The 72089-nt window shown below is 43.4% G+C and overlaps 2 protein-coding genes and 1 pseudogene across 4 annotated transcripts; 1 reads left to right on the forward strand and 2 right to left on the reverse strand.

Annotated features, from left to right (window-relative positions):
• Positions 1-33034: 33034 nt before the first annotated feature.
• Positions 33035-39983, reverse strand: LOC133926663 (peroxidase 11-like). 3 transcript variants are annotated; one of them, XM_062372686.1, is made up of 7 exons: positions 39659-39983; positions 36900-37164; positions 35536-36742; positions 34673-35450; positions 34369-34560; positions 33865-34030; positions 33035-33642 (listed from the first exon to the last, which is right to left on the reverse strand). In XM_062372686.1, exons 4-7 carry the CDS (start codon positions 34907-34909, stop codon positions 33230-33232), a joined length of 1008 nt encoding a protein of 335 aa, XP_062228670.1. In that variant the 5' UTR covers positions 34910-35450; positions 35536-36742; positions 36900-37164; positions 39659-39983; the 3' UTR covers positions 33035-33229. The 3 variants fall into 3 exon arrangements, with proteins under 3 accessions (XP_062228670.1, XP_062228669.1, XP_062228668.1); XM_062372685.1 differs by lacking the exons at positions 36900-37164; positions 39659-39983 and adding an exon at positions 38011-38149; XM_062372684.1 differs by lacking the exon at positions 39659-39983 and having other exon boundaries at positions 35536-36747; positions 36900-37043.
• Positions 37140-39344, forward strand: LOC133926662 (zinc finger protein HD1-like). Its single transcript, XM_062372683.1, has 2 exons — positions 37140-38129; positions 38841-39344. Exons 1-2 carry the CDS (start codon positions 37311-37313, stop codon positions 39198-39200), a joined length of 1179 nt encoding a protein of 392 aa, XP_062228667.1. The 5' UTR covers positions 37140-37310; the 3' UTR covers positions 39201-39344.
• On the reverse strand, positions 39626-40958 carry LOC133927607 (uncharacterized; annotated as a pseudogene).
• Between the last annotated feature and the right edge of the window lie 31131 nt (positions 40959-72089).

The following is a 72089-nucleotide window of genomic DNA, read 5'->3' on the forward strand; positions in this document are numbered from 1 at the left end:
CAAGACAACATCGTTGGGCATGCCCTTCGGGCGATCACACCACACAACAACGTGGAGGGCAGTAAGGTCTGTCCGATCCACCAAGGCAGAGTTGTCCTCGAGCCTCTCAACCCAACAATGGTGCCCAAGCAGACTGTGAGCAGTGGAGATGGACCAAGTGTGTGTGTGTGGGGGGGGGGGGTGGGGGGGGGTGACGCCTTTGAGAGAGACAACAACACGGCAGGCCAGCACAACACTAGACTCGTAGGCCATGCGTGTCCAAGGTCTGAAGAACTAGGGCACATCGGATGGTAAGGGCATGCCACTGGTGGCGAGGATGGCGTCCACGCGACCCGAGAACGGTAGATGATTAAGAAGTTGTCGGGGTGGAAGTTGATGACGCTGAAATTCTCCACATCAACCCCGATGACCATGGAGATGATGCCGACCAGGTTGCCCGGTAAGAGGCCTTGCCTTGCGTGATCCGTGTAGGCCAACAACGCCCAACGTAGATGACCTTCCTCTTCGGAGAAGGTGGCACACCAAGGCACGATGCAACACGTCGGGGAAGGTGTGGGGTAGGGAACAACCATCTCCTTGGAGGAGATCAGCGGTGGGGCCACGAGCAAGGCCTCACGCGGGGAGTAAGGTGGGGAAACTATATGAGCAGCCGATCCAGAGGGAGTGGAACCGGCCTGGGAGCATTGCTGACCTTCGGAGTGAACCAGAGGAGGAGCCTCGTGGACGCTTGCAATCCTTGATGTGGTGATGAAACCCCCTGCAGCGGAAACACCGCTACGGAAGGCGACAAATCAGCACGACGGTGAGTCCAAGACAGGCAGTTTAGGCATCGTCAATCGAGAGATGCTGGCAGGGAACGCTTAGGAGGTGTGGGAGGCTAGCGACATGGTGCTGTCCTCCGACAGCGATGGCGACCTTTGACTAATGTCCAACTATCGTCTACAGGCAGGGTCGGGACGGTGGCGGACCGAGCAGGGATGATGCTGAGGCCGAGGCCAAAGGATGTCCTAGCAGGCGGCGCCGCTCTGGCGGCAACCATGAAGCCGGAGGACAGAGCTCGAGGAGCAGAGGGCCGTGGCAAGGAAAACAGAAGGATACCCTTTCCTTTTTGCTCGGATGTCAGTCTGGAGGCAGCTAGGATAGGCGTGGCCAGGAACGACGACAGGGGTGACTGCTCGGCCGAGGATGTGGAGAGCGGAGTGTCATGGAGCCAATGTTGGACCTTCGACCTGCCGTCCGAAGAGGCACCAGGGTGGAAGGCGGGAGCGAAGGGAGAGAGGGGCGAGCGGGGCGCCGGATATGGGGGCACGAAGGTGGCAACCAGGTTGGGGGAGACCGGCGACATTAGGTTGGTGGACACCGGGCCCAGTGTGAGCGACGGCGGTGGGGGTGGGGGGGGGGGGCGGACATCACCTCTACCGGTGTCCTATTTAACAGTTTACGAAATAGTTTCCGTTCCTTTCTTTGAGTATGACATTTATAGGAAGTTTATTTTTTTCCCAAAGAACTTATATAAAATTTAAGATTTAAGTTTTTTCTTCTGTTGGTTTTCTTGCAGCATAGTTTGGAATCCTCTCATCTGCCCTGCGAATACGGGGCAGGATTGTAACAGGACTATGCCGACGCCAATGTCCTATATACACTGGAAAAAAACAAAAAAGCCACAAGTTTGCAGCTGCTTACCTTATTAAGGAGGATATAAGCCAGATAAAACTAGTGATCCACAACATCATGCAATTTGAGTTGCTAACGGAAGATGACTGGACGTATGCTTGGGGCTGTTACAATGTGCCATACTTTCAAGGCTGTTACAGACAATTTCAGCAGAAAGAACATGCTAGGAAAAGACGACTTTAGGAAACGTTTACAGAAGGCCGCTTCCTGATGGGACTCTTGTAGCGGGCAGCGAGGCACAGTTTACCACAGAGACGATGCTAGTTTATCTATCAATACATGTCAACATGTGTCGCTTCACTTCTCAAAGGTAAGGTTCTCAAGGTTCCAATATGCTCAGGCCAATGATAAAACATTCCTTGATAGCCAGTGTAGCCTCAACTCTCTTAAGAAATCAAGTAGAACAACTGTTTGCTCCACTTCTATAATGAACAGAACACAATTGCCCTAGTGCAGTACATATTCTCAGATTTTCTGATCTTATCATGCCGAAAAGAACGGCGCTGAACGAAAGTTGCAACCCAACAAGCCGAATCCGCAAAAGACTTGGAATTGGATTCTTACCTTTTTCTTTCTTTGGACAAAATTTGGCACAACACGAGGCATAAGTTTCCTATCAAAGCAAGTCTTAACTTTATTCTGGTCTGATCTGATCTGATCATTCCAGAGATGCCACAATACTGCTGGACGACTGCTGCAGTGTGACTCCAAGGTCATCCACAGGGGCGTCATGGCGAATTTGGGCTCGCCAAGCTCCTCGATCACCGCAGTGCTGGGCATGATTGGTCGCAGAGCACCTCTCCACCGGCCAGTCGTGGAGAAGACCGATCTGTGTCACCGGCTTCGGCATCCTGATGATGATGGAGCTGATCACCAGTCAGACCACGCTGGAGTTTGGCAAGGCTTCGAATCAAAAGGGAGCCGTGCTGGATCGGGTAAGAAACCTACAAGTTCCATGTGATTGTGATCCGTGAAACAACACAAACATCGATACGAAAATTATCAACACTTCTGGGCCGAGGCTACGCCATTTTGCATTGTTTATCTTGATCAGGTGTAGAGGATGCACCAGGGGATGAAGCTTGACGTGCTCGTTGACTACGACCTGATGAGGGGCGGCTACGACAGGATCGGCCTGGAGGAAATGGTTCAGGTGGCGCTGCTGTGCACGACTGCACGCTACCTCCCGGCCACCGGCCGAGGATGTTGGAGTGGTGGTCCTGATGCTGGAAGGCGAAGGGTTCACGGAGCGGTGGGAGGTGGTCACGCAGCGCTCTAGTTCACGTTCCGCCGCCGCTCCTCTGCCCTCACTGACAACTCGTCGCTGCTGGTGCAGGCCGTCGAGCTCTCCGGTCAGCATAGGGATTGAGAATCCTGTGCAGTTTGGGAAATAAATAGGTACATAAGTAAGTGGTTGTTCGGCAAGGCTCCAACTCTAAATTTGTTTCACACATCTATAGTGTAGTAGATCTATCAGTGGAGCTTGATCTCTCAGTGTGGGTGTTTGACTAGCAAGTTGGCTTCAGATCCATTACGAGAAGATTTAGGTGAATTGTCCAGGCTACTCTTTGCGTTTTCACTTATGCACTATTATAGTAAAAAGCAATGTTTGATTCTATTTCCGCAAGAAATATTACTATTTTTTTATATTATTGCAACAAATAATACTTTGTTCCAAATGAACAAGTTTTGAATACAATACCATATCAACACCAAATATTACAATTGAGTAGCTAGCAAAATAGACTCATATCACATCACAAACATACTAGTCCGAAGAAACAGCAATAGCGGTGGACATCTTATCACGAAATGTATCCATGGATATTATACTTGATTGTGAAGTTGACACATCGAATGCTACTTGAGAAGTAGCATATTTATTATATCTTTCCAGAATGGTAGGGACATAGTTTGAATCTCGATCACTGTTGGCACGCTCATGTATGAAGTTGTGAAGCACTATAGTAGTAGTAACAATTATTTTTTTGTTTTTTCATTGGATAGCTTGGCATCTTATACATAATTTGCCACTTCATCTTCAATACTCCAAACAATCGCTCAATAACATTACACACACATGAGAGTACTTGGTTGAATTTCTCCTTGGGGAGTGTTTGGTTCCAAACCACTATGCTACTTAGGTGAATGCTAATGTTCTGCCATTGCAATCACACAATTAAGAACCACATCAAACTTCCTACTAATCATTTCACCCGAATGCTTGAACCGATTTTGTATACTCCTATTGGTTTGACGTCAACCCCATGTGTACATAAACATTGCAAGTATTTCATAAGTGCTCATGTGTACAGATGATGTCAAGCCATAGTTATTTACTAACAAGCCATTAGGTTAAATGAAGATTTGGGTCCTCACACGAAGCATATTATGACATTCTCCATGAATCTTCAATGTCTCAATCAGCCACCTCACCCCACATAGTTTTGATGTCCTTGGTGCTTCTTTATGCAGACATCACAATATATTTGTGCAATTGCAACACCTCTCTGACAAATATCAAAGAATATCTTAGTCTCACCATCAGAGTCATTGATATCATTTTTAGACATTGCTATCACTTTTCATCACTTCTTTAACAGTAGTTGTTCCAACTTTACTTGTAGCGATAGAATAGGCCGAATCAGCTGTCTTTTTATTTCTTGTTGAATGACACTTGTCGTCCTTATCTTCTGCTTCTTGCCTTTACCGGGAACACCACAAGCTACTCTCTTGCCATGTGCATTGACACTAGGAAGCTCCTCAGCCTCGTCATCATCCCCTTCTTCACCCTACTGGCTATAGCGAACATGGCCCTCTTAGAGCATGTATATGATTTTGGTGATTAATAATAACATAGTTAATGAGACTCAAATGTTTGTTAGGTATATGCATTAGTAGGTCTTATGGATGCAATATATGAAGAAACCACTAAAGCCGGGACAAAGATTTGATTGAATTGGAAAAGTCCCAAGAAAAAATACTACGTTGGATGGTCTGGCGCAGAGGAGTTTGTATATGCCGGAGTAATTCAGCTCATGACAACTGTACACACCGAAAGGTCCAGCGTATGAAGTTGACAAAGCTGGAGTGTTTTGACAGAAGAAGGAGATGAAGATGATACACACCGGATGGTCCGGCGTTCTAAGTTGCACACGTCAGATGGTACGCCGGAGTATTTCTTGTAGAGAAGGTCAAGATGTTGAAGAATGAAGGTCAACACGCCAGATGGTCTGATGTCCTGATGATAAACACATCGGAGTATTTTGTGCAGAGAAGAAGCGACTCTGTGGGATCGATTATACTCTAATAAGGCAATCAGAGGGGGGTGAATGATTGTAGAAACTAAATTTAAAGATTAATTCATCCAAATCGAAAATCAATTTAAACTCGGTATCCCACTCGAAACAGATTGTACATGCTCTAGTGAAAACAATGTAGAGAAAGATCAGCTGGTCTGATTGCCTTCAAACTTGATCAGCTAAAACTAGATTCAAATAAAAAAACTAACCCAATAAGATTCAAATCAATCGTATATGTGGATCAAGAATAATGGCTAGTCGAAGCAAACTATATCAACCACAATAGAGTAGATCAAAACCTAGTCGAGTTGACCAAAAAGCTACTCGAGATCAAACCAAAGTCACTCGAAATTTTCTCAGATCAAACACTAGATATTTGAGCAAGGTTTTGGATGGATTAAACCAAGATGAAACTTGATAAAAACATGAAATTAATCAAAAACCAAAACCAAGCATGTAGGATATAGAGCAAAAAGAAAATTTCGAATCAACAACTCGTCAACTTACAAAACTTTATTTTCATTGCATACATGAGTTTACAAGGTACCTCTTCAAAGCATCCAACAAGGATTTTCACGAAATCCCAAACCCTAGACAGATCTACTCCCTAGATCAAAGTCTAAGTTCTCTGAGTATGTTCTCGTTCTTAGTATTCCTTACCCTGACCGAGACCCTCTCAATATATGGCCCTCCAAACCGTCATCGGTTTGGAAACAACCTAGTCGTATCCTACCTGGACACAAAACATACCAAAACACGTCCACCCATAACTAAATTCAACTCGTGCTCAAGTACAACTCTGATTTTCACTCAATTCTTTATGCGACTGGACTTTCCAACCTGTCAGACCGCAGCCCGACCTAGCCATGTACTCGAACTCCTTTTTTGCTAAGACTCGCATAAAAATATGCTGCAGCATGAATGAATCCAGGTTTAGTGACCAGGAGAAATATTAGCCCTAAAGTGATTGCACGAGCGACTCCATCATTCGAACACATCATCTAGTTGCCCACGACCTCACGCTCGTTTGCACTCCCGCATCACATCTAGTCGCACACCTACAATCTTGTCTGCATGTACACTGTTCTCTAGCCCAAACTTCCTGCATGACATCCTCTATCATTATGACCTCAGTTCCTCCTGAACCTAGTCGCTGAACCTTAGTTCCTCCTTGAACTTAGTTCGCCGATCCATCATCGACAACATTCACCTTTGAGCAACACCTGCATATGAATCAAACAACAAACTAGTATGAGCACAAGTCCTTCCTGACTTGACTCAAAATCAGTCCACGCAACACCACACAAATGAGTATATTCCATCATCTCTACGCTAACACCAGCGTATAAGCATATCTAAGAAGCATCTTAGAACCTCATGAACATTATCCTAATGTCATCATGCTAAATCACTTTGATTTGCCAATTTCATCATTCAAACCAATTTTTCATCACATAATCTCACAAGCTCGATCTGGCTCTAGTGTACACATTGAAAGGTCCAGCAATGGAGTTGAAGAGTACACCGAAATGTCCGGTGTTCTCAAAGAATTTGAGTGGAGTTCCAACAGCTAGTTTTTAGATGATTTACACACCGAATGGTCTGATGAGTACAATATTGTTTACACCGGATCATCCGACGTATACAGTAAAGTTGAACTATTGGGGCAACAACTAGTCCGTGTGGTTAAGGCTATAAATATCCATCCACTCGGTCATTTGAAGGTGCTCGAGTCCAGAGAAGCTCACATATGCTTGAGAAGACATCCAAGCCACCAAAATGCTTAAAGTGATCATCCAAGGCAATTAAGCACAAGATTATAGAGTGATTAGTACTAATAGGCATAGAGAGAGTTATTGCTAGGTGTTGTTGTATAGAGAGTGGATCAAGGAGTGATCCTAGAGTGTACTAAGTGGTACACCAGCACCTTAGAGTCATGGTGATTCGTCAGCACCTTGGGTCTTGGTGGCTCAAGCTTATTCACCCTTTGACTTGGTGTGGAGCGGTGGCAAGAAACTTGTACGAGGATGCGGAGACCCATGCCTTGGTGGCTCAAGCTTTGAAGTGAAGACAACGCAAGTGACTGGAAGAGAGGCTAGTGGTGAGGCCTTGCCTTGGTGACTTGGTGGCTTAAGAGCCATGACCGGAAGAGTCTTGGCGACTAGGAGTATATCCTTAGTGGAGCTCCAATGTGAACTAGGGGTGACGTTTATGCCATCGATACCACGAGATAAAAATCCCTTGCACCGAGTTTGCTCTCTCTACCTTATTTACGTTTCCACATTTACATACTTGTAATTTACCTTTCTAGATATGTTGCAATCTCTTTTGAATGGTAGAGTAGACAAACTAGATAAACCTAGAGCATACTTAGATATAAATTAATATAGGTTTATCTTATGAAGTTTTTAGAGCCAATTAGTTTTAAATGTCCTAATTCACCCCCTATTAGGATGTCACCGATCCTTTTTGTTCATGTGTGGGCATGGATTTTGTTCATGTATTTTGTTTTGTATCTAGTACATTAATAATTTAGTGCAATGTCTAGTGTAGATTTTTTCTTATGGTAAGTTGCTTGTATTTCTCTCTAACCCATGAACAACCTACATAGTTTATTAGTTGTAGGGTATTTACATGGCATATTTCTTCAATTGATATCCTTTATGTGCCATGAGTCTAATCTATAGGATAAATCTTCATTGTTGTCAAAAACAAGTGCATGTCTCACAAGTATTCGACACTTGTATGCATACATTTAGCTAGAGCATATCCTATGGATTGTGATTTTGAGACTAGCATGTGTTGCAAGTGATATCTTTTATAGTATCATGGAGTAATCTACACGTCCCTGGAGGTATGCAATGCTTATTTGTCAATTGGTATCATTGTCAATTCATTTGTTTTTTAAGCTACATCCTTGCATAATATGGCTTAAACTTCCTATATTGTCTAGTTGTGCATATGTTTCTCATCATATGTATGCACAAATATAGCGGAAGTTTAGATCATATTATGTGAGTTTTATGAATTATGATCCATGTATTTTCATTTCAATTGGTACCATATCTTTGAATTGAATCCCTACAATTGATATCATTTTTTTGGATCATGGTTTATGAAGCTCTCTCCCATATGCCCTAACATTTTCCCTTGAGTTCAATATGTGTTTGTAGCCTTTTTGAAGGTTGTTAACAATGAGGGAGAATTCTGATGACCAAAACAAGATTGTCTAGAGGAGAACAAGTAAGGAAGCAAGATGCCTAGATATGTCAAGGTTGACAAAGGAAGAACTCTTGTATGGGTCATTCAAGGAAGATAGTAGCGATGGAGAAAGGAGGAGCTATAACAAAAGGGGGACTAAGTGCTAAGAACATGCATCTAAAAAAAGTGATAAGGTTTTGTGCAATTTGAAATTGATATCATTCTTTATTTGCCACTTGCTTTGGTTGTGTTGTCATCAATCACCAAAAAATAGGGAGATTGTAGATAACATGACCCTCTTAGGGCATGTATGTGATTTTGGTGATTAATGACAACATAGTCAATGGGACTAACATTTTGTCAAGTATATGTATTAGTAGGTCTCATGGATGCAATACATGAAGAATCCACCAAAGCCGAAACAAAGATTGATTGAATTGGATAAGTCCCAACAAAATGACTACGTGAGATGGTCCGACGCAGAGGAGTTTGCATACGCTGGAGTAATTTAGCTCATGGAAACTGTACACATCGGAAGGTCCGATGTATGAAGTTGACAACGCCAGAGTGTTCAGACAAAAGAAGGAGACAAAGATGATACACGCCAAATGGTTCGACATTCTGAGTTGCACATATCGGATGGTGCGCTAGAGTATTTCTTGCAAAGAAGGTTGCTTATGTTGAAGAATGAAGATCAACATGCCGGATGGTCCGGCTTCCTAATAATGAACACACCGGAGTATTTTGTGTAGAGAAGAAGTGGCTCGGTCTGGCTCAAGTATACATGCCGAAAGGTGCAGTGATGGAGTTGAAGAGTGCACTAGAATGTCCGGTGTTCACAAAGGATACAAGTAGGTTCCAACGACTAGTTTTTGGATGATGTACATGCTGGATGGTCTAGTGAGTACAATGGTATTTACACCGAATCATCCACCGGATTGAGGCTATAAATACTCCTCCACTTGGTCATTTGAAGATGATGGAGTCCAAAGAAGCTCACATATACTTGAGAAGACATCTAAGCCATCAAAGTGTTTAAAGTGATCATCTAAGGAAATTAAGCATAAGATTAGAAAGCGATTAGTGCTTATAGGCCTAGAGAGTAGATCAAGGAGTGATCTTAGAGTGTACGAAGTGGTATATCGTCACCTAGGAGTCGTGGTGACTCGCTGTCACCTTGGGTCTTGGTGGCTCAAGCTTGTTGACCCTTCGACTTAGTGTGGAGCGGTGGCAAGAAATTTATATGGGACGTGGAGACCCTTGGTGGCTCAAGCTCCAAAGTGAAGATGGCGACAAGTGACCGGAAGAGAGGCTAGTGGTGAGGCATTGCCTTGTTGACTCAAGAGATATGAGTGGAAGAGTCTTGACGACCGAGAACATATCCTTCGTGGAGCACCAACATGGACTCAGGGTGGCATTTATGCCATCGATACCATAGGATAAAAATCCCTTGCGTCAAGTTTGCTCTCTCTACCTTATTTACGTTTCCGCATTTACATTCTTGCAATTTATCTTTCTAGATAGGTTGCAATCTCTTTTGAACGATAAAGTAGACACACTAGATAAACCTTGAGCACACTTAGATAGAAATTGATATATGTTTATCTTGTGAAGTTTTTGGAGCCGATTAGTTTTAAATGTCCTAATTCACCCCCCTCTTAGGACGTCACTGATCCTTTCACTAGCTATCAATATTGTTTGTGCCATTACCTTTAGTGGGTGGCTTGGGAGCGACTTTCCCTATTGCAGACTAATGGTCTTCCCCATCATTGTTGATGTCACGAAACATCCGTTTAAGAAGATCTTCATTGCAAAGACCTTTATTCCTGAATGGCCAAGAATATAGAATCTCCTGTTACATGGAAAAAAATACATCAGTATTATTACAATGAACAAAAATCAATAAAAAATGACATCACTTACTGTCATCATCTTCTTACACCATTCCATATCCATCTTGAGGGTACCCTTCTTTGCAACCTAACCATTGTTGGTTTGCCTCAACAATAACCTATTCCAAACTACAAATTGGTCTCTCAACTTGTCCCACTTGTTTTTAATTTGACTTTTATGTATCTCTATGCTGATCTGCTCTTTAAATCTTTTTGCTACCTCAACATAGGCCACACTGTTCAAGTGTGTGTTCGACCGATTAGCACTGTTTGCTTGTTCGGTGAAACACTAAAAAATAATCATGGTATGCTCATCATACAACTCGATCTAACATCACATGCATCATAAATATCACAAATAAATTATTTAATCATTTTGACATGTATCACACATGAATTCAAGCTACAAGCAATCAGTTTCAACGCACCACTACAAATGCATCCAAAAGAAAATGAGGAATGCAATGAACATCACATATACATATGCTATCATTAATCAGTTGACTACTCATCTAATTTGTTCATGCTAAAAAAAAGAGGAAAATTGTATGCAAAATTGTCCAGATCTGGAATCTAATGGCTTACCTCCTGCATGGGTGACATGGTGCTGGACAAGGGAACCAGAGTAGGGCAGCTAGACTCAGTGGAGAAGGGCATTGACTGTGAACTTTTTATGGTCGTGAGGTTGGCATAGAGGCGAGCTCCCTAGGGCGGAGATGTTGCAGCATAGTTTGGGGCGAGAACTGGATGGCGACTTCCCTAGGGCTATTGAGCTTGGCGAGGGAGAAGGATTCTGACTGGACTGGGCATGGAGACAGGCTACAGCCTACGGGCTAGAGTTTAGCGACGGAGGTGCCCCCATCGCCTAGGGCTTCACGGGGACCCTAGAGGAGAGGGAGAACAAGTTGGGAGGAGATAGGAGCGAGTGGAGTTAGGAGGGAGGTGAGTAGGGAGGCGGGTCCGAGCGTTGGTGTGGGTACCCAGATGGAAAACGCAGGTAATATCTTCTCAACTCAGTGTGCTAGTTGGTTTTCACGGTGGGGGATCCACATTTGGAGCAATATTTTAACCGCTCCATAGAATTGCATAGGGAGGTGGGGTGATCCATGAATTGAGCAACTCCACAAAATCATGGAGTCACCCTGTTTGGCAAGGCTTCGCCCAAATCCATCAAGGATCCTGGATTTGGAGCCCTGTCAAACACCTCATAACTGGTGGTGTGTCTTAGATGAACTGTACAAAAAAAGAGAAGAAGCCTTGTACTGATATGGATATTACTGCATATCCAACAGGCACTTGCCCTTAAGGGAAGAATATACATTCCCACGATAAGAATGGTCATGAGAAAAGCTTATCTTGAAGATGTATGGTATTCCTTGGCTTCTCGTGTTTTTTTAAGTTCTGACTCTGACTTTGCCTCCTTCTTTTCTCGTTGTATTTTTTAGAATGCAACATGTGTTAAAATCTTATCAGAATCTACTGTTGATGTGCACATAAACAAGAGCCTGTGCCAAACCCAGAAATATAAGATCAAGATTGTCAATGATTAGTAAACAACCAATCTAATACATGATGAAAGTAGTGGATACTCCCTCCCGCTGAATCAAACACTAGAAGACAAAAATTTATACAGGTTAAGGCCTCCTAGAGGATAATAACCCTATGTCTTATGTTCTTGTATTGATCTTTGAGGTAGAGTACATGGGGGGTCGCGGCTAGGCTAGATGGGATCTAAAACTAGTCGAAGGATCCTTGTGCGTGGTCTTGGCGAGATGTCGAAGGAGATCACGATTGCAGATGGCTTGTGTGGCACCTGGCTCGCTTGTTGCTTCTGTATGGCTTGTCTTCCACAGGATCCCCTATCTCCATATATATATGGGGGTTGCCATGTAGCCTCCAGACTCATCTTAGTAGGATTCTGTCATCCTTAAACTTAGGGATAGACTTCATTGTTTAAGTGATATCCTAGAACTTGTGGACAGTTTCCGTATGTCTAAGGACTCCTTTCCCAGATATAATTGTATGCTTCGAGAATCTAGGAAACCCTAGGGGATTAGTATACATATAGGACAGTCATATATAGTAGTTATATACTACTCATCGTCAAGCCCCCCATCAGTATGTGAAATGAGGTTGAGACAGATAAAAAACTTAGCCCGACCGAGGGAAACATCTTGACAGGTTGTTTCTTCGAGTGATAATTTGGGTCTCCAGGTAGGATGTGTTGGGTAATGGGTAGGCTACACTAGACTAAAACAAAAAAAATTCTACCACATTCACCCAAGAAACCATGCAAGTAGGAGATCATAAATTTTTATCACTTGACATGCAGTGCAGTGGAAGAAGAGTTAGACTAGACTGATCCAACATCGTGAGTGTCAAACTCCTTGAATAGCTTCTCGACTAGTTCCTCAACCAGCCACGAAGTAGATCTATCGCGTCGTCGACCAGCTCCAAGTGGTCATGTCACGCTCCGCGACTATCTCCGAGCAAGTATATCGACCAGCTGAGTAAGTCCTCGACCAACCAAGCAGTAGCATTAAGATCTACACGCTGAGGAGATCAGTGCCGTAATAGCAGCAGCGCCATTATGGTATCCACACATACTGGGCAGAATCACCGGGCGCCATGTGCTAGCATCACACGCGCGACTAGGGTTTTATGAGATCGTGTGGAGAGTTGCGGCTAGGATTTCGAAGTGGCTCTCCCCTGCACGCCCTACCCACGCCTCTCCTTATATAGAGCTCGCTAATGGGCTCCTACGTTGGAAGCCCTTTAGGACTCTAACACCTCATGGATCACAATCCAATCAAACCTATATACAAATCCAATTCGCATATTTTGTTCCAACCCATTAAGTGTGTGACCCGTTAGGTTCATGAACAAAGGGCTATGACTCAGAAACTCTTTCCAGGCCGAAATCAATAGCGGTCCCTATGTCACGGCCCAGAGTTTCTAAACATATAATTAAGTGCTAATGAGCATCATTAGCATCATTTGTTTTTGTTTTGAGTAGTATAGACTTGCAATGTGGATTAAACCGAATTTGGTTAAACCAGGTTTAACTAATGCGTTGTAAAGCATATCTCAAAACTTCCATGGAACATAGGGCTAGTGACAATTTTAGAAATTAGTAGATGCTAGGAGGAGAATATAAATGAATTTTCCCAAATTTTTGGGAAATGTTTAGAAGGCATAAAAATTGTCACAAGTTGGAAAAGATAGCATCTTTGAACAATTTTTATTCAAAATTTGCTCAAGCATTCTGGATCAAACAAGTTCAAATGGGTTCTTTATGAATTTTAGTTTCAAACAAAATTTGTTTTACCAATTTTGGACCTTGGGAAGGCATTCAAATGGATGGCTAAAGTGGTGGGGATATTTTGCCGAACGGTTACTGTTCACGGCCCCACCTGTCATCCCCCTCGCACACACAGCTCTCTGCTCCCCCTTCTCCCGCTCTCACAGAGCAAGCGGCGGCCGCCCTTGTTGACTTCGGTGGCCAGGCCACGTCGCCAGAAACCAGGACACGGCGCCGCGTCCTTATCCTCCCCTCCCTGCCTCTGCTTTCTCTCTCTCTTTCCCCTCTCGCACAGCACCAGCGAGCACAGAGAGCAGCGCAGCGCTGAGCAAGCAGAGCCGCGGCCGCCGGCCAAAAGCACGCGCCACCGGTGTGTTCCGCCAAGCCCGAGCAGGGTGGAGCATCGAGGGAGGTCGCCAAGGCCCTCCTCTACCGTTTCCCCTCCTTCCCCGGCTGTTTCCCGCACGGATTGGAGCCGTCCGCGCTTTCTTCCCCAACGGCGGCAACCGAGCTCCGCCGTCCTCCGTCGACCTACCGCGTCCTCGCTTCTCCGGCCCAACCCGCTACACGGTGAGCTTCCCCATGCTCCTGTACACCTTATGTGCGTGCCGTTTTCCCGTCACCGACGCGTGCGTCCGCGGTGGTCGAACCGCCGCCGCCTCCCCACGCATGCCGCCAGTCGTACCGCCGTCGAGCTCGTCGGTGGGAAACACGCCGTTAGGTCCACGTGCTCGCGTAGAATGCATAGGTGTGCTCGGCCGGGCTTATTACGCCGCCATCTAGCCACCGGCAGTCTAAACCGAGCCGCCGCCGTGCCCGTTCCGCTGTGCGCCGCCGCTCGCCGTGCTCCGGCCGTCGCCGGCGTCGACGTGTGCTCACGCTAGTGCTGTTTCCGTCCTCGGCCGAGCCGTTCAGGATGCCGCTCGCCGCCGGCAGCCACCACAAGGGCCGCCGGCCGTCTGCCAGTTGCGCGCACGCAGCGGCCGTGGGCTGATTTTGACTTCGGTCAAGGGAGCCGGGCCCACGGTCAGTGGCTTGGGCTAGGTCGGTGCCGGTAGAAAAAGGCGTGGGCCCATTTTAATATTAGGGAAAATCGGAAATTGTGAAATGAATATCTATTGAGTTGATAAATCGGCTGAAATCTTGAAAAATGCATAGGAAATTGTGTAGAGCTCCAAAATTCATGAAACCAATTTTGTTGGTTTTGTTATGACATGATCTATCCATTAAAATACCAGTGGACATGAAATGTGTGCTGTGAGTTATTGAGTTAATGAAAAATGTCTAGGCTTTGATAATTCATAGTTAAAGTTTGGTATTTCCAAAATTGATGAGTCCAATGTTGTTATTCTTGTTTTAATACCCCCTGTTCAGAAAAAATAATCACCCACATGTTAGATGTTGTTACAATTCTGTATAGGATTAAGCTTATTTAAATCCTAGAAGTGTTCAAACGTTTAACAGTAATCCCACTTAAGAAAAATCTTCGGTGCTTTAGAACTCATGCCCTGACGATTTGCACTGTTATCGCATTCTATGGAGCATCCTTCATTTCATAGCATTCATATTCGTTACATTGCACGCGTGATTCTTTTAGGGAACTTCGACGCGGCGAACGAGGCGAACGAGGCTGTCCCCGGAGGTTCCCGCAGTGGTGATCGTGACTCGGGTAGCTGTGAGCAGCAGCTAGGGCAGCAAGGCAAGCATCTATCATATTGCACCGTGTCTACTTGAAAATCTAATATGTTATCTACGCTTATGTATATATTTCATGTGTCGGGTACCGAGTTGGGTAGAACCTATGCCTATGCATTCTCCCATTTCGGTCACGTGTCATGTGTTATTCCTTGGAGCCTAGTGGTGTCGTCGAGGTCTAATTATAGTTTCGCTATGCTTAATGGTACTTAGGCTTTCCGGTAGAAGTCGACGACGGCGTCCACCGTTGTCGCGAGCCTAGGGCTTATTACTTGTTCACACTTGTGTTTGTGTTGATGATGAGTCAGTTTGGTGAGTGGTGAGTTGAAACGAGGTGTGGGCGGTGTTAGGGGTGTCATCTGCTCACAAGGAGTCCTCAGGCAGTTCGGGGAGGGAACCCGGACACCGTAGACCGCTTGCACCGGTTAAGCACCGACCGTCAGTGTAGTCGGCTTTAGCACTTACCTTACTCACCACATGCTGATATAATGGTAGGCGAGCTGATTACCTTCGCAGACATGGTCATGTGGGCCTCGTCATAGACGGTGTGAGTCCAGTTTGAGTCCGGGCTTTTAGCAGTATTGGTTTGCTTGTGGAGTAGTTCTAATACCGCCGCGTCGAGCTATGGTTGATCCACATGGTTGGGCCTGGTTGGGAAAGGTTGTCACGGGTACCCCCTTGTGTGCATCTTAGCGGGTGGCACAAGCCGTATGGTCCCTGTGTCGTGTGGGTCCAGAAGTATCCCCCTGTAGGGTGTATGATCAGTTCAAACTGCCGTGTTCTCGGTCATGAGCATTGCTATCGCTTATCTCCACTGAGCGACCATGTTTTGGTCTTAGAGTTTCGATGTGGGTTGTGGCATGGTTGGTTTGGGTGGTTGGGTCGGTATGTGGTCGGTGGTTAGGTGGTAATGGTTTACTTTTATATACTTGTTGTTTGTATATCTGTTCTGATCAGTTCGTTGGCAGGGTTTGAGTCGGTGGTTGGTTAAGTCAATTGCTTACACCTAGAGTCTAGGTTGCTTACCGCTTAATGAACTTAAACATGTCTTAATCCTTGCTACAGCTTTAAATGCATGATCCTTGGAGTCGAGAATATATATACTCATACTGTGTAAAACTTTCTAGTACCTTCGTACTAAGGGGTGCTGCCCTTAAGTTGCTTTCAGGTTCGCAGGTTGGCGAGGAAGAGGTAGTGTTCGGCTACTTTGTGCCTGCCGATCAGGGTGGCGGGCAGGAGTAGCACCTTCTACTCCGAACTCCGGCGCTTTTGGTATGGAGCCTAAGGGCATCCGGCTCCATACTGTTTTGTTGTATAGGTTTATCTTCCACTGCGTAGTTGTTGTTGTTCCTCTTTTGTTGCAAATTGTGGAAACAGTTGCATGTTTAAGTATTGTAATACAGCTTAATTACTTGCTCTCTGTTAAACTGTGTTGTGATATTTGAGTTGGAAGGCATGTGTTCCGATCCTGGGCACAAAACACGTGCCGGGACTACCGGAATGGTATTCTGGTTAATCGTCGAGGTTGTGATTGTGAATAATGATCCTCCTGATGATTAATTAGAATACTATTTGGACGGTTCCTCACACCCTAGTAGTACATGTTGACTCCTGAGTATACACAAAGATCATATCAGCTAAACCTTGATATACACATGCACCGATCCATTCGCCTAATGATACCAGTCAAGCTCAAGGCGAGATACGTGCCACCCTTGTGATAGCTCGACCATTCACTCGATAAAGTAGTGGATTCATCATGATTAACTCTTTAATCATATTGGCATGGCCATGCACTTTCTCAATCCAATTACCTCGAGAGGTCTAGAGATATCTCTTCCATTATTAATGAGGGGTAAATTCCATCTTGATCGCTCACACCCCACAATATGTTTCGTGACAAAGCCAAAAACTTCCTTTATGACTATCCAGTTATAGAATAACATTTGGTAGCCCTAAAGTATGTCACTACACATTCTAAGAATCAATGACAATCTCAGGTCTAAGGATCCAGCAGGTTCACCATCTGAGATAACAACTGATGGCACATTATAAATAACAATCCCAGTAGTATCTCAAAGTGGGTCTATTCCACATCATGTTTTTTTAATATAAATGTAATTATCGATTCAGTATCTCTATACCTATGATTCGTGAAATGTGATCATCAATCAATACATGTGTTGGTCTTATGAATGATCCCAATGATATATGACGAGGGATCAAATTAGAATAACATCATGATATAAACAAAGAGTTCCACAAACAAGTCACATAGTTGCTAATCAATATAAACGATAGTTATTCTTGGAGTAACATATTATTCAAAAGTACATGAACATAGATGTGTGATAAAATCATCTCTATGATTGCCTCTAGGGCATATCACCTTAAAGATGTACATCTATGTAACACCCTAAATTTTCAAAATTTGCAATAGTTTAAAATTTTGCTAGAATTAAATAGGAGTTGTAGATTTAGTTTAATTTAGAAGGAAATTAATTTCTAAATTTAATTTTCCATAGATTATATTTGTGTTTGATGCATTCATACCATAGTAGTTGCAATAGGTTTTATGTGTGGGAAGATGTTTGCAAAAATTCGCTAGAAGGCGCTCGTTTAAAATCTCTTTTGAAAATGGTTCAAAAGTAAAATAAAAAAACAATTTCCTAATTCCTAAAGCTTTCCAGGCCTTTTTCCTCTCTCAATCTGGCCCAAACATCTCTCTCTCCCCCTCTCCTCCTCTCCTCCTCTCCTTTCGGCTTGGCCCGGACCGCCTTCCCCATCCCTCTTCTGCTTGGGCCTCGGGCCGGCCTTTCCCCACACCTCTCCCTCTCCCAAGTGTTGCGCCGAGCTATCCTTTCCTCGGGCGTGAGCCATTTCCTCTCTCTGTCATGGGGGTCAGGCTCGAGCTGAGCTGACACGCTGGCTCCCCTTCTCTCACCTCCCGTCGGTTCCCCTTCCACCGCTCCTCTCCGCCGGCCACCATGAATCTGAGCCCTCCTACACCCGTAACGACCAAATCCGGAGCCTTAACTCCCCATCAATCTCCCCATCTATCCCATCTCTTCAATCCCCCTCTCTATTGCTCGATTTAGTGAGGAAAATTGATGGCTTTGATGGCCATGGCCGCTGCCCCTTTCACCTCCATGCCCCGGCCGCTCCGCTCACTCGCATGCCTATTTAAGCCACCCTCCACCTTCGTGGTGAGGTTCCGCACCCCAGCTACCCTCTCACGCCCGTTGCACCATCACCACCCGTGTGTTCTTCGTCTTCGGTGAGGATGTGCCGCTACCGCCTTTCTTCGCATTTGCACCATCTTCGGCTGAACTAACCTCCTCTTTGGCACCACAGGTTCCTTTGGAGTCGATCCCATGGGTCCTCGTCGACATTCAGCCACCGGAACCCCTTCCTCGATGCCGCAACGACCGCTGATGCCACCATCACTATTGCCCGACTGCCTTGCCCCCACTTCGATGCCATTTTCACTCGGGGTGAGCTCGCTGTTGCCCCCTCTCAATGTTCTACTGCTCGTTGAAACTCCTCGGCCACTGGAGCGCCGTTCCAGCAGCTCTCCGACCGCCTGCAGCAATGCCAAGCTCTGTTGGCGCTGCCGGTCTATGGTGGATCCGTGGACCGAAGCTTTTCTTTCAGTTCACAGTCCATAGGCCGAGTCCACCCTCCTTTTTCTGGTTTAAAAATATTTCAAAATTGCTTTATGATGTCATCATGCGAAATAATCAAGATTTTCAGTATAAAATTTAATCGGTTTATTCTTTGAAATTAAATAAAATTTGTAGTAAAGCCCCTAGAACTTCAAACACTTATAACTTTTTGTTCGTAGCTCCGATTTGGGCGATTTTCATGCTCAAATTCTCGTAGAGACATGTAGAATCTTTTTATAGGGTTTTTTTAACCTAGTTTTAGTACTATTTGGTGTACTATTCTTAGTAGTTTCCTTTGTATGCTTTTCCGTTTTGTTTATTAGGAGGTGATCAGTTTGTGAACCTGTAATATCAAGCTTTTGAAGACTTCGAGCAACCCTTAGCTGACGGCAAGTATCCTTGAATATCTTGCTCCTATTTTAGGATTTATATGTAGTTATTTATCCTTCATTGCATGCTTGTTTAAATTGGAATCCCATCTTAGGGTTTACTAGCTTTTGTATGATTATCCTTGTCGTTGTTGATGAGTCTTGGGTTATGAAGGGTATATGTGCTAGTTGCTGTCATAGTTGAGGTAAATGTTAAACTTGACTAATGTTTATGCAACAAGAACTAGGTCTGGTAATTTTGTAGCAACATGGTATAGGGATCCTAACAGGATGATTGTGTGATGATGGTGGTGGAATGCACGTGTGCGGGTAATGCACAGTTAGTTTGTGGTTGTTCCTGTGTGAGGTCCTAAGGACTGGTTCTTGAAGCTTATAACCAAGTTAAAACGCACAACCATGAGGCTTATATGGGTACAGTCTGACCAAAATTAGCCATCCCTTTGACTCTGTGGGCACCAGTGGACGGTTGAGTGGCACAAGAGGAGACTTCTGTAGTGATGGAATCACTATTAGCGGTGAAACCTTAGTAGGTGCCTACAAGTCAGTGGGAGCTTTGTAAAGGTCTTGTAGTGAGACCCCGACTCCACACCCCAAAAGTGTGAAGCAACACATGAATCAAAATTCTACAGAGTACCAAAATGATTGATCAGTCATGCTCACTATCAAGAGCAGGCTTGGACTTCTTTTTGATTAGTTGGGATCAAGGTTTTGGGTATGGATGGTCGGGTAGCCGGGTAATGGAATTACCTGGTGAGTTTTGGTAGTCGGATGGAATCCGATAAGTTCTTCTTGTTTTAGTTGTGTCCTCACACTTAGTAAATATGATGCATGTTGTTGGAGTTATTGGTTATAGTTGCTTAGTATAGTTAACCAATGTCTATCCTTTTAATGACTTTAGCCTCATAACATGATTTTCCTACACTTGCGGAGTACATTATGTATCACACCCGTTGCTCCCCTTTCTTGCATCATTTTGCTTTCAGAAGCAATCAATGAAGCTGCATCCTTCGATGAAGACGACTTTGACCCGGAGCTCCTTTTCTAGCTGGTGTGCCCCCGATTGACACATGTGGAAGATGGAAGCCCTTCTGGCGCTAGAGTTTTCTTTTCTGCTGTGTTTTCTTCTAGACCCTCGGGTCCTTTTGTAATAAGTTATAACATTATTGTAATAATAGCACTATGATGATACACTAATGATGTAACGTATGTATCAAAACTTGATCCTAGCATACATATGTTGTACTTGGTTTTGTTTCATTAAAACTAGGTGTTACAATCTAGCAGGACATTCGAATGTCCTCGGGTCATCTAGTCAGGATTTTAGACACCTCTGAGTAACTGCTTATGCTCCCGAGAAGGTACCTCATCCAAGTAGAGATTTCAGGTCAACCGAGAAATGTCGTCCCAACTTTTTGGGGTCCTGAAAAGAATGGGGAAATGTGGTTCCTTGCTTGGGGAAAAGTGGTTCCTCGCTTTGCTGATTTTTGAAATTTGAACCATTGCAACAGAAATTTCATGTGATGGTGAAAAGAATCTTTTCTATTTTCTTGGCAAAATATCATGATGATGTATGGAAACTGTGCACGCTAATCAAGGATGTGCGCTGGTATTTCTGGGATTTTATTCCAACTACTCCAGCATGCGTTGAAAGACATTCTGAGCATTAAATGCGATGAGACATTGGCACAAAAAATCATGGCCCCGAGTAGTACTTAGAAACATTATCGAGCTAGTCGGAAAATCGCTGAGTGCCTCTTCATCCTTGTATAAAAGGGAATCAATGTAGCTCAGGAAATACTTTCGCTTCCTCCATCATCATCTTCATCGAGCTCTTGCCCTTTCATCTTCCTCCTTGCACATGCAACTGTCATCAAAACCCTCTCCTTTGTCCTTCATCCGCCAGACCACATGGGCCGCAAGAAGATGAAAAAGCAAGCCACCTCCTCCTCCGCCTTTGACAAGTCCGCGGTTCTGGCATGGGCGGTGTCGGAGGTTTCAGAAGATATGCTAGTTTTGTTGGACCATGATGAGATCATTGTTTGTTCTGGTACTTCTACGTCTGGAAGAAGTTGCCAAACAGGGTTGCTAGTGGTTCTAGGTTCCACCTCCACGAAAGGAAATCGGCGGAGTACATTGGCTTCTCCTCCAAGAGCTCCTAGTCAGGGTGGCACAAGAAATAATTCTATTACCAACCACCCCCACCAGGAGTCAATTACCAAGGGCTCACCCTATACCAGATGGTGGTGTGAATGGATCCACCATACGTCAGCACCATGATCTGGACCTTCATCACCGAGATTAAGGACCTGAAGGTACATAGGTTGACGACATGAGACATCGCTGGGGACTACATCAAGTGGCAGATGAACCCTCTACGATCAAGGGTGTCAGCCGCTTGGGAGTTCATGGCCTACAAGGACCCAGCCCAAGAAGGTGAGATAGATATTCACCTATCCCGAGTAGTAGTTGGGGGATAGGACATCTTTGTTTCTTATTAGTTGTTTCTTAATGCAAATCTCTCCCCAACAAAGGTAGTGTAGAGGATCAACTTCCTCTTTGAGATGCCCACAAAGAGTTCCGCCCAAACATGCTGATCCCCATCGTGGAGATGGAGGCCAAGGCTAGGACATAGATCTTATTAGTAGCCTAAAGAAGTTTTGTTTTCTTCTTTCTGAGTAGTTCTAACTAAAGGTAGCAATCTACGCGTATTGTGAAGTGTTTGGGTCACGAGAAACCCAACCTAAAGGCTGACTACGTGGGAGTGTGGATTGAGGACTCGGATGTCATCGAGATCATTGGGACATCAGGCTCGAGCAAGAGCGCATGTGTGCCGGCTACACCACTGGCCTCAACTGCTGTTAATGATGGCATGCCGAAGGAGGCCACAGGTGCAACTGGAAGTGACCAGCTGGCAAGCAACATTGCAGTGTCGCCTCCAGCTCCAACTCTGACTCCGGCATCACCATCTCTACAACCCTCACTTTAGGTACGCCAACACCAACCCGTCGGGTTCCCATTTGTAGCGATAGGGATTAGGCTAAAACACGGGTAAGTGCAGAGTCAGGACCGTGGAAAGACGGGTAAGTAGCGATGGGGAGTTTGGGCAATATGGCCTTAGTCATGCCAGAAGTTGTGATCAAAGAGGCCCCTCAAGTTGAAGCTTCCAAGCGGGCAGCGAACTTGATAACGTTGAAGATGCCATCCCAATTCAAGAGGCCAAGGTACAAGCATATGTGTTTGGTGGTCTTCTTGCACTCGGGAGCACCCATTTACCTTCTTTTTTGCAGGATGTTGAAGGCAGGCTTGCCACTTAGTCTGCCGACACCTGTCCCCAAGTACTCAGGATCTCGACCTTTAGGGGATGACATTTCCTAGCCAGGAGAAGTCAACCTAGACAGAGGATAGGAGGCCAAGATCTTTGAGCCCCTAGCTCCTACAGAAGGAACTAGGGAGCCTGAAGTAATGGCACCTCAGGAGCTTGAAGCTACTCTCTTCGGGTTGCCGTCCCAGATGCCCTAGGGTAAAGTCATCCAAGGGACCCGATACAAGTGCGAACATGACCTAGAAGAGTTCTTGGGTCGCTTTCTCATGGTAAGATGTACCCTGCAAGACAACCATTAGACTAGTAACACTCTGTGTGCTAACCTGGAGCTTTGCAACTTGCCATGTTGAGGATGGATGCCCTTCGCTCAAAAAACATGTGGTTAAAGGAGTGGAAGTTGACCGAGTTAGCCACCGAGAAGGACCACCAGGCTGCCGAGGTGCGAGCTGAGAACGATCTGCAGCTAACTGAGGAGATCACTGAGAAGGAGCTACGCTCTGAGTTGGCTGCCAAGTCTTAGGATAAGCTTCCCGCACCCGATAGAGATCTTTTCATACCATATTGCCTTCTAACAGGTCAGATGTCTTTGTCGCAAAGCTATCTGAAACCCAGGACGCCTTGGCCTAGGAGGGGGTCTGGATGAGCTCTATATAGCAAAATCTTGCCTTCACCCTAGAGCTTCTGTAAGACGCCCTCTGCAGAGTGGGACTTCTGGTCAAGCCTTTGGAAGACGCCAGTGCTGCCTATTTTTGGCTAGATGGTGATATAGCTAGTCGAAGTCTTGGACAACTTCCACCAGCGGTTGCCAGCCACATTACCAACCAGGTCCGAAAAGGTGCACAAGAGGCAGTTGCCCAAGTGCTAGAAATCCAAAAGGCTCACAACCTGGAGATCAACATCGATGACCTCCATGGATACTAAAGAGGAGGTGGGAATACATGTATATGAGATGGGGGAGCACATAGGCATAGATACTGAGAGTATCCTGACAACATATAGTGTTCAGAATTAATCGATTTTCCCTCCAATTAGTTTAGGAGACATATAGTGTTCAGAATTTCCCTCCAATTAGTGGAAGGCGCAGTGGCCTCTGGACACTAGTAGATGCGATAAGGAACCTTTTCATGGCCCCAAGGTCATAACTTAGAACACCATCCTTTTTCAAAGGAATCCACTTTAGTGCACACACAATACGCTGTTGTTCGCTTCTAGTACCATGTAACCAATAAGGCCTCGATTGGCTATCTAAGAAGATTTCTTGGATAGGAAGTCAAATAGATAAAAACTAAACTACCGTGCAGCTAACCTGAGTTATCCGTCTGGGATGAATAAAGAAGAAAAGTAAATACTCATATTTCCCTTTAGTCATAGAAAACTTTTGTAACCTAAGGTCACCCATGTGTTATTGTTGTCTAGGCATGCTTGGGTGCACTCGTGGGTAGAGGTATGCAATTAGTGACTTACTACGATTATTTCCATCTTACCGGTGCCAGATATTGAGGTTTAGCGGTGACAGAAAGGATAAAAAGAGGCTCATGCACTTCACATGCAATATGATCTTTATTATTGTAAATATACTCCACTTCAGGGATAGCTTGTTTCTATGGCATTGGTTTTGAACAAGTCATAGAACTAGATCCCTAACTTGTAGGGATCACTTATGGACGTTCTGGTCGTATTAGCACTGGAGGGGTTGTTGGTATCATGTCGATCATTTCAACACATGAGTTCTCTTTTGCTCAATGTTGTTGGAGGTCATCCTCTCTTCTGAGGGTTTCATCCTTGTCGGTGAGTAATTCGATGTGGGGAGATTTGATCTTTAGTTCACAGGGAAGCATGATTTTAGCCCCATAGACTAGGAAGAAAGGTGTTTCACCTGTCGCCCTGTTGACTGTTGTTCGGAGTGCCTAGAGTATGTTAGGAAACTTCAATAACTAGGCTTCAGAGTAGGTGGATAAGAGATTGAAGATGCAACTATTTATCCCTTGTAGCACGAGGTCGTTGGTCTGCTCCACTTGTATGTTGCTCTATGTATGAGCGACTGATGTGAAGCAGACCTTGGTACCTTGCTCCTCACAATACTCAACGAATGCTGCACTCACGAACTGAGTGCCATTGTCAATGATGATCCTACTCGAGATGCCAAACCTTGTGGCGACGTTCCTCATGATGAACTTCTTGTCTGCTTTCGAGGTGATCCTTCCAACTGGCTCAGCTTCAATCCACTTGGTGAATGTGTCGATTGCAATGAAAAGGAACTTGAAGCCCTCGGGTGCTACCGGGAAGGGCCCCCACAATATCCAAAATCCATGTCATGAATGACCACAACAAGGGGATCGTCTGTAATGCTTGGGTGGGTTGGTGAACGTGCCTGCTATGGAACAAGCACTTGACACATTTCTTAACCATCTCGCTCACATCATAGAGAGCCATAGGCTAGTAGAAACCTTGTCTAAAAGCCTTTCCCACCAGGTTCAAAAGGAAAGTGTGAGCTTCGCGCACCCCTCCATGGATTTCTTTGAGCAATTCACTACCCTGCTTCAATAGATACACCTCATGAGCATTCCATGGGTGCCTCTGCAATAGAGGATACCGTCAATCAAGGTATACATCCTGGCTCTATGGGAAATCTACTAGGATAGTGCCTCATCCTCGGGTATAACTCGATCATGAAGAAACTTGTGGATTGGATCCATCCACGTACCTTTGTATTTGAATGGATCCATGAGTTGCCCCATGATTCCTTTTGGAACGTTGATTCCTGCCAAGCCCCCGAGTTGGTTATAGGTCTTGTAGATCACCACTTCTTTGGCTATGTCATCTGTCGATGTCACGAACGGCTTCGAGAGTCTTTCTGTAAAGCTTTCGAGTGTTCCTAGAGATTATGAGGAGTCTAATCGGGTAAGACTATCGGTAAGGCAATTATCCTTTCTCGGAATATACCTAACCTCAGGATCGACGAATTTCTTTTCTAGCTTCCTCACCTCCGCAAGATAAGTTGCCATGGTCTTGTATGAGGTTTGATACTTCTTGCTAACTTGCTTCACCACCAACTATGAATCCCATTTCATGAGAAGGCAACAGATACTAAGCATAGAAGGTACTCGAAGACCGGCAAACAAACCTTCGTACTCAGCCACATTCTTTGTGTTTAGGAAGTCTATCTGCAAAGCATATTGCAGTCTTTTTCCTATCGAAGAGATGAGTATTATCCCAGCCCCAGAACCTTTGAGCATCAGTGAGCCGTTGAAGTGGAGAGTCCATATGTTTACCTTGTCATCGAGGGTGCTCTGGGGTTGCTCAAGTTCTATCCACTTGGTGACGAAGTTGGCGAGTACTTTCGAGTTGATTGCCGTGCATGGGGAAAAATGGACGTCAAACTCCCCTAGCTCGATGGCCCACTTTGCGATCCATCCTATGGTGTCTCTATTGTGGAGGACCATCAGCACCATATATAGCAACTTCTGCACTTGCGGGTAACATTCTTTAGGACCATGAAATACTTTGTTGACATAGTATACCGGTCTCTGGATCTTCTCTCGCTTGTCGAACACTTCTCTTTCTACCACCAATACTCCACTCACGACTTGTGATCCAACTGCTATCTAGAGTAGGAGTTCCTCCTTTGGGTTAGGAGCGACTAACAGGGGGAACGAAAGATACCTTTGAGATTCTTGAATTTTTTTCTGTCTCTTCCAACCACTTGAACCTATTGTGTTGGCGCAATAGCTTGAAAAAGATAAGCCCCTGGTCTCTGAGTTGGGAGATAAAATGACTAAATGCTGCCATACACCCAGTTAGCTTTTGAACTTCTCGCACTGAATTGGGTGGACACATTTCTTCAATGGACTTGATCTTTTCAGGATTGACTTCAATTCCCTAGTGTGACACTAGGAACCCGGGTAGCTTTCCTGCATCAACTCCAAACACGCATTTATCTGGATTTAGCATGACCCGATGCTTGCATAGATTGTTAAAGGTTCCTTACAGGTCGGAGATTAAGTCTTCCTTCCTTTTGGATTTGATGACAAGGTCATCGATGCATGCTTCGACATTTTGGCCAATTTGGTCATGAAGAGTTATTTGCGTGCCGCACTGATACATAGTGTCAACGCTTTATAATCTGAAAGGCATATTTACAAAACAAATGCCATGAAATGGGTTATCAAGGAGGTTTTCTCCTCATCCTCATGACGCATGTCAATTTTGTGATAACCAGAATAAGCATCGAGAAGGCTTCCGCACCCAGAGAAAGAGATGACTATCTGATCTATTATAGGCAGAGGGAAGACATCCTTCAGGCATGCTTTGTTGTCCACACACATGCATCACTTGCCACATTTGACTTTTTAACCATGACGGGGTTAGCAAGCCACTCAGGGTGCCCCACTTATATGATGAATCCCACCTTAAAGAGCCTCCCAACCTCTACCTTGATTGCTTCTTTCTGGTTGGGTGTAAACTGCTGGAGCTTCTGCTTAACAGGCTTAGAGTCAGGGTGAACAGCTAGCCTATGCTCAATCACCTCCCTAGGGATACCGAGCATGTCGAACGGCTGCCATACAAACATGTTGGCATTTGTCCGAAGGAAGGTGACAAGATCATGTTCCTATTTCTGGTTTAGGGTGGAGCCGATCCAATTAGTCTTGGATGGCTCCGCTGGGTCCAAAGGAATGGTCTTGACATCACCGTGAGACTTCACAGCTACTTTAGGCCCCGAGTTCTTAGTGTCCCTATTAGTTTGATGCTTTACTGCCATGTCTAGGCTCCGCTTGTTGCAGTGTAGGCTTGCCTTGGTGCAGCCCAGACAGTAATGACTCCCTTGGGTCCTAAAATCTTTAGGTACAGGTAAGCATAGTATGTGGCAGCGATTAATTTGGCTAGGGTTGGTAGCTCTAAGATGGCGTTGTACGCCATCTCGAAATCAACCACGTTGAACAGAATATTTTCTGTTCGGAAGATGTCAGACTTCCCAAAGGTAACAGGAAGCGTGATCTGGACAATAGGTATGGCCAAAGATCTGGGTAGTATGCCGTGGAAGGCCTGAGTAATTGGCTTGATGGCAGATCAAGGGATTTGCATCACATCGAGCACACTTGATAACGGGCTCAACCACTATTGGGAAGCAGCCGGGTCGGATAAGATTCTAAGGGCAATCATCTTTTTCAAAAGAGATCTCAATGTTTGACCACTTGATCGTCTAGCGATTCTTGGGGATGGTAGATAATACTTCCTGGGTCACTGTCTCGTACTGCCTCTTGAACTCATAGGACGTCGAGCTACCGAAGATGTCATCGATAGTCCTTGTCTCCTTTTGGAAAGGTAGACGGACCAAGTCGTCAATGGAACTAGAGTCCCTACTCTAGCTAGCGACCTGTTGTGCTTTCCCCTTATTCTTCTCGACCTCAGCCTTGACTGCCATCAAGAAGACATGGCACTGTTGGACACTGTGGCCATTAGTCTTTTGTATGTCGCACAAGGGCTTGCCAAAATGCTCGTCGATGGGTGGTTACTTGCCCTTGCTCCGAGATTATTTGGAACACTTGTTGGGAAGCTCTACCATGACTTCCTTAGTCTTAGGCTTCTTTCCTTTGCCTCTCTTGGAGGGCTTCTTCCTGTGCTTATTCTTTGACGAGTCATTCACTAGCTCGGGTTGAGAGCGTTGAATGCACTGATCCCTTTCCTTGATGAATAGAAGAGCCTCCTCGACATTAGCTATCTTATCGGCTATATCCATCAGCTCTTAGACTATCTGAGGGTCAGCCAAGGCGACGTCTTCAACACACTAACGTCTCCTAATCGCTCAGGTAAATGCCTAGATGACATCAGCATCAGTTACCCTTGGGATGGTGTTCTGGGTGTTACTAAAGCGTCAAACAAATTCGCACAGAGTCTCCTTTTTATCTTTGAATGACGTGGAAAAGGTCGTTCTTCTTGCCGTGATGAACGTACGTGCCTTGGAGGTCATAGAGCTGCTCCTACGAGTAGATCATCCCCAGCTGTAGGTTCATCATGCAGATCTTGGCTGGCCTTCAAGGGTTGTGGGGAGGTAATTGGCCATGACCTTCTTGTCCCCCTAGCCGCTTAAATAGCTGTAGTGTAGATCTAGAGAAATTCAATGAGATTTGTAGTCCCATTGTACTTCTCAATGGACCCAGGTTTGAACGAGGTTGGCCACTTGACTTTCCCAAGCTCCAGTGAGAAGGCCTGTCACTCGTTGATGGCTTTTTGAGTAGCCATAGGTGCCCCACTCCCAGGGGTTAGAGACCAGACATGACCTCAACTCGAACAACTACGGCGCCGGCGTGACCTTCGGTTAGGTCATCAAGGAGAGGTTGACTGGTCCTTAGGGGTCCTTGAGCATCTTCGCTTATCGAGGACCTCGCGTAGGTCCAAGATGGGATGATTTCGGATCGGCGAAGTCCTGCAGCGACGCTGAGATTGGTCGCCTTCCCATTTAGTCTGGTTCCTAGGATTACATCTTTCTGGATCTGACTCATTATGATAAGGGACGATGTGAGATTACCCTCGAGTAGAATTGTTAGCAGCCGCCGCTTGATGAGAGGATTCGACTTATGCTTGTGCTTGTCAGATGACATCCTCAACTTCATTGAGCCACTTCTTTCCCTCATAGGTAGTAAGATCCGTTGTGGGAGGTCATCGGAGTAGGTCTTGGAAATCCAAGAGCCTTTGAGCAGTCCAAAATATAAAATGTCTGGCGCCTTGCTGGTGGTACTTGGTAGTAGGATCTAGATTTGCAGCAAGGTGTTTTATCTGGTCACGAAGTACTATCATCGGCGGGGGTTGAGTCTTATCTCCCCTGGCCGAATCAATGGGAGTTTGTGGGTTCGTCAAGTTATCACCCTGGTTGGATAGAGCATTTCTTTCGTCTCTGATGGCGAAAACTTCTCAATGGTACACTCAGCTAGAAGAGGAGTCTACATCCATCATGGATATGTCATTGACGGATGCGTCTGGGTAGGATCTTCGGCAATCCATGTTGTCGTAAGTCACAGGACAAGATCTCGACTTGTGGCGAACGTTACTTGTGCGATCATCTTTGTCATCGAGCGGTTCAAGGTCGATACCGTGAGCCCTAGCACACTCATCCATGAAATGACTTGCATCATCGTTGGACTCTTCATTAGGGAAGTTGTCTCCTAGATCCACCCGATTGATCATTGGATCTTTGTTAGACAAGATGGCAAAGTTGTCGTAGAACCCTTCGTCTGAGTAGTCGAATTTCAATGCAGTCTTAGGTGGAGTCAGCAACATGTTTCGTGGTGAAGATTCAACATCATTGGTCATGATCCCCACGAATGATGCTACCTGTCAACGATTAGTAAAACACAGATCTTATGAAATACATGAACAAAGTAGGAGATACTCCCTCCTACCGAATCAATCACTAGAAGATAGAGATTTATATAGTTTCAAGCCTCTTGAAGGATAATAACCATACATCCTATGTTCTTGTATTGATCTTAGAGACATGATAAAGAAGGGTCGTGGCTAGCCTAGATGAGATCTAAAACTTGTCAAAAGTTCCTTGTGTGTGGTCTTGGCGAGATATCGAAGTAAATCGCGATTCAGATGGCTTGTGTGGCTCCTGAATCATTTGTTGCTTCTGTATGGCTTGTCATCTGTAAGGTCCCCCATCTCCGTATATATATGGGGGTTGCCGTGTAGCCTCCAGACTTATTTACAAGTAAGATTCTGTCATCCTTAAACTTAGAAATAAACTTCCTTGTTTAAGGAATGTCTTGGAACTTGTGAGCAGTTTTCATACGTCTAAGGACTCTTTTCCCGAATACAATCGTATATTTCGAGAATCTAAGAAACCCTAGAAGATTCATGCATGTATATGACAGTCATATACAATAGTTTTATACTACTCATCGTCAAAGATGTGTATCTAAGTATCTGCATGTAGCCAAACATGCGTTACATAGTGACAACCACTACTAGAAAAACTATTTTTCGACACACCCAGGGTGTCATTCCATAGGCGGTTCATATGAAAACCCGCATGAGCAGTCTGTGGTGCCCCCCTGCGGTTTTGGACCGCCTGTGGAAGCAAATTTTCACAGGCGGTTGCATACATGAACTGCCTGTGGAAATAGGTTGATTTCCAGAGATGGTTTCTTATGTGAACCACTTGTGTAAAAGGTCAATTTTACAGGCGGTTCCTTATACGAACCGCCTGTGGAAATAGGATGATTACCACAGGTGGTTCACATAAGGAACCGCATATGTAAAAGGTCATTTCCACATGCGATTTCTTATGCGAACATGTAGCGAAAATGGCTCTATTAGATCATGATTGTGATTTTGGTGATTAATAGGAATATAGTTATTGGGACTAATATGTTTGTCAAGAATATATGTTAGTAGGTCTCATGGATGCAATATATCAAGAAGCCACTGCAGACAGGACAAAGTTTGATTGAATTGGAGAAGTCTCAGGAGAATTGACCTCACCGGAAGGTCCGGTGTAGAGGAGTTTGCACTCACCATAACACTGTGCACAGAGATTGATAGCCTCACCGGATAGTTTGATGCTCTCTGTGTTAAACTCACCAGAGTATTTCTAACAAAAAGGAGAAGATTGAGGACCTCACTAGATAGTCTGGTGATCTGCACTGTAGCTTGAAGAAGGGATCAAGGAGTGATCCTAGTTTGTACCGAATGGTATGTTGGCACCTTAGAGTCTTGGTGACTCGCCGGCATCTTAGGTCTTGGTGGCTCAAGCTTGTTGACCATCCGACTTGGTATGGAGAAGTGGCAAGACACGTGTACAGGGACGTAGAGACCCTTGTCTTGGTGGTTTAAGCTCTAAAGTAATCACGACGGTAAGTGACCGGAAGAGAGACTAGTGGTGAGACCTTGCCTTAGTGGCTTGGTGACTTATTGTGCTTAAGATCTTGTCTTAGTGACTTATTGTGCTTAAGATCTTGTCTTGGGGACTTGGTAGCTTAAGAGCTGTGACCGAAAGAGACTTGACAACCGAAAGCATGTCCTCTGTGGAGCTCCAACGTGGCTTAGGGTGACATTTATGTCATCGGTACTTGTGTCGAGTTTGTCTCTACCCTATTTACATTTCCGTATTTACATACTTACAATTTATCTTGCTAGAGTAGGTTGCAATTCACTTAAGCGGTAGAGTAGACACATTAAATAAATCTAGAGAACATTTAGATGCAAATTGAGATAGTTTTATCTTGCGAAATTTTTGGAGCTAATTTGTTTTAAATTTCTAAATGTCCTAATTCACCCCCTCTTAGAATGTCACCGTTCCTCACAGAACCGCTTATGGAAATAGGATGATTAACACAGGTGGTAAGAAACTGCCTGTGGTAATCGTTATTTTCACAGGCGGTTCTTTATGTAAACCGCTTGTGGAAATAGATGGTCATTTTCAGATACGGTTCCTTGTGTGAACCACCTCTGAAAATGGATAATATATTATCTTAAAAATCCATAATTTTTTCATATAAACTTGGATGGGGATAAACTTTATATGAAAATTGTAGGCTCATCGAGATCTACAATTTTATAGTTGAATTTTTTTATTAGAAATCATTTGGGTGTCTAAATAATCCGCTAAAGTTTCACACATAAGTTTCGATCACATATGCTACCACAAGTTCTATTCATGCAAGTAAAAACAACAAGAAGAAAAAGAATACTACTAACTTGAACATCTCCAACCAAATCAACAACAAGAAGACAAAAGACCCCCACTATCAACAATAAGACTTGGCTTACAGAAGTACCAGCGATAACAATAGCATCAAGTGTCATCAAGCGTCCGCATGGCCACAATTTTTTTTATTTTTATTTTATTTTTTCTTATTTTTTATCACCTCAGCAATATTATAATAGGAGCTATTATACATTTTTGCTTAAGTTTGATGTAAGGGGTGATGGCTATGGACACAAATTCGTATTTCGAAAATGGTGTAGAAACTTTCAAGAGTGAAAACTCAATCTTACAAGCTATTTTTTGCCTCGAAAAATCACCGAACCTGACAAAATAAGAGAGAAATGGGTGTAACTTTTTCTGTAGATATCCGTAGAGTAAAAAAACATCAAAATCTGTAGAGTAAAAAAACATCAAAATCGGAGTCTATATGTAAAAGTTATACCCGTATTACCGAAGTTACTCAGGATCACTGTAATGCTTCGGCAGAAAAGTTTAAAAGGATATTTTATCTGGTTTCTATCATAGATACTTGATAGGTGAGTTGGTAAGGAGGTTTGTGTTCCTATCGAACACAAAGGCTAAAAACAGTGTGAAAAAAAAAGCATGGCTTGTGACTTGCAACAACAAGGTTTCCTCAGGTGATATATTTTTTCCCTTTTTTGGTAAAAAAATATCGATTCAAGAATTGACTACCACATACAGTTTGTTTAAGAAACCGTCTGTAATAATTAATTTTCACAGGTAGTTCTTTAAGTGAACCACCTATAGTAATTAATTTATACAGGCGGTCCGCTTAAGAAACCATATGTGTAAATCATTAACACATACGATTCCTAAGTGAACTATATGTGATAATAGGTTTTCACAGTGGTCTCTTTTGTGTCAGTAAAAGTCATTTATTTTCACATGCCTTTAATCACAGATGAGTTGGCTAAATGTCTGTACAAATATGTTACGACCCGCTAGTAAACAACATATATGCTAGTACAATAGCTTCAGCAAAGCGTTTTTTATTTTCCGAAAAACCATCAACCATCAAAAGAACATGCGCAAGAACCGGATTTCTTCAAGATTGCTCTAGTCTATGTGTTGACAAATCTGCAGTTCCTCCTAACCTCGCCACCGGCGGGGTTGGTGATGTTGCCCATCTTCACCATGGAATCGGAGAACTGCTTGAAGAACGCGGCGAGGTCAGCCCAGTACTTGTTCACGGTGTCGGCCGTCGAGTAGCCGACAACGCTGGACCACATCTCCTGGTCGGAGTTGAGGAGGCCCTCGCCCTTGATAAGCGTCTCATAGTAGGCATTGTCGAATATCGCGGAGGTGTGGCTGTCCATGGCGCTGATGTTATCGTTGCCGCCGTCCAGGGGGCAGACATCCTTCAGCTTGCTGAGGTAGGATTCGGACGCTGGGTTGTACTTGGAGGTCATCTCGAAGTCGCCGTAGATCCTGTCCCGGAAGTTCTCGCACCGGGCGAATCCGATCGTGTGGGAGCCTTAAAATGCACATGATGAACATTTACCAGTGTGTTCGAAAAACTAGCCGAGTAGCCAGTCAAATCGTGAAAAATAACTGCAATGCATATTATTCCTGAATACCAAAAAATGGTTCAAGTATTCTCCATTTCTTATGGAACCTCATTGGCAGGAATTGTTGATCTAAAATGAACTAGTGATTTTGAATGTAAAACTGCGGCAGCTAAACGAGATTAACATACCGACAAGGGCCACCATGTCAGTGGCATCAAGGCCCTTCTGCCAGAACTTGGAAATAAGGGTGAGGAGGCCCTGCTGAGCAGTGGGGATGTCGCTGTTTGCGAGGTCCAGGCTTGCCTTCTTGGAGTCCAATCTTCCTACTGGAACGTCCCAGTAAGGCCCACCTACCTGCAAGACATTGTTTTTAGTTCTGCAACATGGATACATGATGTGTACTGCTCTTTATTTGCATGCAAGCTCGAGAAGTCGAGATGCCAATGGGTCAACAAGCTATATCGATTATCAGGCAATAGCAAGATGTTTGGATTTCCAATGGTATGCTGAGACTATTCGAAAATGAATGTCTGCATATTTCTTCGAACGACAAGCCTTATGTGAAACTGTTGGAAGCAAAAATAAAAAATGCGTTCATGCGTCACACGCAAGACTAACTTATGCATGTATGAAATGTTGCATTAATGCAAGCCACAGCGCTGGAAACTGAACAAAGATCTGTTCTGATTTACCAGCACAACGGCGTCCCTAGCTGCGATGGCGAGCAGGTCAGCGCAGGAAACGGTTACAGGGCACTCAGCTTCCAGCTTCTCCTTGATCTTGTCAACCAGGTCAAAGCCTTTCAGCGAGTTGACGTTCTGCTCTGCCTGCTTCTCTCCGATCATCGTCGCGGTGTCGTCAAGCAGCACCGATCCATCACAGCCCTGCAAGAACCGTTCAGAAGGCACCTTCGTCAGAGTGCTGCAGTGCCGCTCCTCAATGGTTGCATTGGCTTGAGTCCAATTCAAGCACCCAGCGTGCACAGTGAGAGCTGACCTGCACGAAGCAGTCATGGAAATGGAGGCGAAGCATCAGGGCAGCATTGCGTGTGTCGGCGCGCACCGCGCACTCCATCTCCGTCCGGACGACGTGCTCTACGTTCGGGCACGTCTTGGAGTAGTACCCCAGGCTTAGCTTCGAAGGGTCCTGTGCCACCAGCGATGGCACGGCCAGGAGAAGGCAGGCCAGCATGGAGAGGGCAAACGCCCTGAAGCACAACACGCCAGTGGCCATCCTGAGTTCTGACCAAGTTCTAGCTGATCCTTCGCAGCTAGGTAATTTAGATGTTTCTGTGGCAAGTTTCCCCTGCCCTGCATGGGTTTTATAGCAAGGCTACGTGGTGCACTGAGAGAAACGAGTCAAAGAGGGAGATGAACCAACTATGATGTGGTTGGTTGAATAAGCAAGAAGAAAGGATCTCTATTAGGGCAAAACAAATGGGTCAAACTCTGTAGTGTCTGGTGGCTATGGGTTCACCAATCTTGGAAAATCTTTAGAGCATATCAGAGGCATCAAACTACTCTTCTTGCATGTAGGCTTATTTCTGTTTTTTAATCATTAGGATGTCTCCAGGTGTTGACTGTGGCAAAAGAAATCCAGACCAACAGGTGTTGAATGCATGATAGATTAGAAATTGCTACTTAAACACTTATATTTAGCTTGTGTTACTGGAGAATCTCATGTTCCTTTGTTAGATCATCTTCCCATGTAAACAAGTAGTTGGGCTAGAATCTGGTATCCATCAGACTGTTTGCAGAAATAATGACATTTCTTCCTTCAAAAAAATACAGAAATCAATAATTCTGGAAAGATGACTATGCCAAGTTTGAAAGCCAAAAATGGTATCCCAGACTCCTTACCTAATGAATTTACTTTAGTAGTCACCATCTGCCAGAATTCCTGGATAGTGGGATCCATTCTCCAGTTGCTTAGTCTTAGCATCTCACCGATCACCACCTCTACGGAACTGTTGTACATACTCACACTCATGCAATGGAATAAAGATGGCTTTGACGTGGGAAAAAAATTGTGCTTTTAGCTGTATAAATAGAATATCAGTAGGGAATAATATTGATTCTCAAAATAGGGGGCTATGCCTTTCCAAAAAAAAAAACAATAGTTGAGGGCATAATTTTGTGTACTGTTGTGTAAGGATAGTCACCTGGATGAAAATTCTGTGCAAACTGGAAATATTTTGTTAACCATTTAAAAATGCCTATCATCCAAAGGAATAAATATGAAGCAATTTCAAGTGCAGTTATGAGTTAATCTACAATAAATTTACACTTCAATATATCAACACAACATGTATCTTGCTGTGTTGACCAGACATCAGCAATACTTAATTACTTATAACCAAGTATGCTTCTCCAGTTCTCCAAAATACTACTCCATAACAACTCACAGAGAACAGGAACGGGAGTGGATATCTTTCTTAAGAACTTAGTACAGAAAAAAACAGATACGAAAAACTAACCATGGAGACACGTTTAATGGTGTAACATGGTTAATAAGTAACATATAACTTGGTTTACAACAGAAATGGAACGAGCCAGATGCGATAACAAATAACTGCTCAAGCAACAAATCCTCATAGCTGAAATAATCGAAGCACATCAGTAAATTGACTTCCCCACTACACATCACGTTAGATATTTGCAGATCAGAATGGCAGCAAAGAAACTATCTAGTGACATGGCGGGGCGCTTTGGAGCTTTTCCTGTGTATCTCCACTTGCTACCTTACGCTTGAGGTTCCAAAAGGCGCAACGGCTAAGGGGGAGTGGCAATGACTGGCATAAAACCTCACGCTTTGGAATCCAAAAGAGCCCACCCTCCCTTTCCCTTTAGCAAAAGAGCGCTGCATAAAGAGTGGCAGCATCTTGCTCGCCCTCCCTTTGCATCCTTTATATCACAATGGCTTCCAATTCTCTACCTTTAGGTTAAGCCCAGTCCAAGGAATGTCAATTGCATCCTCTAGTGCCAATCAAAGGACATACCAGATAATTCCCTTGATCCATTGAATACACCACCTCCTTGGATTTCCTTTAGCAAATGCCTAGCTGACCTGTACTACGAATGAAAATGTGAAACAACGAACAAACAGATCAGGACTACAGCATAAGAGGCAATAACTCGGAACATAAATTCAAGCCTTTTGCTTACAAACATGCAGAGTATTGCTTTCGCTTAAAAGTTCCAACAAACTGCTCAAGCAGATTTACCTGGACGAACACGCCGTCTAATTCTCTAGGCTTGCCAAAGTGCATCAAATCTTTATCTGAAAACGACTTGACCTCTGAGGATTGGCGTTGGGACAAAACAATGAAGCAGCAAAGATCAAAAGCCAGCCACAAGATAGGCACACAGCATTCATCGCCCCCAAAGAATGATGCAAGTGTCACTCCCTGGATTCCCCTTACACCCTACTATTAGTACTCTGCTCTGAACTTCCGACATTGGTGACTTCCCCCCATACTCATACAGGCACTGCAAGAGAACATAAGAGCCATGAGAGGTAGAGGAACAGGAGAAGACATATACACCCACATATAGGGGAACAGTATACTACGTACCCTACTACCTTCTTCTCTAGGACTCTCTTATGGTCTACAAGTTACAAAGTCTCTACGTTCATGAATTATAATTTCAGCGGCAACGTTTTCGAGCAGGAGGTTGGAGGAGGAGGAGAAGAAAGAAGCTGTCCATGGGCCAGACCATGCGACGGGTGTCATGCGGCGCCGAGCGTGGTGTACTGCCGCGCCGACGCCGCCTACCTGTGCGCGTCCTGTGACACGCGGGTGCACACCGCGAACCGCGTGGCCTCGCGCCATGAGCGCGTGCGCGTCTGCGAGGCCTGCGAGCGCATGCCCGCGGTGCTGGCATGCCGCGCTGACGCGGCAGCGCTGTGCGCCACCTGCGACGCACAGGTGCACTCTGCAAACCCGCTCGCCGGGAGGCACCAACGCGTGCCCATGCTTCCGCTCCCCGCCGCAGCCATTCCGGCTGCTTCTGTGCTTGCTGAAGCAACAGCTGCCACCACCGCCCTCGGGGAAAAGGAAGAGGATGTGGACTCCTGGCTGCTGCTCAGCAAGGATTCCGACAATAACAATTGCAGTAGCAACAACAACAACAATAACAACATCAGCAGCAACAACAATATGTTCTTTGCTGAGGTGGATGAATACTTTGATCTTGTCGGGTACAATTCGTACTGTGACAACCACATAAAAAACCCAGAGCAGTACGGAATGCAAGAGCAGCAGGAGCAAGAGCAGCAGGAGCAGCTTATGCAAAAAGAATTTGGAGAGAAGGAGGGAAGCGAGTGCGTGGTACCTTCACAAGTTTCGATGGCGAACGAGCAGCAGCAGAGTTGCTATGGAGTTGTAGGGGCAGAGCAGGCTGCTTCCATGACTGCCGGGGTCAGTGCTTACACCGATTCCATCAGCAACAGCGTGAGTTCATCTATTACTATGCCGTCACATGTCATTTGTTTGTTCTGGGGTCAACGCTACAAGTTTGGGATAGCATGTTACTCTCCATTTAAGATCATTTACAATTAAAAACATTTTGTCTACCAAAAAGGTAAGATCAACTGGTCTCAACAAAAAAGAAAAATATTTGGTGAAAGTAAAATGCAGTCTCTGTTTTCTTCACTTTCTTGCACTTCTTTCCCTTTCAACTGTTTCTTCTTCTAGGCAGACAACTCTTAGGCTGATAATTATGACATTGAAAAAAGAAACTAACAAGATGTCCTTAACGTATTAAGATTCTACTGCTGTCAAAGCACAGTTTAAAAAAAATCTCTAGGCAAATTTATTGATGGGTTCCTGCAGTATTAGGCATAGAACATCCATGTTATCTCTAGGCAAATTACTTTCTAAAGATCGATCACCATGGAAAACCACATTTCATATGCATGTCGAATCATCTACAAACTACATGCTATGTTATCTGCTTCTTTATGCACATCAATCGCCAGACCAAAAATATATGGGGACTCAGCTAGCTATTTGATATCTAGTAGAATTTACATTACTTCTAGTCTTTTACTTTGCACTAGTAAACAAGAACGCAACTTTTCCCGTGTCATTGCAGGGTCTATGACACCTGCAATCTCCTTATGATTCGCATATTTCAGTGACCATTTACTGATTCCATCTCAGATATCTTTCTCATCAATGGAGGTGGGTATAGTACCAGACAACATGGCAACAGACATGACAAACCCCAGCATCCTGACACCTGCTGGAGCCATCAATCTGTTCTCAGGCTCTTCACTTCAGATGCCACTTCACTTCAGCACCATGGACCGAGAGACCAGGGTCCTCAGGTACAGGGCGAAGAAGAAGAATAGAAAATTTGAGAAGACCATAAGATATGCGACAAGGAAGACATATGCAGAAGCACGGCCAAGGATCAAGGGCCGCTTCGCCAAAAGATCAGATATGGAAGTCGAAGTGGACCAGATGTTTTCAACTGCAGCTCTATCTGATGGTAGCTACGGTACTGTTCCATGGTTCTGAAGGAACATGATGAGACGTTAGCTTTTAGGCATATGTATTTACCAGAGTGATAAGGTCCAGTGGAAGTAGTTCTAGGAAATCGATGCTTTGAATAATATTGTATCGTTTAAAACTTAATTGATCAAGTATCTTAGCATTTAACTTTTTCTTTGTAATTGCAGCTAGCAGGTATATGTTGTTAGTACTTGCTCAGTCACCTAAACATTTTGAAGTGAACAAAGAGCAGTATAATAACATGGAATTGGGAATGTATATGCACATAATCAGTGGCGGAGCCAGGAAGCGAAGGAAGGTCCGGTGGCTAAATACTAATTTATTCCAATCAAAGTAATCCGAACGAATCACTCTGTTGCTTTCCAATCCAACACACGCTAATCATAACGGATGCGGGATGCCACGGGCTGTCGAGCAAGGGAGATATCCAACTAGCACCCGGGAGGGTACGATCGGGACCTGACCTGGATCGGGGAGAGCGCGGAGAAGTATCTGTCGAAGGCTGAGGTGGACGGCCACACGTCCGTGACGGCGAGCAAGTCCTTGTGGCCGCGCGGCACGAGGCGCTTGTAGGTCTGGATGAAGAGGAGGCGGTGGTCGGCCTCCCCTGCGCCGTCCTTGCCGAACGCGGGGTCCTCGGCTGGGAGCACTGCGGCGAGCGTCCCGAATGCCAGCGCCACCTGCTCAGCGGGGATCTGCAGCGCCTCCGCGAGCGCCGCGGCGCCACGCGCGCACCGCCCGCCGGCGTGGTGCGAGCCTCTTCTTCAGCTGGGCTAGTCTATGTGGTGCGAACCTCTCGAATTTTTATTTTTATATATTTTAAGTGTCTGTCTATATATATGTCAACAGATTTTGTTGGTCAAAACCTATCGGATTTTAAACCAATCAACAATTATCATGTATTCTGTTAATTTTAAACACTTAAAGTCTAATAAATAAAATACGAATTGGCATCCATTTGTCCAGAACAGGTCGGCATAGCAGCCCAGTACCAGTACGACTGCAAAAAGACCAAAACCAAAAACATAGTAACAAAAAAAGTCCAACAAACATCGTTACATTCATACAGGTCAACGTTACATAAAAAATCTCATAGATTGGCACGGTGTGACCGACACCATCACCAGATTTCAATACAATATCTGGAAAAAAAATACCAATCCATAACTAAGATAGAAAAAGTAAACCTCTTAATGAATTTCGACCACCATATGAATAGATTATTGCCAGTTGTACGTTCACTGGTATGCAAGGATAGCATAGCCTGGATGGCAACATCCATGGCAGGAATATTTAAGGTCTCAAACATGATTTGGATCATCTGCTCCCTATTAGTCTTGGGGTTGAGTGGTGCTTGAGTCAGTAACACAAGGTGCTCCTCAAGTGCAACATGGAGTTCATTGTAGAATGTGCGGTGCTAGATCTTCTCCATATCATCCTAGTTGCTAACAATACCGTACTCGATTGGACACTTTAAGGTCAGCATACCCTCTTGGTTTGGACCTCATCACCAACATATGCATCCCTCTATCCCATACCAACAATCACACCAGTGTGATGGGGGCGCCCGGCAATACTTGGGAAGATAGCCCTTGGCGCATCATCCCCATCAAAACCAACCTGCCAATAAATTGCAGGGATATGTGTGATTAAATTAAAAAAAAGATTACTGATTATGAAGAAATAGGAATGAGCGCTACGAACCTTGACCATGCCAGTTCCATTGTCACATACAAGGGGCTGGATGTCCTCGCCATTAGCCATTTTCTTACATGTTCTAGTGCAAAATAGAAGGAAAAGACAAAAGATTAAAACATTGCAACAGAGTAACTATTTCAAGAAAAAAAAACGTATAGAAACACCCAAAAACTCAGTGCTAACTAGTTCACTCCCTTTATACATAAAACACAAGCACCATAAAAAAAACATAGACAATGCTATGGGAATAAAACAAACTCACCATGGTTGCACGATCCAACAAAAAATTCAGCAAGCACTCACCTAACCAAAACGAACACCAGAGTAATTCATCCCTATCGTCGTATTTCCTTATTGAGGTTGTAACACAGGTGCAACTTGTAAGTTGCTAATTCACCACCCCAATAAAAAAGTTGTATACAACACCATATTAGAGACCTACAACAGACAAAAAGATATAACATAACACTACCATATAACATAACAATCATGCAAAAAAAGCACCAATGCAAAATCTGTTCAGCAATCAGGATTTATCGCAAAACATGCCTGCACCTAAAAATAACCCAATCAAACAGACCAACATAAAAAAAAACACAAACACACACATACACGAATAAAAGAGAAATTAGATGGAGATCAATAAAGATAGAATTGTATACAAATAGAGAGAAATAAAAATATAGAAACATATATAAATGTAAAGAAAAGGAAAAGAAGAAGAAAGAAACAGAGAGGGAGATAGAGTGATTTGGCCATCAGAACATAAACATATAGAGAGAGAAATAAAGAGATAAAGCAGATAACCATATATAGGTGCACATACATACATGCAAATATACATAAAGCAAATAAGTATATATATATATGTACATATACAGATAAATACAAAAATAGACATAGAAATATAGAAATACAGATAGAGAGAGACATACAAATAGAGAAAGATAAAAACAGATAGAGATAGACATAAAAAATAGAGAAAGATAAAAACAGATAGAGAGAAAGAATCATACATACATACATATATATATACACACATAAAAAGAGAGAAAGAAAGGCATAGAGAGAGAGATGCAAATAGAGACACACATAGAGAAAGAGAAAGAGAAAGAGAGAGGGGTATAGAAATAAAGAGAGAGAAGGATAAAGAGAGAAATACAGAGACAATGATAAACATACATACAGAGAAGGATACACAGAGAGAGACATATAGAAATACAGAGAGAAAAGCATAAATATAAGCATAGATATATATATCTTTATAGAAATAGAGAAATATATAGAAATATACAGATAGAGAAAGTGATATACATAAATTATAGAGAAAAAAATAGAAACATATATGATTCTAAAGAGAGATAGGGAGATACAGATATGGAGACAAATACATAAATAGAGAAAAAAAGAGAGTAAACAAAGAAGATAGAAACATATAAGAGGGACAAAGAGATATAAAGAAACAGAAGGGTATAAACACAACATACACATAGATACATACATAAATAGATAGAAAGACATACATACATAGAGAGAAGAGAAGAGAAATACATAAATAGAGATACACAATTACATAAATAGAGAAAGATAGAAATACACAATTACACAATTACATAAATAGACACAGATATGGAGAGAAATACATAAATAGAGAAAGAAAGAGAGTAAACAAAGAAGATAGAAATATATAAGAGGGACAGAGGGACATAAAGAAACAGAAGGTCATAAACACAACACACATATATACATACATAAATAGATAGAAAAAAATTATGTAACAGAAGGGTATAAGCAGAATCTGATTTATATGAGAAAAAATTATGTAACAGCAAATTACAGCAAAAACATCAATTTAGAGAAATTTTAGTTCGACTGTAATTTAATTTGAGTTAATATTATTTTCAGGGGAATTCTCCACTAAGATATATATTGATGCATGTGAAAACAAGAAACGATGTAAAAAAAATTACACATTACCTATGCCTGCAAACTCAACTTTAATAAAACATTTCTAACAACAGAGCTCATAAATCACACATGAAAACTTTTCATAAGCGCAAATGTGCATGCACAATGCTCATATAGTAAATATGAATAATTCAAATCAATGTATTATCCACAACACATGTAACACGTAGATCATATCCATGCCAGCTAAAAAACATTCCTAACAACATAGTTCATAAGCACACATGAAACTTTTCAGAGCACAAATGTGCATGCACAAGCTCAGATAGTAACATATGTATAATTCAGAACAATGTATTATTCAACCATGTAACACCTAGATCATAGCAATGTGAGCTAAAAAAACTCAAAGCATAGGTCATCTCATCACAAGTAAAACTTATTTCACAACCAAATGAACAGACATAAATAGCATGGACAGCACTGAGAAAAACAAATGCTCATCAAAAAGAGAATATTAACACTCACCTGAAATGGTCCAAATGAAAAACTCTAGATCTGCATCATCATGTCATGAGCGAGCCAGGGCCAATCAATGGAAACACAAACACATAGAATGGTTGGTTCATGAGTCAGAAGACTAATCAATTGATTGACATACATACCATCCAGAACAAAAATTTTGGGGAAAAAATACATATTTGATTCCCCTAACAGGCTCCTTGAATCAACACTTCCCAAAACCATAGCCCCTAGAATCACAGCGAAAACATATCAAAAACACAACAAACACAATTAAAAAAAACCATAGATTCCACACATGAAGCCTTGAATTTTAAAAAAATCTCATTCAAACCCTAACCATAACAGAATAACCAGCAAAAAAAGAAGAAAAAGAAACAGATCAAGACTCGGACAACAGATATACCCATTACATGTCATATCAACAATGGTTAAAAACAGTACATTTGTAATCTGTGAGCACAAGAAAACAATAAAGCACATAACACATATATATACCCATTACATGTTATATCAGCAATGCTTAAAAAACAAATGTACTGGCACATTTTTAGTAAACTTACCTAGTATCCATTTTTCTACCAGTAAATGTATATTTCTATTAAAAAACATAGTCGAGATTCAATGAAAAACACAAACTACCGCACCACATATAGACATCCATACAGGAAACTATGTCAACCTATTCATAATTACAAACTACAGCACCACATAAAAATCCATACAAGAGACTATGTAAACCCTAACCCAATAGATCTGAATCCAGACCTAACACACATGGCCGAATGTGTAACACACATGGGCAAATCCAAATAAGGTTTTGACCCATGGAATCAAAAAACAAAAAGTGCATATCAGAAAACACAACCTCGACCCATTTTGAACTCAGATCTATGGCAAGATAACATAAACTCGGCTCACATACTCACCTCACAGACTGGATATGGATGTTGATCAATTTCTCTGCTTGCCTCCCCTACTCCAGCCCGTCCAACACTTCATAATCATCCATGGAATAAAAAAAGTGCATCTCAAAAAACACACCATCGATCCATTTTTGAACTCACCTAAATGAAGCGCAAAACTTGATTGCTCATCTAGAACTTAATCCTCTCCCGCCCGAATCAAACCCTAAAGTAGATGAAAAATAAAAAACACCAAGGAGAATAACCGAATCACGCATCAAATTGAGTAGATCGAGATCCAAATCATAGTAAATCATTTGAATCGCCCCTTGAACTCACCGATTACATAAGGTGATCCGGTGCCGACGAGGGAGAGTAGAATCGTTGCCTCTGCCTCGCTTTAACAAGATAAGAGAGAGAGAGAGAGAGAGAGAGAGAGAGAGAGAGAGAGAGAGAGAGAGAGAGAGAGAGAGAGAGAGATGAGGGACGCGAGTGGTTGGAGATTGAGTCGTGCCAGTAAACAGGGAGAGAGTGGGATAGAGGAGGGCGCCGCAATCGAGAGAAACAAATTTAAGAAGCGTAGCTGAGTTCCAAATCGTTGCTGGATTCGGGGCGTGACATATAGACTCGGTTAAAAAAAATCCAATATTAGTCAATCATCTAAGTATAGATTTCAAAATAAATCATATGGCTACAAATCAGACATATTTTGGAGGAGAAAATCTGTCGATAGATAAATAGAAAATTTCATATTTTAAATAAAAAACAGTAAATATATGGTCCGTTTTGAAAGATTGCAAATATAGGTTGAGCTGCAAAGCACGCGGTCGGCCTCTCACAAGGTACTATGCTCAATTCTCGTTTCCTCAGTTCACACAGAGAGAGGAGAGGAGGGGAGAGGAGAGGACAAATCTTTTAGTATAAGAGGTAATTATTCTAATCTTAATGTTCATGGTGGATTTTATAAGGATAGTTATATTGTTATTAGATATAGTTTTTGAGCAATGTAGAGCAACTGTTAAATAGTTTTTTTAGTGATAGTCGTAACTCTTTATACTTAGGTTTTATAGGGATGCGCCACTGAATAAATACATTAGGAGTGATACCGTAATTTGATTTCAGATGGATTCGAAAAACAAGGGGTAGATTATTCGCTAATTTTTCTCCTATTTTATTCATTTATTTTTATTCATAAAACGAGTCATATATCCGTAAGCGATAAGGAGGGACCTCACATACCAGATCTTAGCAGAAGCTAGTACTAATGTCAAGCAGCTAGACAGTTGGATAGATGTCCCTACCTTCGACACACATGGGCATTCCAAAGGATATATGAAAAAGATATAGAAAATCATAAAAAATTTAACTTGTAGGTCCACTCAGGATGTTGCTTATTGACCCCCATCTACTCGATTGGCTCAGACGCCCTCTGTTCGACCCCCTTGCCCCTCCGCGATGACAATGACCACTGCTTTAAGCCCACACATCTCAGAGATGTTCACGGCTATGGGTCCCCCGCTACTACATACAACACATTATGAGAATTATGGCGGCACCTCTCCAAGCCATCTAACACTTGTGCTGGTGAGCACTATGGCAACACATCGTCCAAGCTATCTTACACTTAGGTTGTGAGCACTATAGCACCACAACACAAGCTTGTCGAGGCCTTCTTACATTAGTGCCGGAGAACCAGGTACCTCTATCAAGAATACATTTTGTACTTCATTACATTCACATTCACATAAACATTTGCAATTGGTGATAACATGTTTTTCTCCATAAACCACATGCATAGATTGAGGATTACGATGACAGATGTAAAAACGGGTCTAAGAAACAAACCAAACTCATCTATGTGTTGAGTCCAGGAATCAATCTCAACACATAGTGACTTCACTGATCATAATCATTACACTATCCATACCTTAATCGACAAAACATCTTACAAAAGACCTCCAAAGGTCGAAGAACCAAATAAAACTCTGCAACAGATCCTAAGAGTAGTCTTCATCTTCACCGATAACTCCACATGAAGAATTCGACGGGGAACACCTCCCTAGATTTCACCTTCTCGAAGTCTTCCAACTCTTTTCCAACCGAGTGTTTAATTATAGCAAGTGTATGCATATGAAGGCTTTTGCAAGGATAAGGCTAATTTGGCTCTTTTGCAGAAAACATCATTTATTTTAAAAGTGATTGAAAAGCAATAGTAATTAAGTGAATGACAAGCCACCTTAAGATTTCATCCATCTTGACTTAACCAAACTGACCATCTCAACCAAGATTCTAACCACCAAGGTTGAATAACCAACACCTCAACCATGGCTCCCACCGCTAAAGTTGAACTACTGACCAACCACCTTAACCACGATTCCCACCATCATGATTGACCCATACCTTAACTATGATTCCCACTACCACAGTTGACCACACTAATTAAACCATCAAGTTATAATCATGGTAGGTTTTCTATGCCGCTCATGACTATGAGAACGGTTGAATATTCAGTTTAAACTCTGTAAAGGTTGTACTTTACCCATAAGTCGTGATTTTATCACCCACAAGCAGGTGCTTAAATCTCTATTTTGCCTGTGCTGATCAGGCACATTGCACACTACATAAGGTGTGTGGCTAGGAAATCACTACAAAGCCTTTACAATGCACCTCTCAGCACATGTATACCCGCTAAGATTTCACTACCGCGTGATTCTACCTCAACAATGGAAGCCCCCTCTTGTGCCTTTCGGATCCCAATATATCGTCAATTCACCGCTCTTTTGCCTGGTCTACACTATGTTGAGAGTAGCAAATTAATTGGTTAGGCCTGACCCATAACAGCTGACGTGGCACGACACATCATCGAAACGACCGACTTGGTTGGATGACTCGGCTTAATGATGTGGCAAAAGGCTGACTGGGATCATGTTGGCCACATGGCGGATCGGGATTGGGTGCTGAAGGGGTAAGTAGAAGATCTAATCGTGGCCACTGGTTTTTGATCTAACAGCTCGGATTGATGGCAGCCAGAGAGAAATGTCCAACGGCGGTGGAAGCTCGGGAGCAGTGGCGCTCGGTCGGAGTTTCACCGGAATTGAGCTCCGGCTCGCCAGTGGTGACGGTGAGTGGCAGAAAAGTATCACAAGAGAGAGAGAGAGAGACAAACTCACCTAGGGCATCAACATCTTCAGGGAGGCGGTAAGTTGGACTGGCGGCGATGAACAACAACGGCAACTCGCTGGCATAGGCAGAGATGGCACTCCGGTGGACTGCAGTCAACGGCGAGTGGTGGATCAGCACCAGGGGCTCACTGCGAACTCGACTATAAGGCACATCGTCGTCGGTGATGGCTGTGGAGGGCTAGCAGCAGAGCGAGGTGGGCGGTAGGTTTCGGTGACAAGCAGAGGCCTCTCGATGAGAGTGAGAGGAAGAGGTTGGGGTGCTCTGGAGCATAGGTAGGGTCGCATATATATAGGTAGGTGACTCCCCAATCTCTATCCCTACTTGATTTGGAAACAGCAGTGGCTTGATACCGAACTCGATCTCTTGTTTAAACGAAGAGCTTCTAGATGGACTCTTGCTTGCATTGGACGCGGATTTGCACGGCGACGCTCGGCACGAGTTGAACTTCAGCAGTGCAGAGGTCTCTAGGTTGGGGATGAATCCGACCAGCGGGGCCCGAACATCAGCGGCTCGGGGAGGGCTGCAGCAAGGGCGCATCAGCACTTTGCCAAGGTGTGAGCGCAGTCCAGAGAGAGAAAGGTGCGATGGCCTGGCTCCGACCCAGATGGGGAGAGGGGAAAAAGAAGGCCAGCTCAGGCTGGCTTGACCGGGTGGGCCGAACAGTAGGGAGAGAAGAGAGAAAGAGATGGGTTTCGACCTCTTACTCTAAAAGCTTTTCTTTTTTTCCTCTTCTATTCTCTCATGTATATACACTTGTATACATACAGTGTATATAACACATATACTTATATTAGCTCACATAAGCAATGAATCAAACAAATAATCAACCAATATATACGCGTATATAAATATTCTTTTATATGAAAATAGCCTTCAATGTATATATGTATTTTATACATATAGCACACATACTCTCTTATATGTGTATATGCATAAAGGTACAAATACACACTTAGGATTCTTATTTAGTTTTTCAAACCCCCTTTACTTTCTTTGAAAAAGTTTTTATTTTCTTGATTTTTTTTTTAAATTTTGGGTTGTTACAAAACCTAGCCCCCCCTTAAAGGAATCTCATCCCCGAGATTCAGGTTGATCTCCAAATAGGTAAGGGTACTCAACCTTTAGCTCTTTGTCTTGTTCCGTGGTTGCTTCACCTTTAGCATGGTGACTCCACTGTTCTTTACACATACACTTGATTTTCCTTCGACTCACTCACTCTGCCGTTTCCAAAATCTTGACTGGGTATTCTGAATAAGTCAATTCCTCTTGCGGTTCCACTTCTTCTAGGGTAACTATTCCTCTAGTACTCGCAAACACTTCTTATAGCTACGATATATGAAACACATTGTGCGCATCTTCTAGCTGGGTGACAATTCCAATTGGTAAGCCACTCTTCACATCTGGCACTCACTTTAAATAGTCCAATGTACCTGGGTGCCAACTTGCCTCTAACCTTAAAACGACGATGTTTTCTTAAAGGCAAGACCTTGAGATACACATAATCCCCTACCTCGATGGTTAACCCGCGATGTAAGATATTCGCATAACTCTTCGGTCTAGATTGGACTATCTTGTTCCTCTACTTCCTTGAGTATACTCTGTCCAACACTCGACCCTTTCCAGTCTCACTCCAATGAAGAGGCGTTTTACACTTCCTTCAATATAATGCCTCAAATGAGGTCATCTGTAAACTGGACTGATAACTGTTGTTACATGAAAACTCTGCATACGGCAAGTTCTTATCCCAACTGTTATGATTTTGAAGGGCACATGCTCGCAACATATCCTCAAGTATCTGGTTTATTCCTTATGTCTATCCATGATACGCCGAGCTAAAATTCAACTTCGTGTCCAAGGATTCATGAAGTTGCTACCAAAATCTTGAGGTAAATTGGGTCCCCCAATCCGATACTATTATCTCTGGCACTCCATGTAAGCACCCCATCCTGGTTATATACATCTTTGCTAACTTATCTCCTTTATAGATTGTTTTATCCGAGATGAAATGATCTACCTTCATAAGACGATCCACACTGACCCATATTGAATCATAGCCTGACTGGGTACGAGGTAATCTCACTATAAAACCTATCCAAATTTCTTCCATTTTGGTATCTTCAGGGGCGGTAGCAATCCTGTTGGTTTCTAATGTTTTGCTTTCTCACACATCACACCCTGCACACACTTAGCAATTTCTCGCTTCATACCAGGTCATTAATAACGGTCCTTCAGATCCTGGTACACTTGGTACTACCTGTGTGAATGGAATAAGCTTCTCTTAAGATTGTTTCCTTAAGCTTTTTTTGGTCTGGTACACAGATGCGCTTGCCAAACCATACCATGCTTTTCTCATCTTTTGAGACCTTTGGGGCTTTGCCTGCTTTAATATTATATTTAATCCCTTTGATATTTTCATCTTCCACCTATCCTTTCTAGATGTCCTCATCCACAGTAAGTTCCACTTCCATGGATAATACTCCTAAGTCCGCAACAAGACCTAGGTTAGGGCGCCAAAATTCTTCACACAGAGTTGGTTCTATTTCTTGTAACATAGTTGTGGTACTGTATACTTTCTGACTTAACGCATTTGCCACCATGTTTGCTTCTCGGGTGGTAATGGATTCCCACATCGAACTTCTTAATCAGCTCTAGCCATCTTTGTCGCCTCAAGTTAAGATCTGTTTTGGGACGAATATATACTTCAAGCCCTTATGATCTGTATATATCTCACATCTTTTCCCAAGAAGATAATGTCTCCATATTCCAAGTCATGAATTGGATAATTCTTCTTATGAGTCCTTAACTGTCTCAAAGCATATGCTACCACTTGTCCTTCTTGCATCAAAACACATTCAAGGCCTCGTCGAGATGCATCACAGTATATATTGAAGTTCTTCTAGTTATCCAGCAACACTACCGTTGGGGCTATAGTTAACCTTTCTTAAGCTCATTGAAACTTGCTTCATAAATGTTTGTCCCTTCATAGCTCTTTTCCTTCTTTAGCAACTCTGTGAGTGGCTTGGCTATCTTCGAGAATCCTTCTATGAAGCGATGGTAAAATCCTGCTAGACCGAGGAAACTTCTTACTTCGGTAACGCTGGTAGCACATCTTTCACCTTACTTGTGTCTACTACAACTCCTCCGACATATAGAATATGTCCGAGAAATGGCACCTTTGTTAACCAGAACTCGCACTTGTTGAGCTTAGCTTACAGTTGATGCTCTCTAAGCTTTTCACAATATTTTTCTTAGGTGATCCTCATGTTCTTCTTCACTCTTAGAGTAAACCAGTATGTCATCAATGAACACTACCCCAAAATTATCCAAATACTCCATGAAGATTTTATTCATGAGGTACAGAAAATTTGGCCAATCCATATGACTGCAAGCTCATGTAATCCATATCAAGTGATAAGTGTTGTTTTTTGCATATCCAATGCTCCAATCTTCAACTGATGATAACTTAACCATAGATCTATCCTTGAGAAACTCGAACTCCCGTGAGTTGATCAAACAAATCCTCAATCCTTGGTATAGGACACTTGTTCTTGATGGTAATTCTTTGCAATCTATGTGCAACCTTTGGCTTCCATCTTTCTTTAAGACGTCAGAGATCTCTCAACCAGCTCCAATGTTGGTCCTTCCATTCGTATTAGTATTGTCCCCGCTATTGCTTATTTTCCTACCACAAGCTTGTCCTTGACATTTTGTTTTCTTACTCATGGTGTTTGTTTGTCGGGTGCCTGCTATCACTCCTTTGAGCCTAGCTAACCCATACATTCCAAGGATAACATCTTGTTTCATCTGATTTCAAAACTATCCAATTGACTGGTAAGTCTACCCCCCTTAATTTAAAGGGTTTCCTTAGGGCAGGAAATCTGGTTCTCATTTCTCCATCCGTTGAACTTATCCTATAGTCATTGACTAACTTAACTCCTTGCCTCCAATTTTGTGACTTCTTCCCTATCATAGTGATTACTTCTTCTCCATAGTTCTTGCTCCAAGCATCTGTACGAAGTGATTTAGTGGTGCAGGAGAGCATTGGTGGCTTTTCCCCCATGTATTCCTCCAACTTGGACTGATTATGGTGATCGTGTGACCGTGGCTGGGGTTGAGACTATGATAGTTGTCAATTGCTAGTCATTGTCTGTGACACTCCTTGAGGGTTCTGAGTCTGCATCACCATAAATTGCTCCATGCTCATTCGAGGTGAGGCATGGTTGTTGTTCCCGGAGTTGCTCCTTGTGTCCACCATTTGGTTTAGGAGGGGTCATGGGCTAGGTATAGGGATTTTTTTTGAAGAGGGAAAACTTGATTTTCAACACTCTGGTTGGTTCATTTATTATCTTTGTTTTCCTAACTTCTAACATGCAATTGCGGACAAGGTGCCCACAGGTGGTCCGACAACCCACATCTATCACTCACAAACAAGAAATCAAGAGAAACCAAAAGCAGCAATAAAAAGACCTAAAGCATTCACTAATCGTTCATTGGCTTTAATGTCCAGCCTAAACTCCTAAACATACGGGTATCTAGGGCATAACCCAAAGGTGAGTTGCTTTTGAAGCCTAAGATGACAATGCTAGAAGTGGAGAAAGCTTATCTTCATATCATTGTTGCTCTAGATAGGGAGTGGCGGTGGTGGGGCTCCTTCCAGTTGGTGTTCTTGCATTCTCCTCTTATGTGTGGTTGTTCCTCGTGTTTTGGTAAGTACATTTTGGACTCCCGTGGGGTGGCATCTCCTCACGTCCTTAAGATGTCATTCTTCCCTAAAGCAGTAGCAGCATAGCTTTGGCTTCCCAGATGTAAAGAGGGTTAGGGAAGTGAAGGAAGGATTGGGAAGAGGAGTCTTCAAGCATATCTTTTAAGATTCCATGTTTCTCTTATTTTAGAGCTATCTAGAATATCTTGGGATCGACCTCGCTCGCCGGGATTGTTGGTTCGGCGATCTCTAAAAAGAATAACGCGTGCAATGCAATGAGTATGAATGAAATGAAAATATATTCCACAATATGCATATAATAGATGAAAACATTTTTCCTAGATAGAAAAAGTCATAAGGAAACTAGCAAAATTGGATTCATCAATTTTGGACTTATGATGAATTAACAGTGAATTAATGAAGCTTTAACCTAATTAATTAATCTCAGAAATTTAATTCATTATTTCATGGCTGGACATATTTTTATTAGGTAGAGTAGGTTATTATGAAACTAAAAAAATTTGTTTCATAATTTTTGGAGCTACAGAGAATTTATTATGAATTTTACAAATTTCAGCAAGCAGTAACTGTGCTGTCTTGGTGTACAGCGGTCAAACCGAGGGTCACTGGCGGTCAGACCGCAAAGACTCACGGTTAGACCGCCCCAGTACAGAGAGTTTTGGCCCCTGGCAGTCTGACCGACCTTGGGGTGGGGGTCAGACCCCTGGGGGTCGCCGAAGGCACTTTGGGAGCTCATCGGCGACGATTCCGGCGACATTTGGAGTGGGGACTTGGACCTAGAGCATCACATTGACTTCGTCTACCGCATAGGATAACATGCATATGTCAAAATCGACCAAAACTCCGCTATTGCTTCTAATTCATCAAGAACTCAAGAACTTCAAACCCGTAGCTCAAAATTCAAAATCCAACCATCCAAAAGGTGGATTCTTGCCATGGGAGTTTAGGGGACTCACCCAAAGTCCTTTACCAAGGTTGTGGACCGTCGATTGAAGGAGGAAACGGAGGGAAAAGCTCGGGAGACGAAGAAATCCGGTGTTCTTCACATTTCAACCCTAACACCAAAAGACACCAAATCCGGCTCAAATCCTTCGGGAATGAGCAAACAAATTGGAGGAATGGAATGCTTGTGAGCTTGTGATCGCAATGGTACCACATGCATACCTTGATTCGGCTCCTAGAGCGTGGATTTGAGGGAGAAAGGAGAGAGGAAGTGAGAGGGAGAGTGAGCTCTTGCTCCCTTGCATTGGCTGGTTGGGAGAGGAGAGAGGCACGTGAGTGGGAGTGAGGGAGAAGGTGAGGCTGCTGCCCAAGTGGAGGGAGGGATGGTGGGGCCGAAAGGGCCCCACATGTTAGAGAGAAAGAGATCTATTTTAACTACGAATTTAATTATTTTCTCTCCCAAATTTCTTTCTCTCATCCAAATGATCTCAAACGAATTGCATTAGTAATCTGAATTATAATTACACAAATTTAAACATAATGCTTAAAAGCATGATTATGCTTAATTGCGTGATTAAGAATTTGGGATGTGACAAACCTGCCCCCCTTAAAAAGAATCTCGCCCCGAGATTCGGTACGAGTCAGGGAAGAGCACGATGAGTCTAGGAACCACGCTGTGAGAGATAGAATCCAATGCATATTTTCATTCACATGGCGATAACTTGAACATGTGAGAGATTCCAAATATGCTATATTACATCCATATTTACAAGTTCTCAAAGAAATCTGGATACTCGGAGCGGAGCTTATCTTCCCGCTCCCATGTCGCTTCAGCTTCCGTGTGATTGCTCCATTGAACTTTCAAGAACTTGATTGAACTTCGCCGTGTCTTGCGTTCGGCTTCGTTCAAGATACGGAGTGGCCGCTCATAATATGTCAAGTCTGGTTGCAACTCTTGGGGTGCAACATCAACGACTTCCGTCGGGACTCGGAGACATTTCTTCAATTGTGACACATGGAACACATTATGCACGGCGGAGAGAGACGGCGACAAGTCCAATTGATATGCTACTTCTCCACACCGAGCAAGAATCTGGAATGGCCCCACATATCGAGGCGCTAGCTTGCCTCGGACTTGGAATCGGCGAACTCCTCTGAGGGGCAACACCTTGAGGTATACATGATCTCCAACAGGGATAGCTCTTTTGCCGGGATTGAGCCGTGAGAAGACTCTTCCAAATGCTCAGAACATGACCTTCCGCTTCCTTGACCAAATCTAGACCTAGGAAAGCCTGTTCGCCAGATTCTGACCAATTTAGCGGTGTTCGGCATCTCCGGCCATAAAGAGCCTCAAACGGCGCCATCTCAATACTAGCTTGGAAGCTGTTATTGTAGGAGAATTCTGCGAATGGTAGGCATATGTCCCACTTCTTCCCATAAGTGAGCACACAAGCTCGGAGCATGTCCTCCAGAATTTGATTAACTCGCTCCGTTTGACCATCCGTCTGAGGGTGATATGCCGTGCTATGAAAGAGCTTGGTCTCCATGGCCTCTTGGAAGCTCCTCCAGAAATGAGATGTGAACTGCGTGCCTCGATAAAAAACAATCTTCTTCGGAACCCCATGGAGGCACACAATCCTTGCAAGATACAATTCGGTGTAGTCCTTAGCACCATATCGAGTCTTCACCGGAAGGAAATGTGCTGACTTGGTAAGCCGGTCGACAATGACCCAGATAGAGTCATAACCTTGAGAGGTCTTCGGTAAACCAGTAATGAAGTCCATTCCAACCTCCTCACACTTCCAGGAGGGAATAGGCAAAGGCTGGAGTGTACCAGCCGGCTTGAGATGCTCGGCCTTCACCCTACGGTAGACATCACACTCAGCTACATATCGAGTGATCTCTCACTTCATGCGAGTCCACCAAAATCTCGGCTTGAGGTCTTGATACATTTTTGTGCTTCCCGGATGAATAGAGAGCAATGAATCATGAGCCTCATCGAGAATCTTCTTCCTCAAAGCCTCAACCTTCGGAACCACGAGACGGTTCCCAAACCACAGAATGCCCTGATCATCTTCAGAAAAGCATATGGCCTGACCGATCTTCATCTTCTCTCGGATTCGGGCCATGCCTTTGTCATCCTTCTGAGCTGCCTTGATCTCATCCAGAAGAGTGGATTTGATCTCCAGGTTGGCAATGAATCCATCCGTGACCATCTTGAGCCTAAGCCGGCGGAACTCATCACAAAGTGTGGAATTCCCGAGCTCGACCCTAAGACAATGGCAATGAGCTTTCTGGCTCAAGGCATCGGCGACCACATTCGCCTTGCCGGGATGATAATGAACCTCTAGCTCATAGTCTTTAATCAACTCGAGCCACCTTCGCTGCCTCATGTTCAAATCCGCTTGAGTGAAGATGTACTTCAAACTCTTGTGATCCGTATAAATACGGCACAAGTTCCCCATCAGATAATGACGCCAGATCTTCAGAGCGTGCACGACTGCAACCAGCTCCAAATCATGTGTCGGATAATTCTCCTCGTGGCGCTTCAACTGTCGTGAGGCGTAAGCGACAACCCTACCTTCTTGCATAAGGACACATCCGAGGCCCATGCGAGAAGCATCGCAATAGACATCGAAGCCCTTGTTCACATCAGGTTGAGCAAGGACTGGAGCGGTCGTGAGCAATTTCTTCAAAGTCTGGAAAGCTGTCTCACAGTCACTCGACCACTCGAAAGCATTGCCTTGCTTCAACAACTCGGTCATCGGCTTGGCAATCTTAGAGAAATTCTCGATGAACCAGCGGTAGTAGCCCGCGAGTCCGAGAAAACTCCAGATATCAGTGACATTCTTGGGTTGAACCCAATTAAGTACATCATGCACCTTGCTTGGGTCAACTGCAACACCATTCTCTAACAGAACATGCCCTAGAAATGCCACCTCCTTGAGCCAGAACTCACACTTGCTGAACTTGGCATAGAGTTGATGATCCCTGAGCCGGCCAAGAACAATACGGAGGTGCTCTACATGCTCTGCATCAGTCTTGGAGTATATGAGAATGTCGTCGATGAAAACCACGACAAACTTATCCAATTCCTCCATGAACACTGTGTTCATCAAATACATGAAGAATGCCGGCGCATTCGTCAATCCGAAGGACATGACGGTAAATTCATATAGCCCGTAGCGGATCGAGAAAGCTGTCTTTGGAATATCCTCCGGCCGGACTTTGATCTGATGATAACCTAGTCTCAAATCAATCTTCGAGAAGACTTGGGCTCCGGTCAGCTGATCAAACAAGATATCAATCCTAGGGAGCGGATACCTGTTCTTGACAGTGACCTCATTCAACGGACGGTAGTCCACACACATCCGGAGAGTGTCGTCCTTCTTCTTCACAAAGAGAGCCGAGCATCCCCAGGGTGAGGAGCTCGGACGAATGAACCCCTTTGATAGCAATTCTTGAATCTGCTTCTTCAGTTCAATTAACTCAACTGGCGACATCTTATATGCCTTCTTCGAAATTGGGGCCGCACCGGGCATGAGATCAATGGAGAACTCCACTGCTCTGTCAGGCGGCATTCCGGGCAACTCATCCGGAAAGACATCCGGGAATTCCCACACCACAGGAATGATCATCATGTCTATGGTGGGGACAGCCTTCAAGGCGAAGAGACAAGATTTGACACCCTCTAGCTTCAATTGAATCCGGGTGCCAGACGGACCATTTAGAGTAACTGTCCGCTGGGCACAATCTAGCATGGCCTTGTTCTTGGAAAGCCAATTCATCCCCAATATGATATCAATTCCCTTAGAGTTCATCACTAGCAGATTTGCTCCGAAAGACATCTCATTGATGATCACTGAGGCGTTGGACACGCATTGCTTAACAAGGACATTGGCTCCTGGTGCATCTATGAGGTAAGGCGTGGGGGTGGTGCTAACTGTCAACCCATGATGCCAAACATAACTTGCCGCTATGAAGCAATGAGAAGCTCCAGAATCGAAAAGAACAACTGCAGGTGCGACGACAGAGTTAGAACGTATATGCAACGTACCCATCAGGACGGTGCCACCCTCCTGAACATCCTCGGCGGTGGTGTGACATGCTCGACCACGCTTGGGGACGTGTGTCGCCTAAGAAGACTGAGGCACCGACTGAGCTGGTGGTGGCCGTGGAGCAATCACCGTGGCTCCCGGCCTCGGATATGGGCAATCCCGCGCGTAGTGGCCGACACGGCCGCAGTTGTAACAAGGGCCATCGGGGCCACCGATCACACTGCTCTGTGAACCGGTCGGTCGTGGAGGCTATCCTTGTGGAGCGGAGAATGACAGGTGCTGCACAAGCCACATCGGACGAGGAGCGCTCGATGCCGTCACGCGAGAAGGTGGAGGTAGACTCTCCGTCCGGGCGCGCTGCGAGCTCCCGCCCACAGAAGGCGAGGAAACCCTCTTGCGCTTCTTCTCCTCCTGGTGGTTCTTAAGCTTGAACTCCACTGTGAGGGACATGCTCACTAACTTGTTGAAGTCGGTGAACTCATGCGCCGACAACCGGTCTTGCATCTTCGAATTGAGACCATTAACGAAGCGGTATTGCTTCCGCTCGTCGGTGCTCACTTCATCTTGAGCATATTGTGCAAGGTGATTGAACACCTGCACATACTCCATCACGGTTCGGCCTCCTTGCTTGAGGTCCTCAAATTCTCACCTCTTGATCTCCATGAGGCCGCTCGGGATGTGGAAAGAGCGAAAGGCCTCGCGGAACTCCGCCCAAGACACTCGGTGGTTAGCGGGGTGCATGGCCAAGAAGTTGGACCACCACGCGCCCGTCGGGCCCTGAAGTTGGTGGGTGGCGTAGAGCGCCTTCTCGTGATCCTCACATCTGAGGAGAGCAAGCTTTTGTTCGATCGTCCGGAGCCAACCAGAGGATCCTCAGCCCGCGAGAAAACCGGCGACTGAGTTCTCAAGAAATCTGAGAAATCATCTCGGCGCCCGGCTCCACCCCCTCCATGAGGAGCCGTGTTGCGCATGAGAACCTCAAGAAGCGCCTGATTCATCTGGCGGTTCTACTCAATCATCATGAGCACTTCTGCCATAGTCGGTGGTGGAGGAGGGTTGTTATCATTCGACCCCTACGGATCATTCATATCATGACGAGTCCTAACCATTCTGTAACGACATAAGAAAAGGGAAACGTCAAATTCCAACTTAGCACAACGCATTTGCCGGATATATTGTTAGAATCCCGTAATGCATGTATATAGATCATGCATGCATGAATACAACATGAAATGACGGTATGCTCGATCCTAGCTACCGTTTCTTTCTCGTGCACTTCTCTCCGCAATAAACATTGAAACTCACAAGAAGTTATACTTAGGGGCCTAATATTGCATTTCCATACATATTGATCATGAAGAGGCATAAACAAAACTTAGTGAGTTGTTTAGGTGAAGTTAACCACTTACTAAAAAACGTTCTAAATTATGTTTAGGCTACTTAATTAAACCAAGCTCTGGTACCATGCTACAAGGACCCGTCCAAACAGTATTCAAATTAATCATCAGATGGATCATTATTCATAATCCAACCTCGACGATTAACCCGAATACCATTCCGGCAGTCCCGGCACGTGTTTTGTGCCTAAGAATCGGAACACATGCCTCCAACATAGTGCATCACAACATAGCTTAATAAAGAGCAAGTAATAAACATTTATATTACAAAGTTAAGCATTCAACTGATTTCAACAGTTTTACAACAAAAGCGAGCTAGGAGGAGACAGAACCCCTCAACTCCTAACCAACAAAAGATCTACGCAGCGGAAGAAAATAAACTATACAACAAAAGGATATTGAGCCACATGCCCTTAGGCTCCATATCAAGAACACCGAGTTTGGAGTAGAATGTGCTACTCCTGCCCGCCATCCTGATCAGTAGGCACAAAGTAGCCAAACACCGCCTCTTCCTCGCCAACCTGTGAACCTGCATCAACTTAAGGGCGGCACCCTGAGTACGAAGGTACTCGCAAGTCTTACACAATATAGAGCACATATACATAGCTCGACTCCAAGGATCATGCATTAGCTGGTAGCAAGGGTTAAACATGGTTAAGTGAATTAAAGCGGTAAGCAACCAAGACATATGTGTGTGCAACTAACTTGACCAACATATATGAAACTACCCTGCATCACCAACTGAACATAAGTAATTGTAATCAACATGTGTATAAAAAATATAACAAGTACCAACTCTGACCACTCCCACATAACCACCATGCCCATACCACCACCACAAATTTGCAACGAATCTCTATGACCGATACGGATGAAACAATAGCATGCTCGTGACCGAGAACGTGGCAGTTCGAACTATTTATACACCCTGCAGGGGGATACTCCTGGACCCACACGACACGAGGACCATACGGCTTGTGCCACCCGCTAAAGTGCACACAAGGGGGTACCCGTGACAACCTTTCCCAACTAGCCCCAACCGTGTGGGGCATGCATCGCTCGGCGTGGTGATACTAGAACTACTCCCGGAGCAAATTAGTACCGCTTACAAGCCCGCCCGCTCACACCGTCGATGTTCACGCCCACAAAGCCACAGCTGCGAAGGTATTCGGCTCGCCTTACCATTAGATCGGCATGTGGTGAGTAAGGTAAGTGCTAAAGCCAACGGTACCGACAGACAGCCTTAAATGGTGCAAGCGGTCTATGGTGCTCGGGTTTCCTCTCCCAACCTGCCCCCTGGACTTTCCACCGAGGCAGACGACACCCCTAACACCGCCCACATCTCGTCTCATACTCACCACTCATCAACCAACTCGCCATCAGCATGTATTTGTAATCAATAGTAATCCCTATACTCGCGAACAACGAAAAACACCGTCGTTCGACTTCTACCGAAAGACCTAAGCATTGCTAAGCATGTATATCGTACTCGTACCTAGATGTAACACCATCTCTAGGCTACAAGGAAATTACTTAAACAATTGACCAAGGTAGAAAGATGCAATCGGCATAGGTTCTACCCAAGGGTACCCGATACATGCACACATACATAAGCATATTCATCAATTGAGACTTCCAAATTTGAAATGGGTGAAATATGTTAGTTGCTTGCCTTGATGCACTGGTTCACAAAGGTGCGGCGCCTTGGGATCGACCTCGCTCGCCGGGATCGTTGGTTCGGCGATCTCTAAAAAGAATAACGCGTGCAATGCAATGAGTATGAATGAAATGCAAATATATTCCAAAATATGCATATAATAGATGAAAACATTTTTCCTAGATAGAACAAGTCATAAGAAAACTAGCAAAATTGGATTCATCAATTTTGGACTTATGATGAATTAACGGTGAATTAATGAAGCTTTAACCTAATTAATTAATCTCAGAAATTTAATTCATTATTTCATGGCTGGACATATTTTTATTAGGTAGAGTAGGTTATTATGAAACTAAAAAAATTTGTTTCATAATTTTTGGAGCTACAGAGAATTTATTATGAATTTTACAAATTTCAGCAAGCAGTAACTGTGCTGTCTTGGTGTACAGCGGTCAAACCGAGGGTCACTGGCGGTCAGACCGCAAAGACTCACGGTTAGACCGCCCCAGTACAGAGAGTTTTGGCCCCCGGCGACAATTCCGGCAATATTTTGGAGTGGGGACTTGAACCTAGAGCATCACATTGACTTCCTCTACCGCATAGGACAACATGCATACGTCAAAATCGACCAAAACTCGGCTATTGCTTCTAATTCATCAAGAACTCATGAACTTCAAACCCGTAGCTCAAAATTCAAAATCCAACCATCCAAAAGGTGGATTCTTACCATGGGAGTTTAGGGGACTCATCCAAAGTCCTTTACCAAGGTTGTGGACCGTCGATTGAAGGAGGAAACGGAGGGAAAAGCTCGGGAGACGAAGAAATCCGGTGTTCTTCACATTTCAACCCTAACACCAAAAGACACCAAATTCGGCTCAAATCCTTCGTGAATGAGCAAACAAATTGGAGGAATGGAATGCTTGTGAGCTTGTGATCGCAATAGTACCACATGCATACCTTGATTCGGCTCCTAGAGCGCGGATTTGAGGGAGAAAGGAGAGAGGAAGATGAGAGGGAGAGTGAGCTCTTGCTCCCTTGCATTGGCTGGTTGGGAGAGGAGAGAGGCACGTGAGTGGGAGTGAGGGAGAAGGCGGGGCTGCTGCCCAAGTGGAGGGAGGGATGGTGGGGCCGGAAGGGTCCCACATGTTAGAGAGAAAGAGATCTATTTTAACTACGAATTTAATTATTTTCTCTCCCAAATTTCTTTCTCTCATCCAAATGATCTCAAACGAATTGCATTATTAATCTGAATTATAATTACACAAATTTAAACATAATGCTTAAAAGCATGATTATGCTTAAAAGAATCTCGCCCCGAGATTCGGTACGAGTCAGGAAAGAGCACGATGAGTCTAGGAACCACGCTGTGAGAGATAGAATCCAATGCATATTTTCATTCACATGGCGATAACTTGAACATGTGAGAGATTCCAAATATGCTATATTACATCCATATTTACAAGTTCTCAAAGAAATCTGGATACTCGGAGCGGATCTTATCTTCCCGCTCCCATGTCGCTTCGGCTTCCGTGTGATTGCTCCATTGAACTTTCAAGAACTTGATTGAACTTCGCCGTGTCTTGCGTTCAGCTTCGTTCAAGATACGGAGTGGCCGCTCATAATATGTCAAGTCCGGTTGCAACTCTTGGGGTGCAACATCAACGACTTCCGTCGGGACTCGGAGACATTTCTTCAATTGTGACACATGGAACACATTATGCACGGCGGAGAGAGACGGCGGCAAGTCCAATTGATATGCTACTTCTCCACGCCGAGCAAGAATCTGGAATTGCCATCTCAACCAAGGTTCTAACCACCAAGGTTGAATAACCAACACCTCAACCATGGCTCCCACCGCTAAAGTTGAACTACTGACCAACCACCTTAACCACGGTTCCCACCATTATGATTGACCCATACCTCAACTATGGTTCCCACTAACACAGTTGACCACACTAACTAAACCATCAAATTATAATCATGGTAGGTTTTCTATGCCACTTGTGACCGTGAGGACAGTTGAATATTCAGTTTTAACTCTACAGAGGTTGTACTTTACCCACAAGTCATGATTTTATCACCCGCAAGTGGGTGCCTAAGTCTCCATTTTGCCCGTGCTAATCAGGCACACTGCACACTACCTAAGGTGTGTGGCCATGAGATCACTACAAAGTCTTTACAATGCACCTCCCAGCACATGTCTACCCGCTAAGGTTTCACTGCCGCGTGATCCTACCTCAACAACGGAAGCCCCTCTTGCGCCATTCGGATCCCAAGACATCGTCCATTCACCACTCTTCTCCTGATCTACACTATGCTAAGAGTAGTGAATTAATTAACTAGGCATGACCCATACTAGGCTTGTGGTTGTACTGTAAACACAGAAAGGCCACCCCACGAACCGGTTCATAGATTTGAGCAATACTACCACTTTTCAAACCATACGGCATCATATCACATGCTCAAATCCCTATACCATGTTGCTTCAAAAGTTATTCCATCCTATTTATGGAATTATTGTTATTCTAGAAAATGTTATTTAAACCATAGAAAGAAAACATTAAGCAAAAACAAACATTTATTTGAATTATAAAACACTATAAACAACATGAAAACTATTTGACACAAGGTTATCCTAATTTTAGAATTATGTTTAGTGAGGACAATATATGTTTGAATTATTCAACAAGGGAAACATTATATATATAATTATAAAACTATTAAACACAATTAATTAAACATATAAAACATTATTAAACATTGTTAAAATCAATTTCCTATGTATTACTATTTTTAGAATTATTTTTATATTGGAAATCTATTTATTGCGCAATAAAGAAGTATTATGATGCCAGCAATCAATTTAAAAGAGAACATCGCTGACTAGGCTGGACACGTGGCACTCTGAGCTGACGAGGCACGACACATCATCGAAACAACCGACTTAGCTGGATGACTCGGCTTAACGAGGTGGCAAAAGGCTGACTGGAATCATGTTGGCCACGTGGCGGATCGGGATTGGGTGCTGAAGGGGTAAGTAGAAGATCTAATTGTGGCCACTGGTTTTTGATCTAACAGCTCGGATTGATGGCGGTCGGAGAGAAATGTCCAATGGCAGTGGAAGCTTGGGAGCGGCGGCGCTCGGCTGGAGTTTCACTAGAATTGAGGTCCGGCTTGCCGGTGGCTACGGTGAGCGTCTTCAGGGAGGCGGTGAGTTGGACTGGCGGCAATGAACAGCAACAACAACTCACTAGCATAGGCAGAGATGGCACTCCAGTGGACCGTGGTTGACAGCGAGCGGTGGATCAGCACCAGGGGCTCACCGCAAACTCGGCTATAAGGCACATCGTCGTCAATGATGGCTGTGGAAGGCTGGCGGCAGCGCGAAGCGGGCGACAGGTTTAGGCGACGAGCAAATAGGGCCTCTCGACCGGGGTTCTGGAGCATAGGTTGGGTCGCATATATATAGGTAGGTGACTCCCATGTCTCTATCCCTACTTAAATTTGGAAAGGGCAGTGGCGGCTTGATATCGAACTCGATCTCTCATTTAAACGTTTGGGACTTAGAGATTGGACCGGCAATAGGATGTGGGACTCTCAGAGATTTGAATCAGAGAGCTTCTAGATGGTCTCTTGGTTGGATTAGGCGTGGATTTGCACGGCGCCTCTTGGCTCGAGTCAAACTCCAACGGTGCAGAGGTCTCAAGGTTGGGGACAGATCTGACCAGTGGGGCCTACATGTTAGCGGCTCAGGGAGTGCAACAACAAGGGCGTGTCAGCATTGGGCCAAGGCGTGAGCTCGATCCAAAGAGAGACGGGTGCACAGATGGGGAGAGGGGAAAAATAAGGCCGGCTTGGGCTGGCTTGACCGGGTGGGCCGAACAGTACGGAGAGAAGAGAGAAAGAGATGGGCTTCGGCCTCTTACTCTAAAAACTTTTCTTTTTTTTCTTTTCTATTCTCTCATGTATATACACTTGTATACATACAGTGTATATACCACATATACTTATATTAGCTCACAAAAACAATGAATCAAACAAATAATCAACCAATATATACACGTATATAAATATTCTTTTATATGAAAATAGCCCTCAATGTATATATGTATTTATACATATAGCACACATACTCTCTTATATGTGTATATGCATAAAGGTACATATACACACTTAGGATTCTTATTTAGTTTTTCAAACCCCTTTTACTTTCTTTGAGAAAGTTTTTATTTTCTTGATTTTTTTAAAATTTTGGGCCGTTAGAACGGAGTACGTGCAACAAGTCATTAGGGGGTTACCAAAGATGTCTCGATTAGCTTTGACACTTCCTCAGCTCGAGTCCTATGCAAGATGAGATCGGGCCCTCCCAGCTAGGCGGCGCACTTCCCGTATGCATGCAGCAGATCCAGGAGGAATACACGACGTTAGCTCCTAGTGGCTAGCCTTCATGAACAGTCATCTCGCCCGACTCGCTCATGTACTCAGTGCACCATGTGAGAATATAGGGTCGCAAGGTGCTGAGACCATATGAGCATAGGGGGAACATCATGAAACCGGGGCACATTAGGGAGTACTTTGCAGACTATGTTGCTTGTATATCATATACTATGTACATGTTTTTCTACTATGTTACTATCCTACATCTGGTTTATTTTTTAGTTTCAGTCCTTTGTCAGTCCCCAAACAACCGTTCCTTCAACATTGTGATGCCAAATATCTCAAAAACAATCAATTCTAAAAAATCATAATTTTCTTTTAAAAAAATTATAGATACCTTGGTATGTTGCTTGTAGTTGTAGGTGGGCGGCAAGTAGTCATGCCTGTCCACCTTGGCATGTCATATCGACTTGTTAACGGGCGACAAAAGTTTAGATTTGTAATTTTTTAAAATGGATACGTGTATTTAAATTTTGTATTCAAAAGATATAAAAATAAAAGAATTCCGAGCCTTTCCTTCAGCTGCGCAGGGAGAAGGCCAACGCTAGAGAGCTGTTGGACTAGCTTTGGGGCGTGGGGGTGCTAACTGGGCTTGAGGGGTGCTATGCATAAGTGTTTTGTGCTGAGCCCGTGCTAGAGCCCCTAGCATGGGCCGTCAGCCCGCTCCTGCACATAATTGTGGGGTCCATGATTTAGCAGCAGCCGTAGAAACAATGCTATGCTATGAAACAGAACGATGACTCTGCTTTGAAATATTATAGCATTGCTGTTTCGATTATGTCCTACAGTATAACAGGTCTATCATTTTTCCTCGCTGCTACTGAGCGTCTGTTGAATGAAATTAACATTTGTTTGCTTAACAATGACATATGGATCCAGATATTTGCTTAATAATGGATGATTACTATATCGAATTGGAATAACTCCAGAGGTGAAGTAATGTGAGCTTCACTCAGCAGCTAGTATTGTTGCAGTCCTCCGAATCATTATGAACAAAAAGAAAACCAGAGGCAACATAATTTACCCGTGTCCTAGTATGGCCTAGGTCCTCATTATATCATGCGCGTGATCAGTAACTCAAACAGAAATTGCAGAGGCTAGGCACATTATCTGATAAATGCACCATTGCCATTGTGTCATATAAGTACCTCAAACCATAAATCCACACAAATGCTCTCCTGCTATTCTGAATGAAGTGAGCATAAATCAGAAAGCACTTCCACTTTCCTTTCACTAGCAACTAGTGCATTGAATCTTGGCGCCTCTATTTCGCTTGTCCAGCAAATGGACCATTCACCAAATATCTTCGGTATCTCAAGACACTGATATCCTAGACAGTTAATAACTTCTGGCAACATTTGACTGTGCAGGACCACAAAGCTAGGCCAGTAACAAGACTAAGTTGACGTGCATTCAGATATCTAGGATCATTGCTCTCTGAGATTGTGTTACAACTAGAGGCAACAGTAAATTCTAAGGAATTATAATTCGTGAGTAAAGATTATAAATATCAACAAGGAAAGGTGAAAACATGCCAGTTTCTGTTGTTGACTGCTACTGATCTGCGGCACCGTAAAACACATAGGAGATACAGTTCCATATTCTGACTAAACTTGACAATATACACCACTGGAGAATGAATTGGGGAATATATCATTTTCTTGTCCAATGGTGACACAAATCAAGGTTCCAAAAAGAGATAAACTAGAAAAAATTGACTACTTACAAAAGAGACACCTGACTGTTTTCACAAAACTATCAACCAGAAAGTTGATCAAGGACTAGATTGCGCTGTTACTCCATCCACATCGGCATTAATAATAAGTTTTCTGAAAAAGGGGTGATGTGGTAAAGGGAGTTCCTAGCATGAGTAAAAAATATCAACTATACAGTTCTGAGAGTACAAGAAGGACATTTTCTGTCAACAAAACTTGCTCAGCATATCAGGTCCATCATGAATTGTTATAATATATGGGTCTGGCCTATTATATTTTATGAATAATTTTTAATAAATCTTAAGTGTTTAATTATGGTGTTTAATCTTACGTTTCTAGAGGAGGTGGAGAGAGAACAACTTAAAAAGAGTTGTGTCACTATGTGAAAAAAAGTTATTAGTGACAGATGATAACGAGCATTAGTGACAGGTCCCGTACCTGTCACTCTTATCACGTCACTAATGATAGGTCATTAGCGACGAGTAATGACTCATTACTAATGAGGTTATTAGTGATGGGCTATAATCGTGACCGAACATTAGTGATGGGTTGTAATCTTGACTTGTCACTAGTGACTGATAAACATTTTTCGTATTTTTTAGACAAAAAAGTCAAAAAAATATTTTTCACCCGAGCCATCCCAACGCAGGACCATCCTATATGCCTCACAATTCACGTTTTTACCACATTATTTTCGTGTTTGCGTTCTATGAGAATCGAACCCACGACCTCCTACTCAAATGTGTAGCCACCTTACCACCTCTACTATCACGTAGTTGTGATAGAAACCGGATATTTTATCTTTTAACCTTCTTTATTGAAAGTCATTAGTGACATCATAATCATAACACATCATTAATGACAAATTTTGTCAAATTTCATCGAGGATTATAATTTGATAGGTGACTCGAAATGTATTCAGTAAAACGGTCATAAGTTTTGTATACGGACTCTAATTTCGACGTTTTTGACTCTACAGACATCTAAAAAAAGTTACATCCGTTTTTCCCACACTTTGTAGGGTTCAATAATTTTTTTTGAGGCAAAAAATGGCTTGAAAGATTGAGTTCTCGCGCCGGAAGCTTCTGCACTGTTTTTGAAACGTGTGTTTGTGTACATAGCCGTCACCTCTTATATCAAACTTGAGTAGAAATGTACTATGGTACCTATTCTAGTGCTGCTGAGGTAAGAAAAAATAATAAAAAATAAAATAAAAATAAAAAATACTTAATGAATACCGTCATTAATGACTGGAGTTGGTCATTAGTGACGGATTATAAGTTGATATGTCACTAATGACTGGCATATAATGACCCATCATTAATAAGTAGACCATTAGTGACGAGTCAAGTTGTGACCCATCACTAATGACTAGCCTAGGACGACTCATTACTAATTATTGACCTAGGATGATCTGTCACTGATGATCTAGTTATTAGTGATGGATCACAACTTGACCCGTCACTATTATCATCAGTGATAGATCATGTTACGACCCGTCGCTAATGACCACTCATTATTGACGGGTTTATATATCTGGTCCCGATCAAAATGGACATTAGTGACGCGTTCTTATTGGACCTGTTACCAATATGACATTGGTAACGCGTGTTGAGCAGCCGTCATTGATGTGGTGTCTCCTTTATGGTTTCTTACGTAGTGACGTCCTCTATCCCCTTAGCACGTGTAGATAAGAGGACTAGAAAAACACACGTATATACCCTGTTACATACATATCTATAATATACTCTTGTTGCATCATAATGTTAGTCTATCAGTTCCTACTCATGATTTATTTAGGAATTAAATTAAATCTAAAAGTGTGCTTTATCCAATAATCCAAAAACTTTATTATAGGTGTCAACTACGATTGATTTTGCTGATGCACTGAGGCCAGCTAAGTTTGTCTATATGCACTTTAAAGATAGCAGGTCAAAGCCACTCTGTGACTTATGGCTATAAATGTCAACTGGGTTGCGTCTCGCAAATCTAAACGAATGGTCCTTACTCCTGAATCGGGAAAGGTGTTCAAAGAAGCCAATACACTCTTTATAGAATATATTTTTAGTGTTCTTGCTAACCATCTAAAGAATTATGGAATGCACTGAATACTAATTTTGGTGCATCAGATGTAAACAGTGAATCAATTGTTCTGTAGTCGAGTAGGCTCATGAGATACAGTGTATTGTAAAGCAATTTGAACTTCTTAAATGTTCACTACCCGACAAGTTTGTGACTAGGGGCATATTGCTAAATTATGTTGTTTGTGAAGAGATTTTACCATTATTCTAAAACATAAGAGACAAGAAATGTCAAGCTTTCTCCTGGTTCAGAAAGGGACTCAGTAGCTTCCACCTGGGCCTCTGACTCTTCAGTATTTACTGGATCAATTGTTTCCACGCGCTGCATTTGCAGCACAGGATGATTGGGGTATGTGGACACTTCCTCTTGTAACATATCTTGCTTCGCCAATTACCTCGTTTGTGAGCATGAATCTCCTTGAGTTTTGGAAGGTGCTTGATACCATGCATTGACCCGTGATACCAGATTGCATGATATGATCGTTATCCTTTCCATGTTAGGTGAGGTGCTCTCCTCAAATGTCGCCTCCCTCAGTGCCGCTTTTAAATGAACTTTTAGGAGTAGGATCCTCAACTTTGGGAATGCATGCTTGCGGAACACTAACTTCTCTGCATTGTATGCATAACCATAAAGACGAACTTGCATCAGGTTGGGTAGTTCGGCCAAGGCCTCCAATTCCTTGAGCATACAATATATCAGGTCAATCTTCACCAATTTCACATTTAGCAACCCAAGAAGGTATACCCTGAAGCCGCCCCTTGAATTTGAGGCTCAAAAGAGAGGGGATAGGGGATGCCCAAGAAACAAATATATCCATCATCTCGTAACTCGTAAGTACTCACACTGAGGGAATGGAGGGAGGATAACTTCTGTCACTACTACAAAACCATCCATATATATGAGGATACATCACTGTCGGTATCTAATAGGCCGATAGTTATGGAGCATCACTACCAATTTATAAGCCACACGGAAAGGATCAACTAATATGACTTATGAACCAGTAGTGAAAAGATGCTTCACTGCCGGCTAAGGACACTGGCCGACAGTGAAAGATAGACATCACTATTGCAAGCTGGTGGTATAAGCCGACAGTGATGTGTACAATATAAAATAGTGGTCTTCTCCTTTTCCAACTCTGAGCACAACAGAGAGGAGCTCTGTTCGGGCTCGGTGACGACCATTTTTGGTCATCTAGTTCTTATAGGCTTCAAAAATTAGCCATATAATTAAGGTATGTAGCAAGCTCCACTGCTATTTTTTATTTTAATTAATTAGTAAGCTTCAATATAGAAACTTTAGGTATAAGCATATTTATTTTTGATTTTTAAGGATTAGAAAAATTAGCCATGATATTTAGGTATGTAGCAAGCTCTAATTATATTTTAATTAATTAGCATGCTCTAATATATAAACTTTAGTTATGATCCTATTTATTTTTTATTTTAATGAACTAGAAAATTTAGTCATGATATTTATGTATGTAGCAAGATCTAATTATATTTTTTATATTTTATTTAATTAGCAAGGTCCCTAATCATATTTTTATATGTATGTAGCAAGATCCAATTGTATTTTTTATATTTTATTTAATTAGCAATATTCCTAATTTATTTGTAGGTGATTGCAAAGTCTTCTAGATATTTTGATTATGGATTATAATAATGTTATAATTGCAGATGGTTAGAGAAGAACCATTCGTACTTGAGTATAATATTATGTAAGTCTTCTATGTAAAGGATCCGGACCCGGCAAACAAGAAGGAGCTTCATGTGGTTCTTCAAGAAAAAAGGATTATCGGAGTGAAGAATATCATCAACAAGGAAGACTACTATTAATTCGACAAGCTCCTTTCAGAGAGGACATCGACCTAGGTCTCATGGAAGACACCGACGAACCTCCCTATGTACGCCATGATCAATAATGAAGGGTGAATCGTTAAGTCAGATTAAATATCTCTATTTTTATATTAATTAAGGACATGAATTATTATGTATTAATGATAGACTAATTCGATTTGTATATGGTGGAAGGTTTCTTTATTATTGATTTACATTAGCTATAGGTATGAGGATATTTATTTTTTGATTTCTAATGAATTAGAAAATTTAGCCACGGAATTTAGGTATATAGAAAGCTCCAATTATATTTTTTTCATTAATTGACAAGCTCCAATATAAAAATTTAGAATGAATTAGAAAATGTAGCAATGCAATTTATGTGATTAATTAGTAGACTCCAATATAGAAATTTAGGTATATAGCAAGTTGAAATTAAAATAAATATGTTTTGAAATTAATATGAATATTGGCTTGTAACTAAATGTTAATAAAGAATCTTAGTACCAAATACATCAAAAACACTTCAGTAGCGCAGTGGTTTGTTCGATTTTACATGAGGGTAGGTCGTGGGTTCGACTTTCGGTGCGCATGCAAATAAAACAATTTTTGTGCTCACCACCCCACCCCATGCCGGCAGTGAAAGAGGTTTCACTGCCCGTGAATCTCTTGGGCCAATAGTAAAAGGGGTTTCACTGCTAGCCTATGTCATGTGTCGGTAGTGAAGTACTTCTTTCACTACAAGTCGTCCTCTTAAGCTGGCAGCGAAGACCATCCCCTATAAAAACAAACTGCCACCTATGCCCCCAGACACTTAGAATTTTTCCCCTTCCACCAAATCACCTCCCGCTCACGCTCTACACCGAATCACCTCCCGCTTGCATCGTCGCCACACTCGCCCCCGAGGAGGAGGAGGAGGACCAGGATCCCGCCACCCACGCCGCCATAAGCCCCAGCGAAGAGGAGGAGGACAAGGAGCCCGCCGCCCGTGCCGTAGTCACCCTTGAGGAGGACTAGGAGGCGATCCACGCTACCATCGACCTCACCGGTGAGGAGGAGCAGGAGCCCCCGCGGCGCTATGGGTTTGTTCACTGACGTTAGGCGCTTGGGGGATGGTGTTGCTTCTATGCCTGAGTTGGCAATCCGTCAGCTTGGTGTCGATTTTGGCAAGGTCGAGTATGAATTTTCCACTGCTGTGCGGGCCACCACTATTGAACATTACTATCTAGTGAACCATGTTCTCCGATCTTTAATTCCGAAGGGAACTTCTCTATTGCTGTCCATGAAAATGGAGATATATTTGTGAATTGCAAGACCGGGTTTAATCATCATCGTCTACTGAATAAGGGAAAACGTTTTAGGACCAAGAATATTGTCTAGTTTTGGATGATAAATGAGATAATTAGAATGGAATCAGATCCAGACAACAGTGAGGTGTTTCTTAAAGACAACTTTTTTGTGGCGGTACAGCTAAAACACAGGAAGGATGGTGATGATGGATCATCCTCGAAGGCGGTGAAGAAGCCCAAGCAGTAGGGTGGAATCCTTTGTTCAATTAGTGTAATCAAAGAACTACTTTTGCCTTTGTATATAGCTTATGTATGCATGTGAATTGCTTTTGTGTTTGTATGAATGTATTGTCATTATCTTCTAATTGTTTTGGTTATGTTGAATTTGTGTTGTTTGTAAAAAAATTTACGAATGTATTATCATTATCTTCTAATTGTTTTGGTTATCTTCTAATTGTATGTATGTATTGAGACGGATTGAGAGAGACCAAGAGAGGAGACAGAGGGGGAGGGAGAGGAGGGAGGAGAGAGGAGAGAGTGG

The sequence above is a fragment of the Phragmites australis genome, chromosome 8 (assembly GCF_958298935.1).
Source record: "Phragmites australis chromosome 8, lpPhrAust1.1, whole genome shotgun sequence".
NCBI lineage: Eukaryota > Viridiplantae > Streptophyta > Magnoliopsida > Poales > Poaceae > Phragmites > Phragmites australis.

Excerpts from the sequence above, each read along its gene's own strand:
- LOC133926663 (XM_062372686.1), bottom strand. The coding sequence starts at position 34,909 with ATGGCCACTGGCGTGTTGTGCTTCAGGGCGTTTGCCCTCTCCATGCTG. Across the intron at positions 34,561-34,672 it reads TCCATGACTGCTTCGTGCAG|GGCTGTGATGGATCGGTGCT; the intron begins GTCAGCTCTCAC and ends CGGTTCTTGCAG. Across the intron at positions 33,643-33,864 it reads TGACATGGTGGCCCTTGTCG|GCTCCCACACGATCGGATTC; the intron begins GTATGTTAATCT and ends GTGCATTTTAAG.
- LOC133926662 (XM_062372683.1), top strand. The coding sequence starts at position 37,311 with ATGAATTATAATTTCAGCGGCAACGTTTTCGAGCAGGAGGTTGGAGGA. Across the intron at positions 38,130-38,840 it reads CCGATTCCATCAGCAACAGC|ATATCTTTCTCATCAATGGA; the intron begins GTGAGTTCATCT and ends ATTCCATCTCAG.